This window comes from Phaseolus vulgaris, chromosome 4, assembly GCF_000499845.2.
Source record: "Phaseolus vulgaris cultivar G19833 chromosome 4, P. vulgaris v2.0, whole genome shotgun sequence".
Classification (NCBI taxonomy): Eukaryota; Viridiplantae; Streptophyta; class Magnoliopsida; order Fabales; family Fabaceae; genus Phaseolus; species Phaseolus vulgaris.
In genome coordinates, this window is record NC_023756.2 from 24859964 (window position 1) to 24929673 (window position 69710).

A 69710-nucleotide genomic window follows, 5' to 3' on the forward strand; every position below is an offset into this window, starting at 1 on the left:
TCCCGAGCACCTCGATTATTCTGAACGGTCCCGTCCACTTAGGCGATAACTTGTTCTCCATCTCGTACTGATGGGCCTTCCTTAACACCAGGTCGCCCCCTCTGAACTGCCTTGGCATTACCTTATGGTTATACCTTCGCTCAATCCTTCTTTTTACTGCCTCGGCCTTTACTCTTGCCTCTTCCCTGACCTCATCCAGTAAATCCAGATTCAATCTTCTTTCTTCGTTCGAGTCTTCCGCCACAAAGTTCTGGAATCTCAGCGAGCTTTCCTGGATTTCAACTGGGATCATCGCATCACATCCGTAAACCAAGCTAAACGGGGTCTCGTGGGTTCCTGACTGTTCAGTGGTATGGTACGCCCAAACTATGCGGGGTACCTCTTCAGCCCACGATCCCTTAGCTTTCTCTAGCCTTCTCTTTAAACCTCTCAGCAACACCCGATTGGCAGACTCCACTTGGCCATTTGTGTGTGGGTGCTCGATGGATGCAAACACCTGTTGTATTCCCACCTCTTCGCACAGCTTCTTCAATAGGTGACTTGCAAACTGAGTCCCATTGTCCGACACCAGGCGTTTAGGCACACCAAACCGGCACACGATGTTCTTCCATACAAAGCTTTCGATCTTATGTGCGGTGATCTGGGCTACTGGCTCCGCTTCGATCCACTTGGTGAAGTATTCAATCGCCACCACCAAGTATTTCATCTGCCTGACCGCCAATGGGAAAGGTCCCAGAATGTCAATTCCCCAAGTATGAAACGACCAAGGGCTGTAAATTGACTTCAGCTCTTCTGGAGGCGCCTTTGCCAATCGGCGTGCTGCTGACACTGCTTGCAACATTGAGCATACTTCTTGCAGTCCTCCCTCATCGTTGGCCAGTAATAACCTGCACGGAGAGCTCTTGCAGCTAGAGCTCGACCCCCGATGTGACTCCCACGTATACCTTCACGGAGCTCGGCCATAATTCTTGTACATTTTTCTCCGTGCACACATTCTAGGAGTGGGTGCGTAAACCCAAACCTGTACAGCTCGCCGTCGATCAAGGTGAACTTGCTAGAGTTCTTCTTTATCTTCCTAGCCTTCGTCGGATCCAGCGAGAGAACGCCATCTGCCAGGCAGCGCTGGTATTGCGTTATCCATGTGTCTGGCTTATGCGTAGCGCAAACCTGCGCAACGTTCACCCTCTCCCCTCGACATGCTCTTATTCTCGGCGATCTCAAGGTCTCCTGGGTCAAGGACCTGTGACTCCTCATCGCTTTCTCCGTCGACTTACTTATCTGAAGAACCTGGTGGTCTGCCACAAACGCTCTAGGCGTCTTCAGAGTTTCTTGAATAACTATCCTCTGCCTACCCCCTTTGCCCGAACTGGCGAGCTTAGCTAGCAAGTCAGCTCGGGCATTTTGCTCTCTGGGTACATGCACCACCTCAAACGAGACAAAGGAACCCTTCAACTCCTGCACATACTCCAAGTAGGCTGCCATTTGTGGATCCTTGGCCTGGAACTCGCCTTTTACTTGTCCCGTGACCAACAATGAGTCACTCTTGGCCATCAACACCCTAGCCCCCATCTCCTTAGTCAACAAGATGCCTGCGATCAACGCCTCAAATTCTGCTTGATTGTTGCTAGCTTTAAAGGCAAACCTCAGGGACTGTTCTATCAGCACGCCACTGGGCCCTTCCAGAATGACTCCAGCACCGCTACCCTGCTGGTTAGACGATCCGTCCACCGAAAGCACCCAACGAAAATCGTCCCCCTCAACTCGCGCTGCTTCCGACGAGAGCTCGACCACAAAATCAGCGAAAATCTGCCCCTTGATCGGTCCTCGGGGTTCATATTTGATGTCGAACTCCGACAGCTCCACTGCCCACTTCACCATTCTCCCATCTACATCAGGCTTCTTTAAGACTTTCTAGATAGGCAAGTCGGTCATCACCAGCACCGTAAAGCTGTGAAAATAGTGGCGCAACCTCCTCGCCGAAAATACGACTGCTAGTGCAGCTTTCTCCAAGGCTTGATACCTTACTTCTGGGCTTTGCAACACCTTGCTAACGAAGTAGATAGGTTTCTGAGCTTGATCTTGATCTTGGGCGAGCACCGCACTCACCGCCCTCTCAGTCACAGCAAAATACAACCTGAGAGGGATTCCTACCAAATGTTTGCACAAAACCGGCGGGCTCGCCAGGTACTCTTTAAGCTTCACGAAAGCTTCTTCGCATTCCTTCGACCAGACAAACTTATTGTTTCACCTTAAGCATTGGAAATACGGATGGCCTTTCTCTCCACTAGCTGACACGAAACGAGATAGGGCGGCCATCCGATCTGTAAGCTGCTGCACCTCCTTCACGGTAGCCGGGCTTCTCATCGCCAAGATGGCAGCACACTTATCAGGATTTGCTTCAATTCCCCTTTCAGTTAAGAGGAAACCCAAGAACTTCCATGCCTCTACGCCAAAAATGCACTTCTCGGGGTTTAGCTTTAATTTGTACTTGGCGATCGTGGTAAACAGCTCCTCCAGATCTGAGATGTGCTTGCTTTTTTCTAGCGAAGTCACGACCATATCATCCACGTACGCTTGCACATTCCTTCCTATCATCGGTGCAAGTACCTTGTCCATTAACCTTTGGTACGTGGCTCCCGCATTCTTCAGCCCGAAGGGCATCACCTTGTAGCAGTAGCACGATCTCTCAGTCATGAAGGCGGTCTTCTCTTCATCCATGGGATGCATCTTTATCTGGTTGTACCCTGAGAAGGCGTCCAGAAAACTCAGCAACTTGCACCCTGCTGCGCTGTCGACCAGGGCATCTATACTTGGCAAAGGGTATGAATCCTTTGGACAAGCCTTGTTTAGGTCCGTGAAGTCGATGCACATGCGCCACTTCCCGTTGCTCTTCTTTACCAGCACGACATTAGCTAACCACTCAGAGTACTGGACCTCCCTGATATGGCCTGCGGCGAGGAGCTTTTGCGTTTCATCCCTAATCGTCTGTCTCCTCTCCTCATTGAACTTTCTTCTCCTCTGTCGCACTGGTCTGACTTGTGTGTCCATTGCTATATGGTGACACAAGAAATCGGGGTCGATTCCCGGCATGTCTGAAGCAGACCATGCAAAAGCATCCAGATGCCTTTCTATCACCTTGGCGATCTGGTCTTGTAGCTCCCCTTCCAAAGATCTTCCCAACCTGAAGACCTTGCCCCCGATCTCCCTCTCGAGGCACTCCTCGATGGGTTTGGGCCTTGTTTCACTGGCGATCACTTCCAGCCTCCTCTGGGCGGTTTCTCGCTTCTTCCCCCCGATTGGTGTTCTCTCCCCCTGCTTCAGCGTCTATCATGACGACATCGCCTTCGGCGGTCACTTCCATCGTCGCATCGACAACTCGCCCCTCTGTTGGCCTGGGTTCCACACCAGGAGGCGGCGTCGTGGTGATGTAGCTCACTGACCTCTTATTCTTGAGGCTATTTTCGTAGCACTTCTTTGCCTCCTTTTTGGCCAGATCTTATGGTGATCACCACCCCCCTCCATTGATGGCAACTTAACCTTCATGTGCCTGGTTGAGGGCACAGCTCCTATTCTATTGAGGGTCGGCCTTCCCAACAGTATGTTATACGCCGAGGGGGCATTCACGACGAGGTACTTGATCTTCTCCGTCCTCGAGGCCGCCTCGTCTGTGAATGTAGTTCTCAACTCAATGTACCCCCTGACCTCCACCTGGTCGCCAGCGAACCCATATAAGCATCCTCCATAGGGCCTTAACTGGTCAAGGGGTATCTGCAGCTTGGTGAAAGTCGGCCAGAACATGACATCTGCCGAGCTTCCTTGGTCCATTAGTACTCGGTGGACCTTTCTTCCCGCCGTGATTAGCGAGACAACTATGGGATCGTTGTCATGAGGCACAACGTCCCTGAAATCCTCCTTTGTGAACGTAATGTCCACATCTGGCGAGTGATCTTCGAACACATCTACTGCCATCACAGACCTTGCGTATTTCTTCCGCTGTGATGCAGTGCATCCACTACCTGAGAAACCTCCATCGATGGTGTGGATCTCGCCGTGAGTGGGCACCTCATGCTGTTGCCCCTCACCGCTCGCCGGCTGGGAGCTCGACGCCTGCCCCGTTCTCTTGTCCAGCAGATAGTCATTCAAGAAGCCGCTCTTGACCAAGTCGTCAAGCTGGTAACCCAGGGCCAAACATGAATAAAGGGTGTGACCAAAACTCTGGTGGAATTCGCACTATGCGTTTGGTTTTGGCCCTAACACCTTGTCTGAGGCCTTCTCAGGCGCCTTAAGTGATGAGAATCAACTAAAGGTGGCTTTTTATAATGAAGAACAAGATCATTCACCTTCACATTTAAAGTTTTTCTTGTTAATCTTTGCAAAAGATAAAGCCCAAGCCCAAGAAGGCCAAAGCCCACAAAAGCCCAAAGACCATCCCATGAAGGGCAAGGCCAAGTTTTAAATAAATATTGTTTAGAAAGGTGCTTAGAGGGAAACATTAGAAACCTCTATTGTTAAAGCATCTTTTAGTCTTTAGTTAAGAGTCTTAGGGGGGGTGTGTTAGTAGATAGGTGTAGGAGTAAATAAGGAGGTGCCGAAGTGAGAGAAAGGATCACACCTTCCTCATGCTTTGTTTTAGGTGCAAATTCTAGAAGCTTTTTCGGAGGAAGTTTTTTGAATTTGTGTAGCTTACATTTCAGCACCTTAGGCTATAAATAGAGGTGCTCTCTTTGTAAAATTCAGATTGGAATTAATCTAAGAAAACTCTACTCAAATTTTGAGTGAACTTTGGAGAGCTTTTGGAGCCTTCTTCTCTAGTCTTATCTTGATGGATCAATGGAGTCCTCAAGTGGCGGCATCACTCTTATCTAGGAGCATTCCACACTTCTAGTGGCGAGATCATCCAACATCCTTCCATCTTCATGAGCACTCTTTTCTCCTTCCTTCCTCCTCTTTCTATTGTTTTTGTTAGCTTGTGTTCTTGAGTTTTGGTTTGGTGTTCGTGTTGTTTTTTTATAAGTTTTGGTTCGGCAGATTTATATTTCAGTTCATTCATCTTGTTCCTTTGCTTTTCTAGCTCATTTGTTCGGTTCATTTCATTCCATAAGTAATATGTTCGGTGCAATTGCTTTTTCTTCCATCTTATTCGGTTCAATTTGACTATAATTGGTTCATCCAAATGAGTTTGGGATTTGGTACTAGTTTTTGGTGAGTTCTTGTCTTAGAACAATGATCGAACTCTAAGAAAAGTGCCTCTATAATGTCCAACTCAAGGTGATTCCTAAGAAGGTCAAGAACCTTTCTCTATATGGCTAGTGGAATCACATCATTAAGCCTGGCAGCTATGTTAGGAATGGCGATCAGGTCCGCCAACCCCATGACGAACTTGTACCTGGGTGGGCGATTGAACTCCCTAGGGCGCCCTGGGCCCTTTCCCTTTGATCCTTCTTAGCTGCCGCTGTCTTCAGCACCCTCTGCGGCTGAATCCTAGTCTGGGCCCGTGGCCTAGCAGGAGCCACGCTCCCTCTCTTTTCGGCGACCTCACTCTCGTCGGAGATGTGGGCCACAGCAAGTCGCCGAACTTCAGCAAACGTGGCGGGGTGGCCCCTAATTAGCGCCTCGCAGAAAGGTCCAGGCAGTACGCCTTTTTTGAAGGCGTATACCAACATCTCCTCGTCTTTGGCAGGCGAGCGGACCATCTGTGCTCCAAAACGATTCAGATAGTCCCTGAGGGACTCTCCCTGATACTGCCTCACGTCGAACAAGTCGTAAGACACCCTAGGTGGCGCCTTGTTCACGATGTACTGGTCAATGAAAAGCTTTGAGAACTGCTGGAAGTTGGTTATGTGGCCCGTGGGCAGGCTAACGAACCATTCCAGCGCTGTTCCCTGGAGCGTGCTCATAAACATCTTGCAATAGACTGCATTTGAGCCTCCTGACAGCATCATCTGTGTGTGGAACGCAGTGAGATGTGCTTCAGGATCCTCCACGCCGGTGAAAGAAGCTTTCACAGGTACCACGCTCGCAGGGATCGGCGTGTCCGTGATCGCCTGAGCAAACGGCATCGGAAAAACGCGCGGTGGCGATGAAGCGCAACTTCTTCAACGATTGTGCGTCGTCTCTACTCCGTGAAGAGCTTGACGCAATTCCTCAGTGACCTTGCTGAGCTCCTCATTTCTGGCCTGAGAGGCGACCAGGTATTCGTGCATCTTCGCCTGCTCTACGCGCGATGCCTCCACATATTCTTGCAACGCGCGCATGATCTTCATCATTTGCGCCATGGTCATGGCGCCTTCTGTAGCAGTTGGCACAACAGGACTTGAACGCGTACTTCTCATCTTTCTCATGAAATACCAACTGATCGAACTTCAGCGAACAAAACCTTCACCAGTGGAACGATCGATCCAGCAATCAATCGGTCAAAACCTTCACAAAAACTCGCAATCTCAACACGAACCTTCCACTTCTCCACTAAATCTCCCGATTCACCGATCGAAGATTCAAACGAACGACAAAAAACCTCGAATTGTCGCTTGAAACTCGCACAAACGGTGAGAAACTTTGATTCACCGAACGAAAACTCAAAGAAACGGTGAAAAACTTCGATTCACCGAACGAAAACTCAAACAAACGGTGAAAAACGTCGAAAATGGTTGCACCAGCACACAACCACACAAGAACTGCAGAAACTTCAAGAAACTCACGCTGTGGATGGGAAACCCACAGTGGGCGCCTGATGATCCTGCCGGTTGACCTGAGTGCAAGAGTCTTGCCACGTCAAAGGTTTCTCCTTCTGGATCAGCTTCGCACCACGTTAGCCTCTATCCTTCACGCCTCGATTCCTCGCAAGAACCTGAAGAAAACAGAGTGGCGCCGCTGCGGCCGATCGCGCTCCGACGCTCAAGTCAGTGACGGAATCACCAAAAACTAAGAGAGGAAATCTCAACTCAAGGAACCGTGCGCAGTGAATCTCGGTGTACTAGAGGGTATTCTGAAAGCGTACTGAAGTGTTCTAAAACGTACCTCAAAAGTCTGTTAAGAGTTCCTTATATACCTGAGCACTTTCTCTCTACTGACGGTTACACCTCTGGACACGTGGCTCGCATCCAGTTGTACACGTGTCACCATCTGGAGCCCCCTCCACTTGAGCGTCACTTCTACTCTTCAAGCTATTCGACTAAGTTACCCATGCAAGGAGTAACTTGTTGCACAGCTTCCTTGGAGCGCGACCCCTTAAGTGGCGAGTACGGGGTGTCACCATGCACACCTTCTCTGTGGTCTCGCCTGCCGCTATCACGATCTGCTTCACTTGCACATCACGCATGTTCTGGGAAATTGTTCCCTTACCTCGACCTCTGGCTAGGGAATGATCATCTGACAACCTCGTCCTCCGTACTTGTATCTCTTGAAAGCCTTAAGCAAGCCTTCCTGATCTCTCGGTGATGTGCCCCTTTCGGCGGTTTCTAACCACCTGATCTCCTAGAACTCACATACGACGACTATGACGCAAGCCTGGTGACCGCCGGTTATACATACTAGAGATCGGAGAACGCCAAGCCAACAATTGGCGACTACACAGACTTCCCGATGTACTTCCCTTCTGTCAGCCAGGTGTCCCGTTCAACACGCCTATATTATCGCTTGCTGCCACGTCATCACTTCCGATTACCTGATCGGTACAGGAAAGTATTTGTGAAAATCTTTTGAAAACAATTCACCCTCCTCTTGTTCTAGCCATCAAACCTAACATATGGTATGACAAACTTTGTTGGTAACTTCTGCCAAGGAGTCTCTTCCTCACTCAACCCTCCTCTGCTTCCGACGTTTCTCATTGTAATTAGTTGATTCAAAATCAACAACTTCGTGTCGAGCTTAGCATTTGGGGTCAAAAGTATGCACACTTGGAGGACAAAATGAAGCAAATAAAGGAACACCTTGTCTCCGTGTTGCAACGTGACAATGCTTCCACTAGCATAAGTCAATTCCACCACCAGTATGCTCCAAAGCATGATGACCAGCCCCTTCCTTAAAGTACATCCTAGAATGTAAGTTTAATTATTTGTATTTTAGTTATTCACATTGTTTGTATTTTTTTTTACAAGTTTTTACGAATCATATCACTGTTATTTCTACTTCATGGGATGAATTTTATTTTCATTTGTACTCTTTTTATATAATTGTATTGTCGTACATTTTAGTTCTAATACTTTTAGTTAATTTCCAAATTACAATTTTCTTTTATGATTTATTTTAATTTTAAGTTGTATTTTATGTATTAATATTCAGTTTGAATGGTTTGGATGAATTAGATGGTTGAAATTATCTGAATGGCGGATAATTTCTATTTAGATGAGTTTTTTGTTGTGAATGTTTTTGTTCTGATTTGATTTGTTATTCTGAAAGTTATTATAAGTGAAAATGGCTAGAAAGATAAATAAAATGTATTTTTCAAGCATTTATACGTCAGCTAAGCCCACACAAAGATTTGCATGTTATGTGTTGATTAGTTAGTAGTATAGGGTTTGTAGAAACTTCATTTAGTGAATATTAGGATAAACTAACTTCAAATGGCCATAACAACACTTCAAAAGGTCATAACTTTTGATAGAGAAGTCGGATAAAAAATGAAAGACGCTTGGAACGAGGCATGACATATTTTCCTGTTATGTGCTGATTTGTCAGTAGTTTAGGGTTTGTGGCAACTTCTTTTAGTGAATATTAGGATAAACAATCTTCATATGGCCATAAAAAACTTGAAATGGTCATGACTTTTAACAGAGAAGTCGGATAAAAAATGAAAGTTGCTCGAAACGAGGCATGGCGTATTTGCATGTTATATGCTGATTTGTTAGTAGTTTAGGGTTTGGGTTCACTTCTTTTAGTGAATATTAGGATAAACAAACTTCAAATGGCCATAAACGGGTTTCCCCTTTACTGGCGGAGAAACCTAAACTAAAGAAGCCAAGATGCCTTGAGGACTTACCCCCCAGGAGCGAGAGGTGTGCGACCTCCTCTCTGGACTCCAAGCACCGTTTAACACGGTTAAGATGCTCAAACTCGAGTTCAGCCCCAAGGCCCTTAAGGGTTACATTGGCACTTGTTTGCCTCTTCTTGTGCAGGCATGGTTCTTAATGCTGAGAAGAGGAGGCAGCTAGCTGCTGTGGCCCTTCAACTCAAGGCCGCTCCTGACCCCTCTACTACTAACACCCCTGCCCCTGCGACCTCTGCTCCCGGCCCTTCTGCCCCAACCCTTGTAGACCAAAGACAAAATGGGGTGGCTGAGGCCGTTGCTTCTAAAGACGAGGACACCTACTCAGGCCTCATCTTCAAGAGGAAGAGGAAAGTCGATGTTGCGGTTCCTGCAAACTCAACTTCGAATTATCGCGCCCCATCTTATAGGGAGCACCCTCCCAGCTCCTCTTGCCCTCGTGACCTTGTGGTGCAAGAGGGTTGGGGGGAGAGTGCCTCTGGGGGAGATAGTAGCGCGCCTCTTGCTGACCTACCCGCCTTCCTCCAACGGGTCCTGCAGTCCTTCCAAGATCAGGAGAGGATGGAGAGCATGGATGAGGACCCCCTACAAGAGCACACAGCCAAATGTCTTGGGGACTTTTTCATTGCATCTAGCCTCACCATGACTAAGATGCAGAAGCTGAAGGAGGCAGCTAGCCAAGACGCCCACCAGATCAAGAGGCTTAAACACCGCGAGACTGCCCTTTATCTAAAGGCGGCGGATCTGCACAAAGCTGAGCTAGCGGCTAAGAAGCTCCTCTTTGAGAAGTCCCAGGAAGCTATAGTGGCTCATGCCAAAGTCTTGTATCTTCGGACCGAGGTGATTGGCTTGAAGGAGGAAGTGGCCCAGTCAAAGCAAAAATATGCCAAGCTTGAGGAAGAATAAAAGGAAAAATCATCGCGATTAGAGGAGCAACTTGCCAAACTGAAGGAAGAGTTAGGTCGTAAGGATGAGCTCTTCCAACAGACCAAGGTGGAGCTTACCAAGGACATCGTCGAGGCCTACGTCGTCGGGTTCGAAGACGCCATCGCCCAAGTTGCCTGTCTAGATCCTGGGGTGGATCTCTCCTAAACTGGGCTGGCGAAAAGGGTCGCGGATGGGCAGCTGGTGGATGTTGACTCTTGATGATTTCTCTTGTAATTATTTGGCAGTCTGATGAACAATTGACTACTTGTGTAAATATATTTCTATTTATAAAACCTATTTTTCCTTGAGCTGCTTCGTTGTGTTTGTCGTCAACTACTTGCTTGTGTCGAATTAGTCTAACAACGCTTTTAGGTCCTTTCTAACTTAACTAGCACGCTTTTGTACCACTCGCTTGACCTTAACCTTTCTTTAAGGTAGAAGCGGTGTCTGTTGGAACTCTTACTTTGCCCTATCCCTTGTCAAACAAAAATAAGAAAGATGTTGCTCTCGACCTTGGCGTTATAAGGGCAAGGGAGATTTTTAACTAGGAACCATTCAGTTCTCGACCTTGTCTTACAAGACAAGGGAGAGGTTCTCCTTTGCTGACCTCGTCCTTGCCGTATAGAGACAAGAGAGGATTTTATCTAGTAACCGTCTTATTCTCGACCTTGGTGTTCTCACACAAGAGGGAGTGATGTGATTCCACTAGCACACTTTGAATGATTCTTGACATTCTTAGGAATAATCTTGAGTTGGATATGAGATAGGCACTTTAAGATAGAAATGGATCAATGTTCTATAATCAAGAACTCACCAAAATTAGTACCAAAACCCAAACTCATATGGAAGTTCCACATATTGTCAAATTGAACCGATTGAATTGGAAGAAAATGAAAAGGCACCGATTAAACAACACAAAAACAGAAATGCACCGAACAAAAGACTAGAAATGAAGAAGAAAAGATGAAGAACAGGCAATAGACAAATGAACCGAAGCAAAGCTCATAAAAATTGAAAATGCCGAACAGAAATTCAAGAGAAGCAAGCTAAGACATGAACAATTAAAAGAGAAGGAAGGAAGGAGAAGAGAAAGCTCATGAAGATGGAGGAATGGTTGGATGATCACGCCACTTAGAGGATGGTGACTCCAAGATGAGTGTGCAAGCCGCCACTTGAGGTAACCTTGGAAACTCTCAGGATAAGACTAGTGAAGAAGGCACAAAGCTCTCCAATGCTCTCTCAAAAATTGAGTACAGTTTCTCTAATCAAAATTCAAATCTGAAATGTACAAGGGCAACACCTTAATTTATAGCCTAGAGGTGCTGAAATGCAAAGCCAAATGAATTCAAAATTTCCCCCAAATACAAATGAAAGTGGCACCAACTATGGTCATGAAGAAGGTGTGACCTTCTCTCTCACTTTGGCACCTCCCTATTTACTCCTACACCTATCTACTAACGCACCCCCCCTAAGACTCCTAACTAAGGACCTAAAGATGCTTTAACAAAAGAGGTTTCTAATGTTTCCCTCTAAGCACCTTCAAACAAAGAAATTACAAAAAGAGAAAATAAACGTCCATTAGCTCCTAAAGCTCTGAACATGCTTCTTGTAAGCCTTTGAGGTGGGCTTTGACCTTCATGGGCGTCCTCCATTTGAGCCTCAACCTCTTCTTGCTCTTGATGATTAGCCTCCATGTCCACTTGAGCTTGATCTCCATCATACTCCCCGAGTTGGAGAGAATTCGACCACGAATTCTGGAGACCTACAGAAAAAGGAGTTAGATCGCTGACATTAAAAGTATGACTACCTAAGAATGTATCAGGCATATCTAACTCATAAGCATGGTCATTAATCCTCTTGAGGACTTGGAAAGGTCCATCTCCACGAGGCATTAGTTTGGACTTCCTTTGAGTAGGAAAACGATCCTTCCTCAAGTGAAGCCAAACCCAATCTCCCTCATCAAACAACAATGCTTTTCTCCTTTTATTGGCAAGTTCAGCATAGTTTCCAACCTTCTTCTCAATTCTCTTCTTGATGTCTTTATGGAAAGTTTTCACAAAAGAAGCTTTTTCATCCCCATCTTTGCACAAGACATCTCCAAGAAGGGGAATAGGAAGAAGATCAAGAGGTGTTAAGGGGTTAAACCCATAGACAACCTCAAAAGGAGAATGTGAGGTGGTAGAATTTACTACACGGTTATATGCAAACTCAACATGGGGTAGTAAATTCTCCCACACTCTAGGATTCCTTGAAATAAAACATCTCAATAGTTGCCCCAAAGTTCTATTCACCACCTCGGTTTGACCATCAGTTTGTGGGTGGCAAGTGATAGAAAATAAAAGTTTAGTTCCAAGCTTTCCCCACAAGGTCTTCCAAAAGTGACTTAAGAACTTGGGATCTCTATCAAACATTATAGATCTAGAAATCCCATGCAAACGAACCACTTCTTGGAAGAAGAGGTTTGCAATATGGCATGCATCATCCACTTTGTGGCAAGGAATAAAGTGAGCCATCTTTGGAAAACGATCCACTACCACAAAAATGGAGTCCTTTCCCTTTGATGTCTTGGGTAATCCTAAGAAGAAATCCATAGATATATCAACCCAAGGCTTTGAAGGGATAGGAAGAGGAGTATATAAACCATGGGGATGCATCTTAAACTTAGCTTTGCGGCAAGCTATGCATTTATCACACAAACTATGAACATGTTTATGCATATGAGGCCAAAAGAAATGTTCATGCAACACATCCAAAGTTTTAGCAACCCCAAAGTGACACATTAAACCCCCCTCATGAGCTTCTCTAACAAGAGATAATCTAATAGAGCATTGAGGAACACAAAGACGTTTTCCTTTAAAAAGAAAGCCATTTTGTATAAAAAAAATCTTTGTGTCCTCCCTTAAGACACTCTTGATAGATGAGAGAAAAATCAAGACCATCATGATAAAGTTCCTTAATGTGATCAAAGCCAAGATATTGAGAACTTAAAAGATTTAGCAAAGTGTATCTTCTAGAAAGTGCATCCGCCACAATGTTTACTTTGCCTTGCTTGTGTTTGATCACATAAGGAAATTGCTCAATGAATTCCACCCACTTAGCATGCCTCTTGTTAAGCTTGTTTTGGCTTTTCAAATACTTAAGAGATTCATGATCACTATGTATCACAAAATCTTTGGGAAAAAGATAGTAGTGCATATAATTCTTTATCATAAGTGGAATAATTGAGATTACTTCCCTTCAATTTCTCACTAAAATAGGCTATGGGGTGGCCCTCTTGAAGGAGAACAACCCCAATACCTATGCTTGAAGCATCACACTCAATCTCAAATGTCTTAGTGAAATTAGGAAGGGCCAAGATGGGAGCATTAGTCAATTTTTCTTTCAAAGTTTCAAAAGCTTTTTGTTGTGCTTCTCCCCATTGAAAGACCACATCCTTTTCACTATGTCATTGAGAGGTGCGGCAATGGTACCAAAGTTTGGTACAAATCTTCTATAGAAAGAAGCAATTCCATGGAAACTTCGGACTTCCTTCAAGGTTTTCGGTGTAGGCCAATTTTGAATGGCCATCACCTTTGTTATGTCCACATGGACCCCTTTGCAACTCACAACAAACCCTAGGAATTCTATATGATCAAGAGCAAACATACATTTAGCAATATTAGCATACAAATGTTCCTTCCTAAGGGTTTCTAAAACTTGCCTAACATGTAACCTATGGTCATCCAAAGATAAGCTATAAATGAGAATATCATCAAAGTAAACAACAACAAACTTACCAATGACAGGTCTAAGAGCATGATGCATGAGGCGCATGAAGGTACTTGGTGCATTAGTTAAACCAAAGAGCATAACTAACCACTCATATAAACCAAAGTTGGTCTTAAAAGCCGTCTTCCATTCATCACCTGGTTTGATACGGATTTGATTGTAGCCGCTTTTAAGATCAATCTTTGAAAAGATTTTTGAACCATGTAATTCATCCAACAAATCATGTAGTTTAGGTATGGGATGCCTATACTTAATTGTAATGTTACTGATGGCCCTACAATCCAAACACATTCGCCATGTGCCATCCTTTTTAGGCACTAAGATGATAGGCATAGCACAAGGACTCATGCTATCTTGAACCCACCCTTTCTCAATCAAAGCCTCAACTTGTTGGCGAATTTCCTTGGTTTCACTTGGATTGGTCCTATATGCTGGACGGTTTGGTAAAGAAGAGCCCGATATCAAATCAATTTGGTGTTCAATCCCTCTCAAAGAAGGATATTGAAACACATCTTGAAACTCTTCTACCAAATTTTCCAAGCAATGAGGACTATCAACAAGTGATTCTACTTTAAGAGTTTTAGGGATGGCTAAGAAAAGAGGATGATGAGCCACTATTTCCCTTTGAATCTCATGCTTAGACACAAGGAGTGTACGCTTAGAACTCTTATCTTTTTTATCTTTTTTACTCTCCCTCTTTTTCTTCATTATGATTTGGTCCTCATGGACTTCTCTAGGAGAGAGAGATTTTAAAGTAACTGTTCCGGTCGGTTGACCTGGGACGTCTTCGCGCGCGACCTTGCCCGTCAGCTAGGGACACCTTCCCTCTGCCTACCTGTGGATTCCTGAAAAGAAGGACAAAGGGGCGCCCTAGCGGCCGTTTGCACTCCGACACTCAAGTCACCTAGCAAGAAACACCAAAAACTCTGCACCTCCGTATCGGAGCACCGTGAATGGTACCCTGAAGGTGGCAAACAAAACTATGTATATTGTGTATATCTTCTCGTTCTGGCAAACAATCTTTCCCTAGTCCCTTGTGCGTAACCTCAAGGCTCGATCAAGCAACTAGAGTGTCTCCGGAAAATTTGCCAAAAGTTCGAACCCCGTTTCCAACATTCCAGGTTCTATTTAAACTACTCCGGCATTTAAAGCGTCTTAAAGCGCATTCGAGGTTATGAAACGTTCAGCGCCTTTAAGACGTTTAAACCGCTTGGAGCATTTAAAGTACCTTAAACGCTCGAAACGTAAACTTTAACTTAAATAGCTTTAATTACCTTTTATCTGACAAATTGATGTTTCCGTTCTGACTTGGCTGCTATCACACGTGGAGGGCCTCACAGTGCTGGGACCCAACTTAGGGATACTTTCGTCGCGTGAGTCCTCCCTCCTTGGAGTGCATCCGGCGCAAGGGGTGACTTTTTGGGTGCCAGCTTATGCCCCCAAACCTCTAGTCACTCGCTTCGAGAGCGTATCTACCTTCCTCTCGTACCCTGCACCTGGCTGCCCCTGGGCGTGACCCTCTCATGAGTCGTATCTATCCCAAGGGCCTCTCTGGGGCGTCATTGGCACTTCACGAGTCAGATTGCTCTCTACTGGCGCTAGTACTATGGCCTTGAAGCCACCTTTCTCTTCCCTTTATTGCTACCCCGGGTTATCGGGGTTTGAGGCCTTCCCATAGTATCGCTCCCTCCATGGTCTTTCCTACCCATGGGTATCGGGGAGCAACACTGTGGATGCCTTGCTCTGGTGACATTTCACCTTGGCGACGCCCTACCTTGGCGACGCCCGCTCTAGGCGACGTCTTATCTTGGCGACGCTTCCTCTTGGCGACGCCTTACCTCTTGGCGACGCCTTGCCTTAGCGATGCCTGCCCTTGGCGTCACCTCACCTAGGCGGCGCCTTATGTTGACTTTGACCTCGACGTTGACTTTGACTTTGACTTTGTCAACGCCCGGGTACGTGACGGTACACAAGCCCCCCAGTCTTAAGCTGATGACTTGTTTTCAGCGAAAAGACTAAGCCCTCACCCACGCCATCCACATGGCATCCCGGTGACGTGTCATTCTTGCTGACGTGACACTCCCCAAACTATTGACGCGACATTCTCTGAACCATTGGGGTGCGCTTAATGGCTGATTGGACATCCTCTGAAGTGGGGAAGGTAACACCTTTTGGGGCCACGCTTAATCGCGTGCCACGTGGTTCATCACACGGTCAGCCTCAAAAGTCTCTTGCGCTCCCCTTGAGCGCCTAATCCTTTGACATGCGGCTCAATCGCATGGTCCCAAATTAGCGCCTCTTGGGTTGCAAATGTAACGTTTAAGTTACCCAAAACCCCGCGCTCAAAACCACTGTTTCATCCACTTTCTCTACATTCCCGCACTGTTCATCTCCTTCGACCTCTTTCTCTGCAATCCCTGCTCTCTCCTTCGCGCTTCCATCCCTTCCCAACTTCGACACTCAAAGGTATGATTTTTCTACCTCCATGACTCTTCTTCTTCATCGCGTTGGATCGCTGTGTATTGAACTGCCTGGGATTGTTTATGTTTCCGCATTTCTGTGTTCTTTTCGCTCCTTCGTTCTTCTACGCTCTCTTCTCCTCCTTTCTGGGTTTCTTCGCGTGGGTGGCATTTTCTAGGGTTTCTCTTCCTCTTTCTCCCTTGGCATCGCTTGTTAAAACCCTTTTCCTTTCTTCTTTCTTCAGCTATTTATCCGCATCATGGTGCGCCTGAAATCGAGGTCCAGTTCTCCCCCCAAGACCAACTACAAGGCCCTCTATAAATGGGCCTCTGACGATCTCTTAAACGAATGCACCACCTTGACAACCTTCGAGGCTGTGGAAAACCATCGGGGTGACCCTCACTTATACAACTTCAACGCCTTCTGCCGCACCCACGACGCCCACATCTTCGTCCGCCCCGGCAGACCAGAGGAACCTGTTTGTGTGGATGACAAACCCTAAACCCAAGCTGCTCAAGCCTAAGGCCCTGGATGAGCTGTCCTCTACTGATAGGGGGGTATGTGAGGCCTTGGCTGGCCAGGGGATCGTTTTTGATACGCTGAAGCTCATAGCGTGTGAATACAACGCACACACCCTATCCACCTATTTTGGTAGGGAGGCTCGTTTCTTGTTGCCCTTTCTTATCTTGTTTTATTACATCATTTGTACTCTTTATATTTCATTTACCTGCGTGCCTTGTGGATTTATATAACTGCATCGGCGGTGGGATTGGCATTCTGTGATTTCTGACGCCTTGTGTTTGGTCTGGTGTGGCTTTGACTTCTCTTCTTTGGTTTGTCTGGATGTAAGATCAGTGATGGATTCATCTAAGAGGATGATCTTGGCGAAAGCATTGAAGGCTGCTCGTGCCTCCAAGGCTGGCGCCTCCACCACCCCCGCTGCTAACCCGAACCTCCCATTATCCTCTCCCTCACCAACACCAACCACCACCGAAACTCCACTAGGCCCATCTTCACCACCCCCACGTAGCCCCCAAACACTTCAAACACCCAGCTCACCTCCTCCCATCACCACAGTCCCACTGGCCGTGGCCTCATCACCTGCTCCAGCCCCCCGTGACAAAGGGAAAAGGGTGTTGGAGGTCCTCTCCGATGATGAGGACTCTAATGGTGGGGTATTCTTCAAGAGGAGAAAAGCTGCGAGGGTTCCCATCCTGCTAGCCGCATCCCCACAGGGAGGGGAGTCCTTCAGGGACAATCCCCCTAACGCCACCTCTCCCCAACCCGTAATAGTCCAAGAGGAAAGAGGCGAAGGGGCCGAGTCTGCTCCACCGCCACCACCAGCGGAGGTCTCTGCTGTTCCTGGCTCCGTCTCTGCTGCCCCTGCTCCCGATCTTATTGCCATTCCTCCTCCAATCATGCATCTGATGAGGGGCTTCAACGGAGGATTGATGCCAGAAGGCTCCGACAGGAAAGAAGGAATGCCCTTCTGCTTGGGAGCCTTCTTGGTCGTGGCCCTTGATTGGCGCGCCCAAGCTAGAAATGCAACTTTAAACACACAAGCCCTCCAGGCCTTGAGAGAAAAGGTGGTCGCCCTGGATGAGGAGGGGGAAGCTTTGGGACGCAAAAATGAGGCCTATCAAGCCTCTCTGAAGTTGGCCCAAGAGGCCAAAGAGGAGGCTGAAAGGCAACTGGGCGAAGCGATGGAGTTTCAGGCTGACTTCTACGTTCGGGAAGTCTCTCTCCAGGTTAAACTAATGGACCTCCAAGACATGGTCGAGGCCTCCGAAGAGCTTCAGAAGGACTTGGAGGATCAGTGTTATGGGCAGGCTGAAAAACTGGAGTGGATGGAGGAGGAAATGGCTACCCAGGCCAAGGCATTGGGCCTTCTCTAGGTTGACCACGACAAGCTGCAAACTGAGGTCAACAGGCTCCGAGTGGAGAAGGAGGCTCTGGAGAAGCAGGTGGCCTCTGGGGACTCTACCATCGAGGAGTTGGAGAAGGCCAAGAAGACACTCATCGAGGACATGGCTGGCACCTTCGAGGAGGGATTCAAGGAGGCTTTGGTCCAGGCCGCCTGCGAGAATCCGGGGATCAACGTTTCTAACTGCGATCCCACCCACCATGTCGTCGACGGACGCGTCGTGCCCCTCGAGTTGGATGACTGAAACGCCAACTTTCCGCTGCCACCTTTACTTTTTGCGCTTTATATTTGCTCTTGCCATCCTCTGATAAACTTGTAAATGTTTTGAACTATTTGCACTTTGTTGGAACAATGGGTTTTGTATAACAATTTCACATTCGTTCTTCATTTTTGTATGCTTCAATTGCTTTGCCTGTACCTTTACCCGTTTCTCACGCTGTGTTAGGCGATCCTGTACATCCGGCGCCTTACTTCTAGCGTGTACCTCGAACCTACTCAGCCTTCGTATCTATGAGGCCTTTGCCCCGTGAAGGCGCTGACCACTCCGCCATTGCTGCAAACGAAAAAGTTGAGACCTGCTCTGGGTCTTAAACACTTGGGACAAGGTCGCGCTTCGATGCCCACGCCCATGGAGAGGCCTGTCTAACAGCGCCGTATCGTCCATGGAGTGTCTTAAACACCAAGGCGATCTGCCCTTTGATCCTTGGTGCCTGGCGCCCACGCCTAAGGAGAGGCCTGCTACAGCAGCGTCGTATCGTCCTCAGGGTGTCTAGAAACGCCAAGCACCGGGAAGGCTCGAAGCCCCCCAAGGGGTCGCTCCCTCCATAGTCTTTCCTTCCCATGGGTATCGGGGAGCGACCTTACCGGTGGTTCACTCGTCTTCTGGCGATCTCATCTCCCTCCACAGTCTTTCCTACCTGTGGGTATCGGGGAGGTGGCGCCGCTGGTGACTAGTTTTGACTTCTTCAATTTCGTCTCCCTCCACAGTCTTTCCTACCTGTGGGTATCGGGGAGACGACGCCGCTGATAACTCACACTGGCGATGCCCTCGACGTCTCATGCTGGCGACGCCTTCACCGTCTTCTACTGGCGATGCCTTCGGCGTCTCATGAAGGCGACGCCTTCCGCGTCTTCTACTGGCGACGCCTTCCGTGTCTCAGCGATACCTGGTGTGGTCAACCCGTTGACTTTACCTTGGCATCGACTTTACCTTGGCATTCACTTTGACTTCGACTCTGGTCGACGCCTGGGGGTAGCGGAGAGCTTACAGTCTCGCCCGCGCCATCCACGTGGCATTTCCCATATGGCTGATGGGACGTTCCCTCACTTGACTCGATCCTGACATTTTCTGAGCTTCTGACAAGATGCCCATTCCCGACGGCGCATCGTACCCTCGGGCATTCTATCGACGCGACATTTTCTAAATGTTAACCAGTGGCGCCAAGATCATCCTCCCATCCTCTGACACGTGGCTCGATCGCACGGTGCTCCCATATGCGTTGCTTGGCGCTTCAACCGCAATATTTAGATCTTCAAAATCTTGTACCTGCGTCCATCATCTCTGTGTTTTCGCACCCTCCTTGCACCACTACACAGAGAGTTCCTTCTGCATTCTTTCTAGTTGGCGTTTTACTTCCCGCACTCCTAACGCGCTATTCTCCTTTGAACTCCCAGCTCTTTACTCATACTTTGTGGCGACATGTGTTCCCATGTTCCTCCCCCTATGGTTAACCCCAAGGACCTGTATGCATGGGCCTCGCGCGAGCTTCTTGACGAGTGCTCATGCTTGCTTTCCACCAGGGCCATAAGGGAACACAAGGGGGATCCATGCTCCTACGATCATCGTGCCTTCGCAAAGAGGCATGATGACGATATCACCGTGCTCCCTTGCACCTTAGGGGAGCCGGTGTGCGGAGACGAATGGGCCAATGATCGGGTCCCCTTCTTCTACTTCTACTAGGTGGTTTTCAAGAGCGTCGGCGTGCGCATGCCCTTCTCCAGGTTTGACAGGGAACTACTGACTGAGATTAACGCTGCTCCAGCCCAGCTGTATCCTAATAGCTGGGCTTTCTTCAATGCCTTTAACATACTCTTTGGCTTTCTGGGGTGTGCACCCTCGGTTGACATCTTTCTTCACTTCTTTGAGGTGAATAAGCAAAGGAAGAACCTCTAGGTGACCCTTAGCAACGTTCCCGACAGGGTTCTCTTAACTCCCTTCCAGAACTCCTTCACGGGGTGGAAGGGTAGATTTTTCAAAGTCTGTTGCTCTGATCTCGTGCCTTCCGCCCTGGATGGTTTTCCACTGTACTGGGTGAGGGAGACGAGAGCCCTGAAGTCCAAACCCTTCAAAAGGCTATCCTTGAACGACCAGGTTGCATGCCGGATTCTAGCTGAGGCGGGAGGCTTTGACGCTGCCGCTTTGATTAGCTTGGAGTACAACGCCGAAGCCCTGGAGAAGTGTATATGTATGAGAGATTACCTTAGAACCTCCCGCTCTTCATCTTTACTAGATCTTTGCATGTCCTGTCTTGTGGTGTCCTTACCATGTTTGTTTTCTTCGGTGCAGGTTCGAAGATAAACCGGCAACGGAGGTCACAGCTTGCCCAGGCGCTGAGGGCTGAGAACGGAGCTTCGTCCTCCTCCCATCCAGACTCCGGAGGCCACTGAAAAGTGGTATGTTTGCACTTTTCGTATGAGCATAGGGCACGCATATGTTTGTCTCATTTGTCTCATTCACCTTTATCTCGAACTCTATTTGTAATCTTAACTCTCTGGTGCCATGTTTTGATTTCTGTAACGCCGCTTCATTTTTGCACACTTTCGTCTACATTCGCTTCTTTAATCATACTGGGGACACCCTTTTCCTGGCGACGTGTACTCTTGGCGACGCATATGCTGGGCGACACCCCCTTCTTAGCGATGCATACGTTCGGCGATGCCTGTCGCCACTTCAAGTCTTTGTCTTTTATCTCTTTACCGCTTGGTCTTGCACTTCGAGTGGAAAGAAGATAAAAGGTGAGGCAAGGTTTTTCTTGAACTTCTTTTTCTTTTATTTTGGGTGACCTCGTTAAAAAACCCCCGAGAGGGAAAAAGAGTGTCCCCTACAATAAGATTGTTACATGGCTGCTTACTTACATAATTCAACTAAAATAAAACTTCAAATTGGTCGCATTCCAGCTGCGGAGAATGGGACCCCCTTCCAAAGTCTCTAGGTTGTACGAGCCATTCCCCTTAGCCTCGGTAATTCTGAAGGGTCCGGTCCACTTGGGAGAAAATTTATTTTCTAGCTCATATGGGTGAGCCTTCCTCATAACTAAGTGGCCAACCTAAAACTGTCGTGGCTTGATCTTAGAGCTATATTGTCGCTCTACTCTTCTCTTTACTGCCTCGACCTTTATTCATGCTTCTTCCCTGGCTTCGTCCAGGAGGTCCAGATTCACCCGCCTTTCTTCGTTGGATTCTTCGGCCACAAAATTCTGGTAACGTGGCGAGCTTTCGTGAATCTCCACCGGGATCATCGCATCCGACTCGTATACTAAGCTGAAAGGCGTCTCACTGGTGGAAGATTGGGGCGTGGTGTGGTATGCCCATACAATCCTTGGCACTTCCTCCGCCCACGCTCCCTTAGGTTTTTCTAGCCTTCTCTTTAGTCCTCTCAGCAAAACTCTATTCGCTGACTCTACTTGCCCATTAGTTTGGGGGTGTTCGACTGATGCGAACACTTGCTTGATGCCCACCTCTGCGCACAGGTTCCTCGACTGTTGGCTGGCGAACTGGGTTCCATTGTCGGATACCAGCCGCCTAGGCAAGCCAAAGCAGCACACAATGTTCTTCCAAACAAAGTGTTGAACCTTGTGCGCAGTAATCTGGGCCACGGGCTCCGCCTCTATCCACTTGGTGAAGTATTCAATGGCAACGATCAAATACTTCATCTGCCTTATCGCCAATGGGAATGGACCCAGGATGTTAATCCCCCATGTATGGAAAGGCCACGGGCTGTATTTGGATCTCAGCTCCTCTGGCGGCGCCTTGTGCCAATCAGCGTGTTTCTGACACTGCTTGCAGCGCTGGGCATAGCGCACGCAATCCTCCTTTACTGTTGGCCAGTAGAAACCTGCGCGTACCACCTTAGAGGCTATGGACCTTCCCCCTACGTGACTCCCACAAATGCCTTCGTGTAGCTCCGCCATTATCCTGGTGCGCTCGTCGCCGCTTACGCATGTTAGGATAGGGTGGGTGAACCCGTGTCTGAACAATACTCCATCCACTAGGGTGTATCTTGCGGCATTCCTCTTAACCTTCTTGCCCTCTTCTGGTTCCGTTGGGAGAACCCCATCCGCTAGGTACCGTCTGTACGGTGTCATCCAGGTGTCTCCTTCGGCTAAACCATATATCTGCGCATGCCTTCCTCCTTCGGGCGTGTCCGTGTATGTGCTGATATGGGGCGTCTTCACCGTATCCTGAGTCAAGGAACGATGACTCCTTGGCCTTCCTCTCGCAGTGCTAATATGGAGGACATCCACCCTGTTGTCCTCTATGAATTTTCTCAGAGCTTTGAGCGTCTCTTGAATTACTGTCTTTTGCCTGCCCCCCTTGCCTGAGCTGGCCAGCTTGGCCAGCAGGTCAGCTCTGGCATTTTGTTCTCGTGGGACATGTATTAACTTAAGAGCACTAAATGCTCCCTTCAGCAGTTGGACGTACCTTAAATACGCCGCCATTTGTGGGTCTTTCGCTTGGAACTCACCTGATACTTGTCCTGTAATCAGCTGGGAATCACTTTTCACCAAGAGGGTTTGCACGCCCATCTCCTTAGCCAGGAGCATCCCTGCAATCAGTGCTTCGTACTCAGCCTGATTGTTACTTGCTTTAAAGGCGAAACGCAGGGCCTGCTCGATCAGCACACCATTGGAGTAGCCGTCGACCGAGAGCGACCACTGCGTGCCCGCCTCCACCTCTTGTTCACCTCCGGGCGAGAGCTCTGCCACAAAATCTGCATATACCTACCCTTTGATGGATCCTCTGGGCTCATACTGGATGTCAAACTCCGACAACTCCACCGCCCAGCGCACCATCCTTCCCGCTACATCAGGTTTCTGCAATACCTTTTGTATGGGGAGGTTCGTCATCACCACTACTGTAAAACTGTGGAAGTAGTGGCGGAGCCTCCTGGCCGAAAACACCACGGCCAACGCTGCCTTTTCCAGCGACTGGTACCTCGTCTCTGGGCCTTGTAAAGCCTTGCTCACGAAATAGATGGGCTTTTGTGTTTGGTCCTGCTCCTGGACCAGTATAGAACTGATAGCCCGTTCTGTTACCGCGAAGTATAGCCGGAGGGGCACACCTGCTACTGGTTTGCAAAGGACCGGCGGCGTCGCCAAGTACTCCTTCAACTTGACGAAAGCCGCTTCGCATTCATCGGTCCATGCAAAGCGACTATTTCTTTTAAGGCACTGAAAATAGGGGTGCCCCTTCTCTCCTCCCGCAGAAACAAACCTTGATAATGCTGCCATTCGCTCTGTCAGTTGTTGCACTTCCTTTACCGACGTCGGGCTCCGCATGGCAATGATTGCTGCGCATTTGTCAGGGTTCGCCTCTATCCCCCTCTCCGTGAGCATGAAACCTAGGAGCTTACCGGCCTCCACCCCGAAGACACACTTCTCGGGGTTCAGCTTGAGGCGGTATTTTGATATAGTGACGAACAACTCCTCTAGGTCCGTCACATGCTGCGTCCTTCCCTTTGACGCCACTACCATATCATCCACGTAGGCGTACACATTCCTTCCTAACATGGGTGCTAGGACCTTGTCCATCAGCCTTTGGTAGGTGGAGCCTGCGTTTTTTAGCCCAAAGGGCATTACCTTGTAACAGTAATTGCAAGTCTCTGTCATGAACGCGGTTTTGCTCTCGTCTCTTGGGTGCATTTTGATCTGGTTGTATCCCGAGAATGCATCCAAAAAGCTAAGAACCTTGCAGACGGAGGCACTGTCCACAAGTGCGTCAATGCTGGGTAGTGGGTACGAGTCTTTCGGGCACGCTTTGTTCAAGTCCGTGAAGTCCACGCACATCCTCCACTTCCCATTCGCCTTTTTCACCAGGACGACGTTGGCCAACCACTCAGGGTATTGGATCTCCCTGATGTGACCAGCACTCAGCAGCTTTTGTGTCTCTTCCCTTACCACAAGTTGCCTCTCTTCATTAAACTTTCTCCTTCTTTGTCGCACGGGACGGACCGTGGCATCCATGCTAAGGTGATGGCATAGGAAATCAGGGTCGATGCCTGGCATATCCGAGGCGGACCATGCGAAAGCATCTAAATGCGTGAAATCACCCCTGCCACCTCGTCTTGCTCTTCTTGGCTCAACAAACGCCCCAGCTTAAACGTTTTGCCGCCAATCTTCCTCTCCACCATGTTAGCCGTCGGCTGATCCCTGCTATTTTCCTTAATGGGCGTCGCCTGGTAGTGCTTTCCGGGCGTCGACTCTTCTGCGGGCGATGTGTCGTCTAGCCCCTCCTCCATGTGTGCGTCCGCTTCGGGCATCGCCCTCACGGGCGTGGCCTCGCTAGGCGTTGGCTTCGTGGGCGTCGCCCCATTCGAGGGTTCTATCTCCATCGTCGTGTCTGCACTCGGCGGATGTTCGAACACCATGAACACGCCTCTCTTCGTTTTCAGGCTGTTCTCATAACATTTCTGCACTTCCTCCTGATCCGACTTGATGACAATCACTTTGCCACTGAGATCCGGCAGCTTCATCTTCATATGGCGCGTGGAGGCTACTGCATTCAGCGCCGGTCTGCCTAACAAGATGTTGTAGGCGGAATTGGCGTTCACGACCAAGTACCGGATGCTTTCGGTACGCGAGGACGTTCCATCTGTGAACGTTGTCCTCAATTCCAAGTAGCCTCGTACTTCCACCTGGTTGTCAGCGAACCCATATAAGCACCCTGTGTAGGGTCTCAAAAGGTCGGGAGACAACCGCAACTTGTTGAATGTCTACCAGAACATAACATCTGCAGAGCTTCCTTGGTCGACTAGAACCCTGTGCACCTTTCTGCCAGCCGTGACGACCGAAATGACCACAGGGTCATTTTCGTGCGGAACAACATCCAGTAGATCTGCCCTCCTGAACACGAGGTCTGACTCCCACGGGTCACTTGAGATTCTTTCTTCAATGGAATTGACCCCCCTCGCATATTTTTTTCGTTGGGAGGCAGTGGGTCCTCCCCCCGAGAAGCCACCAGCGATGGTGTGGACTTCGCCGAGGACAGGCATCTCGTGCGCTTGTTCTTCCACCGGTGCTGGCAGGGTCGCGGTCGCGACTGGCTCTGCGACGTAATCCTTCAGAAACCCGCTTCATACCAACTCATCTACCTAGTAACCCAGCGACAGGCAGTTGTCGATGTGGTGACCGAAAGCTTCGTGGAACTCGCACCAAGAGTCCTTGCGAGGCCCTAACACTTTATCCGTTATCGTCGGTCGCCTCAACCTTTCAGCTATATTGGGCACGGCAATCAGGTCCTTCAATTCCACCACAAAGTTGTACCTCGCTAGCCTTGCCCTTTTCCTGGCCGGGCGATCCCCTCCCGCTGGACCCCTGGGCTGGGGTTTTCTGGTCTCATAGGGGCGTCTCCCCTCTGGCTTCTTTCTTCCCGTCGTGGTCTCGTTGACCCTGATGGGTTGAGCCCACGTCTGTATTCTCGGGCGTGAGGGTACGACGCTGGTGCGCTTCTCACACACCTCTCCCTCGGAGGCGATATGCTCCACCGCCCGACGCCGTATTTCAGCGAAGGTCCTAGGGAGATTGCGAATGATGGATTCGCAAAAAGGGCCGGGACATACGCCTTTTCTGAATGCGTACATGATCATAGGCTCCTCTGAAGTACCAACTTTTACTACTTGGGCCCCGAAACAGTTGATGTATTCCTTGAAAGTCTCCCCTTGATACTGTTTTACATCAAACAGGTCGTAGGAAATCGGCGGCGGAGCCCTGTTCGCCAAGTACTGCTCTCTGAATAGCTGCAACAGCTGCTGAAAGGAGGTGATATGGCCGTTTGGAGGCTGATAAACCAATCCATCGCCATCCCCGTCAAGGTACTCATAAAGAGCTTGCATCTCGCGGCATCGGAGCCGCCCACCAGCACCATCTACGTGTGGAATGCAATGAGATGCGCCTCAGGATCCTCCATCCCAGTGAAGATCGCCTTGGGTCCCGCGAACGTGTTGGGGATCACTGCATCCAGGATCTCCTGCGAGAAAGGAGTGGAAAACTCCCTTGGTGGGGTGAGACGCTCTGTCTCATCTTGTTCACATTGCCCCTGGTTATTCCTCAAACCCCGGCGCAACTCTTCATTCACACGATGGAGCTCTTCGTTTCTCACGCACGAGTCTGCGAGATCCGCCTGCATGCGTTCTTGTTCCACCCTCGACTCCGCCATCTCATCCTACAGCCCCCGCATCATTTCCATGACCTGTTGCATGGACAATTCCTCACTCGCCGCGCGCGCGGAACCTTGTCTAGTGGTGGCCCTCATTCTTCACTGTTTCCTCAAAAACTCTGTTAGCGTTATGGTAGCTCCGATAGATCTTCGTTGCTTGTGATGAGACTGATGTTTTAAATCGGCCCCACGGTGGGCGCCAAATGTTCCGGCCGGTTGACCTGGGACCTTTTCGCGCGCGACCTTGCCCGTCAGCTAGGGACACCTTCCCTCTGGCTACCTGTGGATTCCTACAAAGAAGGACAAAGGGGCGCCCTAGCGGCCGTTTGCACTCCGACACTCAAGTCAGCTAGCAAGAAACACCAAAAACTCTGCACCTCCGTATCGGAGCACCGTGAATGGTACCCTGAAGGTGGCAAACGAAACTGTGTATATTGTGTATATCTTCTCGTTCTGGCAAACAATCTTTCCCTAGTCCCTTGTGCGTAACCTCAAGGCTCGAGCAAGCAACTAAAGTGTCTCCGGAAAATTTGCCAAAAGTTCGAACCCCGTTTCCAACATTCCAGGTTCTATTTAAACTACTCCAGCATTTAAAGCGTCTTAAAGCGCATTTAAGGTTATGAAACGTTCAGCGCCTTTAAGACGTTTAAACCGCTTGGAGCATTTAAAGTACCTTAAACGCTCGAAACGTAAACTTTAACTTAAATAGCTTTAATTACCTTTTACCTGACAAATTGATGTTTCCGTTCTGACTTGGCTGCTATCACACGTGGAGGGCCTCACAGTGCTGGGACCCAACTTAGGGGTACTTTCGTCACGTGAGTCCTCCCTCCTTGGAGTGCATCCGGCACAAGTGGTGACTTTTTGGGTGCCAGCTTATGCCCCCAAACCTCTAGTCACTCGCTTCGAGAGCGTATCTACCTTCCTCTCGTACCCTGCATGATGGAGATCAAGATCAAGAGAACATAGAGGCCAATGAACAAGATCAAGAAGAGGTGGAGGCACAAATAGAAGACGCCCATGGAGGTCAATGTCCACCTCAAAGGCTTACAAGAAGCATGTTTAAAGCTTTAGGAGCTAGAGGACATTTATTTTCTCTTTTTGTAATTTCTTTAGTTGAAGGTGCTTAGAGGGAAACTTTAGAAACCTCTATTGTTATAGCATCTTTTAATCTTTAGTTAGGAGTCTTAGGGGGGGTGTGTTAGTAGATAGGTGTAGGAGTAGAATAGGAGGTGCCAAAGTGAAGGAAGAAGTCACACCTTCCTCATGCTTTGTTTTAGGCGCCAATTCTAGAAGCTTTTTGGGAGGGAGTTTTTGAATCTGTGTAGCTTACATTTCAGCACCTTAGGCTTTGTAAAATTCAGATTTGAATTTATCTAAAGAAACTATACTCAAAATTGGAGTGAGCATTGGAGAGCTTTTGAGCCTTCTTCTCTAGTCTTATCTTGAAGGATCCATGGTGTCCTCAAGTGGCGGCAACACTCTCATCTAGGAGCATCCACACTTCTAGTGGCGAGATCATCCATCATTCATCCATCTTCATGAGCAATTCTTCTCTCCTTCCTTTCTTCTTTGTTAATTCCTTGTTCTAAGCTTGTTGTCTTGTTGTTTTGGTTCGGCTGTTCTTGTTTTCCAGCACCTATTTTCTGTTCTTTGCCTTTTAATTTCACTTTGTTCGGTTCAGTTTGCTTATCATCCTTTTCTGTTCGGTTTTTTTTAATTTTACCTCTCTTTGTTGATTCAATTTGACAATATGTGGAACATCCAAATGAGTTTGGGATTTGGTACTAGTTTTTGGTGAGTTCTTGTCTTAGAACAATGATCCAACTCTAAGAAAAGTGCCTCTATAATGTCCAGCTCAAGGTGATTCCTAAGAATGTCAAGAATCATTCTCTATATGGCTAGTGGAATCACATCACTGCACCTGGCTGCCCCTGGGCGTGACCCTCTCATGAGTCGTATCTATCCCAAGGGCCTCTCTGGGGCGTCATGGGCACTTCACGAGTCAAATTGCTCTCTACTGGCGCTAGTACTATGGCCTTGAAGCCACCTTTCTCTTCCCTTTATTGCTACCCCGGGTTATCGGGGTTTGAGGCCTTCCCATAGTATCGCTCCCTCCATGGTCTTTCCTACCCATGGGTATCGAGGAGCAACACTGTGGATGCCTTGCTCTGGTGACATTTCACCTTGGCGACGCCCTACCTTGGCGACGCCCGCTCTAGGCGACGTCTTATCTTGGCGACGCTTCCTCTTGGCGACGCCTTACCTCTTGGCGACGCCTTGCCTTGGCGATGCCTGTCCTTGGCGTCACCTCACCTAGGCGGCGCCTTATGTTGACTTTGACCTCGACGCTGACTTTGACTTTGACTTTGACTTTGACTTTGTCAACGCCCGGGTACGGGACGGTACAGTAACCTTGTGACCATGGAAATCAAAAGAAAGTTTGTCGGTAAAGCCATCATGTAAAACTTTTTTATCAAATTGCCAAGGCCTTCCCAAAAGAACATGAGTAGCTTCCATGGGCACAACATCACATAATACCCCATCTTTGTATTTTCCAATAGAGAAATGGATGAGGAATTGTTTATTCACAACAATTTCTCCTACTTCACTAAGCCATTGCAATTTGTAGGGCTTTGTATGAGAGATAGTAGGCAATCCAAGCTTATCTACTACTCTTGTACTAGCCACATTAGCACAACTACCCCCATCCACTATCAAAGAGCAAATGTTGTTTTGAATAAGACATCTTGTATGGAAAATATTTTCCCTTTGACTTTCATCAAAAGGTTGTGAAACTTGGCCAAGATGTTTTCTCACAACTAACAAATCCCCTTCAAGTGGACACTCACTCTCATCCCCACTAGATGCACTAGAATGCAAAGAATGTTTAGGAGAATCCGAATCATGCTCACTCACTACAATGCCATCATGCATGTACATACTTCCTTTAGAAGGGCAATTAGCAGCTATGTGACCATAACCCATACATTTAAAACATTTGGTATTAGACATTCTAGTGGGTGATTTAGGCCTAGAAGTAGATGGCTTAGGTTCCTTGGGTTTGAAAGAAGAATCTTTGGAAGGAAATTTAGAAAAAGACTTTTTGTTCCTCCAAGACTTGTTGTAGTAACCATCATTGGGAGTATTTTTGAAAGAATTTTTCTTAGCAAGTTGGGCTTCCACCTTCATTGCAAGATGAACTAAAGAACCCAGTAGTGAATACTCTTGTAACTCAACAATATCTTGAATATCCTTCCTTAGACCACTCACAAACCTAGCAATCATAGCTTCCTCACTTTCCTTTAATTCAATTTTAAGCACAAGCGTTTCTAGCTCTTTATAATATTCATCCACATTTAGCGTGCCTTGTTGAAACCGTTGGAGTCTCAACATGAGGTCTTTCCTAAAATGTGGGGGCACAAACCTAGCGCGCATTTGATCCTTTAAAGAGTTCCAAGAGTCCACGGGAGGACCCTTGTGATAGATAATGTCCTTTACAACACCATGCCACCATTTCATGGCATAATCACTAAACTCTAAGGTGGCTAGCTTAAGCTTGTGTTCATCTTGGATCTCATGGATCTCAAATATTTGTTCACACTTAGCCTCCCAATCTAAATACACATTAGGATCACTAGAGCCATTAAAACAAGGAAGCTTGACCAAAGGTAGTCTAGCCTTTGCATCTTGGTAGAAGCCATTGCCATGGTGATGTCTCTCCCCTTGGTTGTGATGTTTATGTCCATGAAATTGGGGTGGAGTTCTCCTTCTCCTATGGTCCTCTTCACGGCCAAAATCATTTGAAGAACCTCTTGAAGAAGGTCTATGAGAATGATGCCCATCATGGATAGAAGGAAATGGTCTAGCTTGTTGCACCTCCATCTTTTGCAATTTCTCTTCCAAACGCCTAATGGTGCGTTGAGCTTCATGCAATTCACCAAGGACCGAAGCTTTGGAAGGAGAATGCTGCTTGTAGGATGCATCACTTGAAAATCCAGCCATTTGCAAATAAAAAAACAGAAAACACACAAAAACAGCATACAAGTTAAGAAACAAAATTTGGCAACCACAACAACAGTGAATTTGGCAACCAAATTGCCGAAGTGTATTTGGCCAGAAAAAGAGGTCACTCTCAAAGAAACAATGTCCTTGCACCAATTTGATCTTGAGGTCTTGGAATCCTCAAATGAAATATGTCAAAGCAAGGCACACCAATCTCAAAGCCAACCACAACAAAACCAATGAAGCAATAAAGACAAACAAGAAAAAGTATAAGCAATGAAGGGCTAGAACAAAAGGAATACTAGATGTTTGACAAACTCAAAGATTAATGAACAAAAGATAAGCAAGAAAATTAATGAACTCAATGAGAAAGTAGGCACACAAAAGAATACTTAAAGAAAAGCACTAGAGTAGATGAAGAAAACAAAAAAATTAGCTACTGGAAAATATTTTTATGGAAACTGTGCTTGATGTTCACTGATTTAACTGGAACGATATAAAGCGAACTGGATTATGAAATTTTAACCACACAAACTTCAAGATCTTAGCTCAAAAATGGCACTGGAATCACTTAAAAACAGTAAGCCAATTAATTGAGATAAATTTTTCAAAAGTGCTGCCAGATTACCGTATTTTTCGGCAGAATTGTATACTTTTTGTATTTTATTTATCATTTTTTGTGTACTTTGAATTTTTTAGTACTTCTTTTTTCTACTCTTTTCTAACACTTTGAAGATCACCAATCCAGAATTTCAGAATTTTCCAGTGAGTAAATCAATTGCAATAAGGAAAAACAGTAAGCACGTTTTCAGAAAACAGAGGAATCCTAATAGGAATGAAAAACAGTAAGCACGTTTTCAGAAAACAGAGGAATCCTAATAGGAATGAAAAACATAATTATGAACTAGCAAAGACATAATGGAAAATGATGTATGGGAACTTGTATAGGTCTAGAATACAAGCATGAACTCAAACTAAAACAGAAAATGCACAAAGGATCAAGTATCAAACTCAGAAAATTATATGACACCAAAGCAAGAAACAACAAAATCAATAAAAGTACTACAAGAAGTGATGACAATTATGGAAAAACAAGACTAAGACAAAACTTGTATGGATTCAAAAAGGAAAATACACAAACATATGATAGGCAAAAGAAATAAAACAGCAAGAAACTCAAATAAGCCTAAAAAACATAACCGTAAATTGCAAGAAATTAAAGAGCTCTTGAAATTAAAGTGCTACACAACTCAAAAATTAAACAAGAACACACCTAAACTCTTGATACCACATGATGTGATTCCACTAGCACACTTTGAATGATTCTTGACATTCTTAGGAATCATCTTGAGTTGGATATGAGATAGGCACTTTAAGATAGAAATGGATCAATATTCTATAATCAAGAACTCACCAAAACTAGTACCAAAACCCAAACTCATATGGAAGTTCCACATATTGTCAAATTGAACCGGTTGAATTGGAAGAAAATGCAAAGGCACCGATTAAACAACACAAAAACAGAAATGCACCGAACAAAAGACTAGAAATGAAGAAGAAAAGATGAAGAACAGGCAATAGACAAATGAACCGAAGCAAAGCTCATAAAAATTGAAAATGCCGAACAGAAATTCAAGAGAAGCAAGCTAAGACATGAACAATTAAAAGAGAAGGAAGGAAGGAAGGAGAAGAGAAAGCTCATGAAGATGGAGGAATGGTTGGATGATCACGCCACTTAGAGGATGGTGACTCCAAGATGAGTGTGCAAGCCGCCACTTGAGGTAACCATGGAAACTCTCAAGATAAGACTAGTGAAGAAGGCACAAAGCTCTCCAATGCTCTCTCAAAAATTGAGTATAGTTTCTCTAATCAAAATTCTGATCTGAAATGTGCAAGGGCGGCACCTTAATTTATAGCCTAGAGGTGCTGAAATGCAAAGCTAAATGAATTCAAAATTCCCCCCAAATACAAATGAAAGTGGCGCCAACTATGGTCATGAAGAAGGTGTGACCTTCTCTCTCACTTTGGCACCTCCCTATTTACTCCTACACCTATCTACTAACACACACACCCCCCCCCCTAAGACTCCTAACTAAGGACCTAAAGATGCTTTAACAAAAGAGGTTTCTAATGTTTCCCTCTAAGCACCTTCAAACAAAGAAATTACAAAAAAAGAAAATAAACGTCCATTAGCTCTTAAAGCTCTGAACATGCTTCTTGTAAGCCTTTGAGGTGGGCTTTGACCTCCATGGGTGTCCTCCATTTGAGCCTCAACCTCTTCTTGCTCTTGATGATTGGCCTCCATGTCCACTTGAGCTTGATCTCCATCAGGGAAGGTCATTAAGAACCATACCATTCCATGTCTTGGTGTTTCTAACCCAAGGGAGAGGCTAACTTTACTGACCTCATCCTTGCCGCATAGAGGCAAGGGAGGATTTTAATTGGGAACCTTACTATCTCGACCTTGGCGTTCCCACACAAGAGGGAGGCTCGCTAAGAACCATACTATTCCCAATCTTAGTGTTTCTAACCCAAGGGAGAGGTTCATTAACTGACCTCGTCCTCACCGTCTAGAGGCAAGGGAGGATTTTAACTGGGAACCTTACTATCTCGACATTGGCGTTCCCATGCAAGAGGGAGGCTCACTAAGAACCATACTATTCCAATCTTGGTGTTTCTAACCCAAGGGAGAGGTTCACTTACTTCACTGTACAACAAATTTACAAAAAAATTGCAAAGATATATCTTTTTAACTGAAACTTTATTAGGTGACCTCGTTAAAAAACCTTGAGAAGGGAAAAAGAGTGTCCCCTAAACTATGTACAATGAAATAATTAACTGAAATAAAACTTTAAATTTGCTTCGTTCCAAGTTCGAGGAATCGTCCTACCTTCTAGGGTCTCGATCTTGTACGCTCCGTTCCCAAGCGCCTCTATCACACGGAATGGACCAGTGCACTTGGGAGATAACTTGTTCTCTAGCTGGTAGGGGTGGGCTTTTCGCATCACCAAGTCGGCGACCTGAAACTACCGAGGTCTCAACTTGGAGTTGTACTTGTACTCCACCTTTCTCTTCAAGGCTTCAGCCTTGATGCGAGCCTCCTCCCTGACTTCATCCAGTAGGTCCAGGTTCACCTTTCTTTCTTCATTGGATTCTTCAGCCATGAAGTTCTGAAAACGTGGTAAGCTCTCCTGGATTTCTACAGGAATCATCGCATCCAAACCATACACCAAGCTAAAGGGTAACTCTTTGGTAGTGGACAGGGGAGTGTAGTAAGCCCACACAATTCTAGGAACCTGTTCTGTCCAAGTCCCATTGGCTTTCTCCAGCCTTCTCTTCAGACCTCTAAGTAGAACTCGATTAGCAGACTCGACCTGCCCGTTTGTCTGGGGGTGTTGGACTGACGCAAACACCTGCTTTATTCCAAGCTTTGTGCATAGCTTGCCCAACTGTTGGCTTGCAAACTGGGTGCCATTATCGGACACCAACCGTTTCGGGACTCCAAAGTTGCATACTATGTTCTTCCACACAAAGTGCTAGACCTTGTGGGCGGTGATCTACGCTATTAGCTCAGCCTCTATCCACTTTGTAAAGTACTCAATGGCAACCACGGGGTACTTCATCTGTCGCACCGCTAAAGGGAATGGCCCCAGAATGTCGATCCCCCAAGTATGAAATGGCCATGGGCTATGAATCGATCTCAATTCCTCTAGGGGCACCTTGTGCCAGTCAGCATGTTGCTGGAATTGTTTGCACCACTGTGCATACCTCGTGCAATCTTCCCTCATGGTTGGCCAGTAGTATCCAGTGCGAATGGCCTTCTATGAGAGAGCTCGACCACCGATGTGACTCTCGTATATCCCCTCGTGAAGTTCTGCAACAATACGCGTGCACTGCTCACCCCTTAGACATATCAGGGTCAGGGTAGGGTGAGTATACCCGTGTCTGAACAAATCCCCGTCGATCAGGGTGTATTTGCTCAAATTTTTCTTGACTACTCTGTCCTCTATGGGTTCCAACGTGAGTATCCCATCAGCCAAGTAGCGTGGGTAGGGTGTTATCCAGGTTTTGCCTCCTTCAACTAGGCAAACGTGCATTGATTCTTCCCTGGATAACGCGTATGTGCTTATTCTGGGCGTTTTTAGCGTTTCTTGAGTCAACAAACGATGACTTCTCTTAACGCCTTCTGAAGTGCTTATCTGTTGGACTTCTGTTGTGATACCTGTGGTGGTTCGAGGTGTCCTCAGGGTCTCTTGTATGACTGTCCTCTGTTTGCCCCCCTTGCCTGAACTGGCGAGCTTTGCTAGCAAGTCAGCTCGGGCATTCTGTTCCCTGGGGACATCTACTAATTTGAACACCGCAAAAGTCTCCTTGAGAATCTGGACATGCTGGAGGTATGTGGCCATCTGTGGGTCCTTGGCCTGGTATTCTCCTGTAACCTGCCCCGTTACTATCAGGGTCTCATACTCCGCCTGGTTGTTACTAGCCTTGAAAGCAAATCGTAGGGCCTGCTCAATCAACAACCCATTTGGCCCTTCCAAGATGACACCAGCCCCAGTACCTTGTTGGTTAGAGGACCCGTCTACGGAGAGGACCCACCTGAAACCTGCTTCCTCTTGGTGTGTGGCTGCCGAGGAGAGCTCTGCTACGAAATCAACATAAACCTGGCCTTTGATAGGTCCATTGGGTTCGTATTGCACGTCGAACTCTGATAGCTCAACCGCCCAACGTACCATCCGTCCTTCGACGTCGGGTTTTTGTAAGACCTTGCGAATGGGCAGGTCTGTCATCATGATTACAGTGAAGCTCTAGAAGTAGTGGCGAAGTCTTCACACCGAAAATACTACTGCCAAAGTTGCCTTCTCTATGGCCTGGTATCTCACCTCAGGCCCTTGCAAAACCTTACTCACGAAATATATCGGCTTCTGCACCTGATCTTGCTCCTCAATGAGGACCGAACTAATTGTTCGATCCGTAACTACGAAGTACAAGCGAAGTGGGGTGCCTAGTTGTGGATTGCACAGTACTGGTGGGTTGGCCAAGTATTCCTTCAACTTGAGGAATGACTCCTCACACTCTATTTCTCTTTAGACACTGGAAATAGGGATGCCCCTTATCTCCTCCTACTGACACGAATCTAGAAAAAACGACCATATGCCCTGTCAACTATTGCACCTCCTTCACCGAGATCGGGCTCCGCATGGCTATGATTGCAGCGCATTTCTCAGGGTTCGCCTCTATCCCACGCTCAGTGAGTAGGAACCCTAAGAACTTGTCTGCATCTACCCCAAACACACACTTTTCAAGGTTCGGCTTTAATCTGTACTTAGTTATTGCGGTAAATAGCCCCTGCAAATCAGCAACGTGTTGATCCTTCACTTGAGAGGTGACCACCATGTCGTCAACATACGCTTGGACATTTCACCTATCATGGGCGCGAGTACTCTATCCATCAACCTCTGGTAGGTTGCCCCTGCGTTCTTGAGCCCAAAAGGCATCACTTTGTAACAGTAACAGGAGAGCTCTGTCATGAGCGTTGTCTTGCATTCGTCCCTGAGATGCATCCAAGAAGTTAAGAAGTCTACATCCTGAGGCACTATCTACCAGGGTGTCAATGTTGGGCAGCGGGTAGGATTCCTTTCGGGCAGGCTTTGTTGAGATCCTTGAAGTCCATACACATCCTCCACTTCCCGCTGGCCTTCTTGACCAACACTACATTTGCCATCCACTCTGGGTATTGAATCTCCCTGATTTGACCAGCGCTGAGCAACTTCTAGGTCAGACGTGACGCCTATCATCATTGAACTTTCTCCTTCTTTGGCGGATAGGTCAGACCTGTGGATTCTTGGTGAGGTGATGACACAAGAAATCGGGGTCAATGCCAGGCATGTCTGAGGAAGACCATGCGAAGGCATCCAGGTGTCGTTCTATGACCTCGGCAATTTGGTCTTGTGCTTCTTGGCCTAAGGACTTGCCAAGATTGAACTTCTTGCCCTCGATCTCCCTCTCTAGCACGTCTTCTGCAAGCTTGGATCGTCTCTCCCGGGCAATCTTGACACAGGTTACCCCTTCTTCCCTTGGAGGTTGGGTGGTGACTGCGCACACTCCTGTCGTTGTCTTGAGGTTGTTCTCGTAGCACCTTTTGGCCTCCTTTTGATCATACTTCACGGTGATCACTGCTCCTTCAAGGGAAGGCAACTTCATCTTCATATGCCTCGAAGAGGCTACTGCTCCAATCCTGTTCAAAGCGGGCCTCCCCAAAAGTATGTTATAGCCTAAGGGAGCATTAGCAACAAGGTACCTGATGTTGGCAGTGCGATAAGTCATGCCGTCGGTGAAGGTTGTCCTCAACTCTATGTCTCCCCGCACTTCTACCTTGTCTCCCGCGAAATCATACAGACAGCCATCATAAGGCCTCAACTGGTCCGAAGACAGCTGCAGTTTGTTGAAGGTCGACCGGAACATCACGTCGGTCGAGCTTCCCTGGTCAATGAGGACGCGGTGTACCTTGCTGCCCACTATTACTGCTAAGATCACCACTGGATTATTGTCATGTGGGACCATATCCTGCAACAAGGTCTTGGTGAAGACGAGGTCGGGCTCAGATGTCTGGTCCGACTTCTCTGCTTCTACCGTCATCACTCCCCTAGCGTATTTCTTGCGCTGGGAGGCGGTGCACCCTCCTCCTGAGAATCCTTTAAAGATGATGTTGATCTCTCCGTGGATGGGCACCTCATGCCCCTGATCTCCCGCTGGGGCTGCTGACGTTGAGGCCCCCAGTGGTTCTTGTAGGTATTCCTTCAAGTGATCATTCCTTACCAATTCATCTAGCTAGAATCCTAATGCCAAACAATTTCGAAGGTTGTGGCCAAAGGCTTGGTGGAACTCGCACCAAGTGTCTTTGTTGGGCCCCAGCCTCTTGTCAGTCTTCGGTGGAGAATTCAACCTGTCTGCCATGTTAGGGATGGCAATAAGCTCTTTAAGGTTCATCCGAAAGTTGTGCCTGGTGGGGGCGTTTTCCCTCGTACGTGCCCTTGTTTGAGGCTTCCTTGCTTCATATGGCGGTTTCTTTCCCGGGGCTTTCTTCTTTGTCGTGGCCTCATGCACCCTCATGGGCTGAGGTCGACCAGTTCCTCGTGGTCTAATGGGCGCAACACTTCCCCGCTTCTCTATTACCGCCTCTTCCGCACCGATGTGGCCCATCGCTCGACGTCTAATCTTGCAAATCGTCCTGGGGCGGCACCTTATCAGTGAATTACTGAAGGGTCCTGCCAGTACTCCTTTCCTGAAGGCATGCACCATCATGTCTTCGTCCTTGGTGTGCAGCTTCACCACAAGTGCCCCAAATCTGTTTAAGAAATCTTTCAAGGGCTTTCCCTGGTACTGCCTTACGTCAAAAAGATCTTAAGAGACCGGAGGGAGAGCCTGGTTGACGATGTACTATTCTCTGAACAATGTTGAGAATTGGTCGAATGAGGTAATGTGTCCATCAGGAAGACTGACAAACCAATCCAACGTTGTGCCTGAAAACGTAATCATGAACAGTTTGCAGTGCATGGCATTGGTGCCTCCTGAAAGCATCATCTGGGTATGGAAAGCTGTCATATGGGCTTTTGGGTCCTCTACACCTGTGAAGGTGACCTTTGGGCCCATGAAGCTGGCTGGTATCACAGTGTCCATGATCGCCTGAGAAAATGGCATGGGGCGAGCCCTAACTAGTGTAGGCGGAGCTCGCTCAGCGGTCGCACGTTCCCCCACGTGCTGCAAATTCATGCGCAGTTCCTCATTGGTCTTGCGCAACTCTTCATTGTTTGCCTGCGACACGGCCAAATCGACCTGGAATCGGTCTTGATCGACTTTGGGTGCCACCACTGCCTATTGAAGGGAACGTATGGTCTCCATGAGCTGTTGTATGGTAACGTTGTCCCCTCTTTCTGGTGCAGCTGATCCTTGCCTCGTGTTCCTCATGCTGTTGGGTGGCTCTCAACACGACTGTGAATGGGACCTAGTTTTATCGGGCCCCACGGTGGGCGCCAAATGTTCTCGCCGGTTGACTCATCTGCCGTTGACTTCAGAGGCAGATGGTGGCTTCTCCTATCTCCTGGTGGTTTCAGCTCTCACCTTGGGTAGCTGAGAGTGGCTTCGTTGAAACAGAGGGGAGTCTACTTGTTGATTGCACTCCGACGATCAAATCAGTACTGGGCTAATAAATAGTAAGTATGTAAAAGCGGTTTCAGTCTTCAAAACGGCGTACCTATCTAGGGTTCTTACCTCCCTTTATATAAGTTGTATCTTGGTCAACTCCCTATCCCACGAGGATTTTTCCTTTAGTGGAGTTAGGGTTAGTGGTGAGGCATCCTGTGACCCTTTGCACAAGCTTAGCATAGCCGCGGCACAAGACTTGCCTCTTCTGGAGTGCAAAATCTTTAACAGTATGGCCATCAGGGTACCAACTCATGTATCAGCGCTGCAGGGCCATCTGTTCTATGGGTGCCCTAAGTATTCACGTGCCATGCATGCAATGTACCCTTGGAAACCTAACCTTAACGGGCATTAGCGCCTCCAAGGGTTATTTACTTGTGCTAGACCTAAAAGTACTATACACACCACATGCATGAATCCTCTCGTGACTTAGGTCCCTCTGTGGTATGAATAATAACTCTTTATTATTTCTGGGGCCCACCTACGTGGCCCATTAATGTGACTGGACTGCTAAGGTTCGATGTCACGTCTGATGCCGATCTCTTCAGTCGATCTCCGAGGTCTGGCCAGTACAAAAACCGTGGTGATGGTCAATTAAGGGATGAAGAGATCTAACTTCCAATTCTATAGAACATGTTAACTCTCTTAGCATTTGAACAATGTAGCACTTTACCTTTATCCACACCTTTTCCTTATGCATGATGATTGTGAATGTCTTTAACAATGTATGTCTCATTACTTAGTAAATTTCAACTAGCTTAAGCCAATGCATGTTACTTACTTATTAACCTCGACCAACTTAAGCATAACAACTACTGTAAATGCAGATAACTCGTCACTTTAGATAACTCGTCACTTTAGATAACTCATTTCTACATGTCGAGCGTAAAGTAACCAAGATAGCAAGAGTTCAATGCACAATCTGAGCATGTGAAATCATGGGGTTCTTAAAGAACTAATCTTTTGGTGAGCCACACACACATACCAAGCTAAGACAAACCCATACTCAATCTTGACTTGCAAAGGTATATCGCATGAACTTGATCCATGACCATATATCTTGATCTCACAAAGTGTTGTCTCGCAGAGCGCCTACTCGGCTTATCATCTGATCATTCACTCCCCGAGATAGTCCGACTTACCATGCACTGGAACAAGTTAGCCATAACATCTGCTTGCAAAGCGCCTATACTGGAGTGGTCATACTGACATCGAGTTAGGTCGTCTTACCTTGCCTCAAATCAAACCACTTAACCATAACAAATTAAACTGCAAAGTTCCCATACTCAGGTTGATGGAAGAGGCCCCGACACCAATCCATTGAAAGGCCACCAAAATGTCAAATTGAGGCAACCACTAGAGTTATGGTCAAAAAGGGGTCAAGAGGACGCATTCTACATGTCATAAACTCTAGTGCAGAGTAGACTTTAATTTCTTGTCAAAATTAGCATAGGAACTTTATTTGTAATTTTTCTTAGAATTAATTTTGGCACCTAAAACACCAACCTAGGTAAACTTAGAGTTTCTAAAAACCTCTAAATTTACCAAGGCCAGTCTAGAAAGCCCATGAAGGGGGTGAGCATACAAACTAGACGCACCCCTCCCCAGGTGCTCATTTAGGCTCCACTTTTGGGAGGGAATTCATTTGAATTTCCCTCCACTTTCATTTGAATTTCCAGCCCTCTAAACACTATAAATTGAGGTGCTTGGCTCTCATTTTGTAAGATTAATTAAATAGTGAAATGCTGCCAATTTTGAGCCATTATCACTTCTTGCCTAAACTCTCTTAGGAATAGGCTTTTAATCTTCAAACCTTCACCTACAATGGGAGTTGGTCGAACCACTCCTACTCTTCCTACTTAGCATGCACCTCCAAGGCTACCACAACTCTTAGGAGAGCCTTGTTCCACCATCAATCCATGGAGCTTTCGCATTCATCAACAAAAACTGCAAGAAAGGAGACACAAATCCATCATAAGTAATCGTACTGACACCGAGCTAGGTTGTCTTACCATGCCAAACTCCTTGTTTACAATATTTTTAACCACAAAGCACTTATACTCGAGTGATCATACTGACACTGAGGTAGGTCGTCTTACCTGCCACTAACTAATCATTTTTATACATAGTGAGCCATACTCAGGTGGTCATACTGACACCAATCTAGGTCGTCTTGCCTGCCCATGCTCAACAAGTAAATTAATTCCACAGGGCACCTATGTTCAAGCATACATACTTATATGTCAAGGTATACCAACTTATCCATGCTTAACTAAACAAATCAATCCCAGGGCGCCTATACTCGAGTATACGAACATATATCGAGGTAGGTCGACTTACACGGGCTTAAGTAAACCAAACAAATCAATCTTACAGGGTGCCTATGCTCGGGCACACATACTTATGCCCAACTAGGTCGATTTACCATGTGCCAATTCAAGTAAATCAACAGACTAATGCATCATCTTTCAAGAACAAATTTATCATTAAATGACCTCGTTAAAAAATCCTTTCAAGGAAAAAAGAGCATGACCTTAACTATCACATTGTTCAACAAGAGGGCATTAAATCAAAATATCTTAACTGAAATAAAACTTGAGGTTTGTCGCATTTCACGTTTGAGGAATGGCTCCCCCCTCCAGGGTTTCTAGCCTGTACACTCCATTCCCGAGAACCTCGACTACGCGAAACAGGCCAGTCCACTTCGAAGATAACTTGTTTTCTAACTGATAGGGAATGGTCTTTCGCATCACCAAGTCGGCAACCTCAAACTACCAAGGTCTCGTCTTGGTCTTTTTCCTCAGCTCCACCCTCCTTTTTAGAGCCTCCGAGTTAATGCAGGCAAGCTCACCTTCCTTCCTGTACCGGCCGAGTCATCGGGTATGATGACGTGGACAAGGGAAGGCTAGGTGGTCAAGAAGTCAACGTAGTCGCCGCATGTAGAAGCGGCGTTCTGCAGTATACGTAATCGGTTCTCACCGATACGTGTCACTATTCGAGAGAAGACATCGCCTAAACGGACATCGCCTAAGCGGATATCGCCTAAGTAAGACATCGCCCGAAGAGTCAACCCGCATGACATAAGCGTTTCACAGAAAGAGGGGCCCACACGATGGGATAACCCTAAGTTGGGTGGCGGCACTATGGGTCCCTCCGCACAGAATAAGCGATCAAGTCAAAAGGGCACGTGACAATGCCCACGTGCTCATTAAAGATCTCCAAGGAAGGTTGCATGCATGACACGTGATTAATTAGGGGACCTAAATAGTATGATGGCGCGAGAAATACAGTGCCTAAGTTAGAGCCCAAGTGGCCGCAAGGTTATTCATTGCACTCCAGATAAGGGAAGTCCATGGGCCAGATACGCTAAGATCCTAAGGATAGCGGCGCAAGGACCTTCTCCAAGGAACCCTAGATAATAGCAGTAACACAAAGGTAAACCCTAGTTTTCACCTATATAAAGGGCATGAAGAACCCTAGTAAGGTACGCTTTCACAGTTACATGAGTTTTAGCCTAGTTCTAATAAAGTTACTCAGAACAGTAGTCCCTAGTTGTTCTTGACGGCGCATCCGCTGAGAACACAAGGCAATTAGGGCAACACAGTTTTAGCCACACAGTTTCAGTCATTGAGATTATTGCACAGTTTCTAGTTACTTTGGTGTTTCTCGCTAGCTGACTTGATCGTCGGAGTGCAAACGACCGCGAGGGCGCCCCTTTGTTCTTCTTTTTCAGGTACTCACAGACGAAGCAGAACGAAGGTGCCCTAGCTCGTTAGAACAAGCCACGCATAAAGACGACCCAGGTCAACCGGCGAGAACATTTGGCGCCCACCGTGGGGCTCTATATAAAACATCAGTCCCACCACACAAGTTTTTCAGTTCCAGTTGCAGTTTCCAACCTAGTTCCAGCCCTCAAATCGCAGATAGTCAAGGGGGCTTCCAGAAACCACGAACATGAGACCCGCACGCACTAGGAGCGAAGAGATGACCATACAACAAATCGCCGAGAAGCCCTCCAATCAGTGAATGAAGAAGCCAAGGCTGACCAGTTAAGGCCATTCCTTGAGCGTGGAATGTGGCAAACCTTAAGTTGTATTTCAGCTAAGATATTCGTGCTTAATGCTTTCTCTTTGAACAATGTGTGATAAATATGTTCTTGGAAGATGATGCATTTAACTTTGTTGATTTATCTGAATTGGCACATGATAAGTTGACCTAGCTCGGTATAAATACGAGCATAGGCGCTCTGTGGAATTGATCTGTTTGTTGATTTGTTTAAGCACAACACAGGTAAAGTCAACCTAGCTTGGTGTCAGTGCAACCACTCGAGTATAGCCGCCGCGTGAGTAAATGGTTACCTAGTGCCAGGTAAGACAAGGGCATGAGTACCATGCAGGAGAGCCCGTCAGCTCGACCCAAGGGTTCAGGAGAGGTCGTCGGTGATTGGGCACAAGAGGTGAGTCGTGAGCTCAACTCAGATGTTGGTCAGCCCAGAAAAGGTAACAAAGACAAAAAAAGATATTTTATCTATTGTGATATTATTCTAGAGATAAAAGATAAAGAAATATTTTATTTGTTGTGATATTATATTTGTTGTAATATTATTATAGATAAAAGATAAAGAAATATTTTATTTGTTGTGATATTATATTTGTTGTGATATTATTATAGATAAAAGATAAAGAAATATTTTATTTGTTGTGATATTATATTTGTTACGATATTATTATGGAGATAAAAGATAAAGAAATATTTTATTTGTTGTGATATTATATTTGTTGTGATTATAGATAAAAGATAAAGAAATATTTTATTTGTTGTGATATTATATTTGTTACCATATTATTATGGAGATAAAAGATAAATAAATATTTTATTTGTTGTGATATTATTCTACAGATAAAAGATAAAGAAATATATTGTTCTAAAGATAAAAGATAAAGAAATATTTTATCTGTTGTGATATTAATCTAGAGATAAAAGATAAAGAAATATATTATTCTGGAGATAAAAGATAAAGAAATATTTTATCTGTTGAGATATTATTCTAGAGATAAAAGATAAAGAAATATATTATTCTAGAGATAAAAGATAAAGAAATATATTGTTCTAGAGATAAAAGATAAAGAAATATTTTATCTGTTGTGATATTATTCTAGAGATAAAAGATAAAGAAATATATTATTCTAGAGATAAAAGATAAAGAAATATATTATTCTAGAGATAAAAGATAAGGAAATATTTTATCTGTTGAGATATTATTTTGGAGATAAAAGATAAATAAATATTTTATTTGTTGAATATTATTTTGGAGATAAGAGATAAAAGGATATTTTATCTATTGTGATATTATGCTGGAGATAAGAGATAAAAAGATATTTTATCTATTGTGATATTATGCTGGAGATAAAAGATAAAAAGATATTTTATCTGTTGTGATATTATTATGAAGATATTGTGATATTATTCTGGAGATAAAAGATAAATAAATATTTTATTTGTTGTAATGTTATTCCCAAAGATAAATGATTATTATTTTTATCATGTTATTCTGAAGATGACGTGAACGATTAATTATCATTTAAATTTGTTGTGATATTGTTATCATGATCATGATCTCTCACAGTAGAGAAGTTATTCTTGTTGCTGGTCATAGAGCATAGTAGTGAAAAAGTACACGTCTAGGAAAGTTCTGGCGAGGAAAGACTTGGTATTTAAGCATGTCCGTTGGTGACCCACCTCTCTTTCCTGGGAACTTACCTGGTGTACTAGTTCACGATCTACAACATGCAAAAAAGATCAACTTTGACAAATTTTGCAGAACTCGTGTGTCGAGAATGACAAATTATTATGTCCTACCGTAGCTCGACGGTAAAGGGCAGTACAACATCAAACTTTTACACCATGCAGGGTCATAGAAGTGTTGGACGACGAAGCCTGTCGGTGAAAAGTCAAGCCATCAAGACAACTCCTCTAACAGGTACATTGTGACTCATGTGCACTGACCCTTGGCTCAGAGACAATCTGGACATGGGCACCCTTGATCGCAGCTTGCCATCGTTGTGGTTCGAGCCTTTGAACAGGTCCGTAGCGACTCTCAAGTCGCCGCTCGCCACCGTTTTGGTTTGCCCCTTTGTCTTTGCGGGTGAGAGGTTTCTTGATCAAGGAAATACGATTCTCAGACGGAGATAGAAGGGCTAAAGTCTACCATTGGAGTTAACCAACGAGAAGAAGCATCAGCCAGTCGAGGAGTGGCTTGAGAAGAAGATCAACGGCAAGACGTTTAAGCTGGGGAAAACTTTAGATGGCGAGACACAAGACCAGATCGCCAAGGTAATAATTAGAAGTAGTTTCAGTTAAAGCAGTTTTTCAAGGGGCACTCTTTAAGAAGTAGTTTCAGTTAAAACAGTTTTATCAAAGTTTCCAAGTTATTTAAGTTCGCATGCTTATCGTTTTAAGTTTTCAGAAAAAAGACCTTATCGCTTTTATGAAATTTAAGGCAACAGTTTAAAGATTATGGCATGCATTCAGTACAAGGTTTTAAAGCATAATGTTTTAAGTCTTCATCGCCATATGGCGATCGGAGGCACAAGTGTGAAGTTTTTTAGTCCTCCTCGCCATGAGTGAGCGCAGGCGAGAAGAGTTTGGAAAGACCTTCCTCGCCGTAAGCGAGTGTAGGCGAGAAGAGTTTAAAGAAGACCTTCCTCGCCGTAAGCGAGTGTAGGCGAGAAGAGTTTAAAGAAGACCTTCCTCGCCATAAGCGAGTGTAGGCGAGAAGAGTTTAAAAAGACCTTCCTCGCCGTGAGCGGGTGTAGGCGAGAAGAGATTAAGATACATTTGCCTTAGTTTTTCCCTTTCCTGTAAAATCAAAGATCAAAGAAGAGGACCAAGATGGCGTCGCCAGAACAAGGCACTGCCAAGACAAGGCGTCGCCGAGATAGCGATGCCAAGATAAGGTATCACTAGAACAAAGCATCGCCAAAAGTAGGTGTTGCAGCCAGATAATCAATCAGAAGTCAAGTTTAGAGCAAGATAACAAGTATGTTCATCATAAGTTAAAATCCAATTTATCGAAGTTTCCCAGTTATTGAGTTTGCATGTTTGTCATTTTAAGTTTTCGAAGAAAAGACTTTGTCGTCCTTGTGTAATTTGGGGCAGATTCTGATCGCATGCATTCAGTCCAAAGTTTTAAAGTATAAAGTTTTTAAGTCCTCGTCGCCACCTGGCGATCGGAAGCACAAGTATAAAGTTTTTAAATCCTTGTCACCACCCGGCAATCGGAGGTGAAATTTAAGTTTTAAGCCCTACTCGTCAAGAACGAGTTTAGGCGAGAACAGATCAGAAGTCCTACTTGTCAAGAACGGGTTTAGGCGAGAACAGATCAGAAGTCCTACTCGCCAAGAACGAGTATAGGCGAGAGTTCAGAGCAAGATGATGAGTTAAAATCCGGGCGCCTAGTCCTTGAGCAGGGGTTAAGGGATTCCTTCGGGACGCCCCCTCCACAAGTATGAATAGCTAGCCCCGGTACCAGATAATAGTTAAAATTCGGGTGCCTAGTCCTTGCGCAGGGGTTAAGGGATTCCTTCGGGACGCCCCCTCCTCAAGTATGAATAGCTAGCCCCGGTACCAGAGAAAGTCCTCCTCACCCTCGAGTGAGTTCAGGCAATATGAGATTAAAAGTCCTCAGTGCATCCAGGGAAAAGGTAGCCCCTGGGCAAGTTGAGGCACCAGAGAAAGTCCTCCTCACCCTCGAGTGAGTTCAGGCAAGATGAGATTAAAAGTCCTCAGTGCATCCAGGGAAAAGGTAGCCCCTGGGCAAGTTGAGGCACCAGATAAAGTCATTCTCGCCGTCGAGCGAGTTCAGGCAAGATAAAGTCCTTCTCGCCGTCGAGCGAGTTCAGGCAAGATAAAGTCCTTCTCGCCGTCGAGCGAGTTCAGGCCAGATAAAGTCCTTCTCGCCGTCGAGTGAGTTCAGGCAATATAAAGTCCTTCTTGCCGTCGAGCGAGTTCAGGCAAGATAAAGTCCTTCTCGCTGTCGAGCGAGTTCAAGCAAGATAAAGTCCTTCTCGCCGTAGAGCGAGTTCAGGCCAGATAAAGTCCTTCTCACCTCAGAGTGAGTTCAGGCAAGAACAGAATACAAGACCTCTTTGCTTAAGCAAATTGAGGCAAGTTCGAAAGTCCTCAGTGCAGAATCAGGCCAGCCTAGTTTTAGGCGATGACCTAGAAATACACATGTCACTTGGCAGATCAGGCAAGCGAGATTTCAGATACTAAAAATGACTCCCGCCTACTACTCAGTAAGTAATTTCGTGTCAAATGTTATTGCTATAAACTAACCGTTTGTTTAAGTTGATTGCCAGAAAATTAAGCATCAGTTTGTGCTAAGTTAATTGGATTAAGTGAAAGCCCACCAAGTTATCCAGTGATCTCACACCAGATAAAAGAGAAACCATGTGCATATGTTAAAGCGGTTTGAATAAAAAGGGAGTCATTACAAACAGTTTCGTTGCACATAAACAGGGGTTGAATATATACGTCTTTCAGAAGGCTTCAAAACAAAGCGGCAAATGGAAAACTTAATCTGAAGGTACAATTTTTCCATCTACCACTTCATGGCAAATCGAGAACTGAGAAAGGTCCAAGTCGGGGTAAGCATAAGCAAACTGCTCCAAGGCCGCGCCAAACCCGGAAGTCAGAACATTTGCAGCACTGAGGTCGAGTTCTTCAATTTGTTTCTTCAGCTTTCCGTTCTCCTCAAGCGCCTGGGTAAGCTTTGCTGCAGTCTCGCTCAGTTCCTTGGCGGTTTCGCTTTTGCCCAGCAGGTCCTCCCTCTCAATTGATTTGACCTCGAGCTCAGCCACGTAGGCCTTTTTAGCCTTAAGGATCTCTTCCAGGTCCGCTATCTTCTCCTGCTGATGCACGAGTCTGCCCTCGAGTTCGGTGACCTCTAAGAGCTTGACGTTGAACTTTTTGTCTAGCTCAGCGCTGTTTTTACGTTCGTCCCGCAACTCGTCCTTCAGAGCATTCTCTAACCTTGAAAACTCCAATCCCCGCATCGTAAGATCACGCTTAAGTTGTTGGACTTGGTCCTTCGCAGCACCGGCTTCGGATTCATACTGGTTCAAGGAGTCCCTTAGAGCCTCGCCCATCATCTGGTAAAGGCGTTTCTCTACGCACTCAGTAGTCATAGCGTTAAGATGAACGACGTGGGCTTTCAAGACCTCCTCGACAGGGGCTGGAAGAGCAGGGATTAGGAGAGGGATTGAGGGTTGGTTCTCACCACCACCCTCACAAGTGGGAACGACCAGGGAAGCGTCAGGGTACGGCGGCGATACGTTTGGCTCCACTACAGGCTGGGGAGACCACTGACTATCCACAACCTACTCCAGAACGCCTCCAGCAGCTGAAGTATTCGATGGCAGAGCGTCCCCAGCACTCTCAAAGGGTGTGGAGACACTTGGGGGATTCTCTGCGTAATCTGGGCCTGTACTCTCGATTGCGGGCAGCTCGGCGACGGTTGCCCTGTTCCTTTTACAGATGAGTCCATCTTCAGTATTCTCGTCATCCTCCTCATCCAACACCATTGTGGGATTCTTCCTCTTGGCCCTCTTTGGTGGTAGTTTCTTTCTCGCAGGGGCAGGGGGGCTACGAGGGAAGATGAGCCCACGGGAGGAAGCTCGCCTCGAGCAACGGCGGCTTCCGCTACAGAATTCGGGACGGTTTGAGAACCCACGGCGAGTTTGTGGCGTTTGGCTATAGAACGCAGTCTGGCCATATGATCTTTCCCCAACATTGTATCTGCACAAGGAGATCAATGTTTGCACATCAATTCAGTTTCAGGTAAAAGGGTAATACAGGAATCAAGCGGCCAAGAATAAACACAGGGCAGTATAACACAAATAAGTTCGATAAAGTGTAAAGCAGACTTGGCACGGGAAGAGAAACCCAGATAAAAAGGAGGGCAGACCTATGTAAAAATCCAGTTGACTCTCATAGAATTCGAACTTGATGATTGAAGGGGTGGCCAAGGTGGTATTGGTAGAGGCAACTTCTTTCCAGAAGTTGCACAAATCTCTGTCAAGTTCCCCCATCTTCTCCGGACTCCTAGCTTTCCGAAAGTTATCCTTGGGGTCCTTCTTTCCCTTGTTAACCCAGTACAAGGGGAACCCATCAAGAAGCGTAGGATCCTGATCATTATAGCAAACATGAACAAACTTACCCTTCCAATCCTTATAAGATTGCTGGAAGATGGAAAGGATGGATCTCCCAGCAATCCCATTGAGGCTTACCCATAGGCGATCCCTTGGGTTCTTAGCCTCGAACAGAAATAAGAACACATCTACAGAGGCTGGATGGCCCAGGTGCGCGCAAACAATTTGGTATGCCCTGACAAACGCCCAGCCGTTGGGATGCAGCTGAGCGGGGGCAATATCGAATTTAGTCAGGAGCTCCCTCTCAAAGCGAGTGAGAGGGAACCTGAGCCTAACCTTCTTGAACACAGTTGCATAGATAAAGAGGAAGGGTGGTCGTCATTGCCATCATTATCGGTGCAGACAGGTTCCTCAGGGAGGCAAGAACGAATAACAACCTTGTCGTCATGCTCCTTATGAAAGGTGAGGTGGGTCTTATCTCTCAGGCGAAGAATATCGACCTCAGAGTTAATCAAGGAAGTCTCATTCAGCAAAGCTGGAGGAGCCCATGGGTACAACAGTTCGTAATCAGGAATGGGACGTGCGGTGGCACTGGTTTGTGGGGGAGTTGATTGCGATTGGTTAGGACAAGAGGGCGCAGGCCTTTGAGCCCGGTTTGAAAGGATGGCGGGATCCCTAGGTGGGTTATGAGATGCGGGGGGACGAAAAAAGAATGAGAAAAGGAAAGCGGAGGGTCGATAAAAAGAATGATTTGATTCGAAAACGAAAAGGGAAATCAGCATGAACAAAGGGGGTCGCAGAAAGGAAAAGAAAAACCTAAAACGCAGGAAGAAGCAAAACAGAGAACAAACAGCCCACAACGTATGCTCCTGGCAGTCAATGGATGATGAAAACCGATTAAAATGCGGTAAACGCTAGCGTGAATGACAAAAGAGTTACCTTTTTTATGATCGAAGGAGCGCGCAGAGGAACAGTGATTGGGGGGTCAAAGCGTTCGCCAGAGCGTATCGAAAGTTCGAAGAAGAAAGATGATGCAACAGTGGAGTAGCGCGAGAATTTTTAGAGTTTTGAATGTTACAAGAAGCGCAAATGACACGAAGTAATGACCGTCGATGAGTCCACGTGTCAGTTAATGGGCGGGGGGTTGGTGAAGTGTCAAATCAGTAACCAGCATGGGCATTAGCGCGCGAAGCCACGTAGATCGCCGAAGTTTAATTTATCCTCCTCGAGTCATCAAGGGCGATGACGTGATCAGGTGGTGTGAAGGGGCGGTCTGCAATGTACGCAACCGCCGACGGGGTCGTCGCCGAACGAAAGACCAGACGGTCTGACATCGCTGCAAGCAACACATCGCCAACCATCCCAACAAGCTCGGGGCGATAATGCTGACGATTCAAATCACAAAGGTGATGGTCGGACAGAACCATAAACGAGACAATCAGAAGCAGGACGTTTAAGGGATGGGAAACAAGCAAAGGCTATCTAAGGAATTCGCGCCAAGCATAAAGGCAATATCAAGAGTAAAGCGCAGGGCAAAGAACGCAAGCATGCAGGATAAATTGAACAGCATTCAACATAAAGAAAAACGTAGAACCAATGTTAGGGTTACAGACGAAATTTGTAACATTTGCCAAATGGAATCATGGCCCTATACACATCCTAATATCAGCACAAAAACGAGAGCTCATCACTCATCAGTGGCCCCCGGGCCTCGAGCAGTACGACGAAAAGACCCCGTCTCCGAACCGCAAAGCCCGAGTCAGAAGCGTCCTCTGATGATTGTTTATCTTCGAACCTACATGAAAGAAAGGAGTAAAGTATAGTAAGAGACATACGTGAAACAAAGCATTCCTAAGCAAAATCATACAAGAAATCCAACAAGAAGTGGGAAGGTCATGAGAAAAGCCTCACGTACATATATATCTTTCCAGAAGCTCGGCATTATACTCCAAGCTTATTAAAGCAGCCGCATCAAATCCTCCAACACTCGCCAGGATCTTGCAAGCTTCCTGATCCCTTGAAGACAGTTTCTTAAGGGGTTTAGAGTTCAAGGCTCTGGCGTCCTTTGTCCAGTACAAAGGAAAGCCGTCCAGGGCAGAAAGCACCAAGCTGGAACAGCATACCTTAAAGAACCTGCCTTTCCACCTTGTGAAGGCTTGCTGAAAAGGAGTCAAAAGAATCCTACCAGGGACATTGCTAAGAGTTACCCAAAGATTGTTTCTCTGCCTCTTCACCTCAAAGAAGTGAAGAAAAATGTCCACGGAAGGCGCACATCCAAGGACGCCAAACAAAATGTCAAAGGCCTTCACGAAGGCCCAACTGTTAGGGTACAGTTGGGCTGGAGCGGTGTTCATCTCCGTTAACAGCTCCCTCTCGAACCTGGAAAAGGGAAGGCGTACGCCGACACACTTAAAGACTACTTGCTAAAAATAGAAAAAAGGGACCCCGTTATTGGATCGTTCATCCCCGCACACCGGCTCCCCCATGGAACAAGGGAGCACGACGATGTCATCATCGTGTCTCTTTGCGAAGGCACGATGGTCATAGGAACACGCTTCCCCCACGTGTTCCCTGAGGGCCCTAGTAGAAAGTAAGCAAGAATACTCATCAAGGAGTTCACTCGAAGCCCAGGGATAAAGATCCTTGTAACTCACTCAGGAGGAAGAAGGGTTGGTGGACATTTTAGTACGAGCTGGCAGTGAGGAAACTGGAGGTCAAGGGTTCAGCAACGCAATAGAAGGAAAGGTCGCAAAGAAAGAACGTGGAACAAGGAGTTCTTGGGAAGAAGATGAACAGTGCAAGAAAGATGCGAAAGAAGTAGAGTCAGTAAGTTGGGATGCGGGGTTTTCAAGATTCTAGCGTCACAGCTGAAGCGGTAAAGGACGTTAAAACAAGCGCCTTATGATTGGGGCACGTGTCGCGAGGTAAAAGTACGAATTAAAGTGCCATCTGTCTCACTCAGAGAATATCACATCGTCAGAGTCCTTGAGGGTACGTTGCACCGGTGATGCAGAAATGTCACGTCAATCGGTCGGAGGATGACACGTCATCAAAACGCCGCAAGGGCAGCACGGGGCAAGCTTTAGTCTTTTCGCTGAAAGCAAGTTATCAGCTCAAGACTAGGGGGCTTGTGTACCGGTCGGGTCATCAGGTATGATGACGTGGACAAGGGAAGGGTACGTGGTCAAGAAGTCAACGTAGTCGCCGCATGTAGAAGCGGCGTTCTGCAGTATACGTAATCGGTTCTCGCCGATACGTGTCACTATTCGAGAGAAGACATCGCCTAAACGGACATCGCCTAAGCGGACATCGCCTAAGTAAGACATCGCTCGAAGAGTCAACCCGCATGACATAAGCGTTGCACGGGGGCCCACACGATGGGATAACCCTAAGTTGGGTGGCGGCACTGTGGGTCCCTCCGCACAAAATAAGCGATCAAGTCAAAAGGGCACGTGACAATGCCCACGTGCTCATTAAAGATCTCCAAGGAAGGTTGCATGCATGACACGTGATTAATTAGGGGACCTAAATAGTATGATGGCGCGAGAAATACAGTGCCTAAGTTAGAGCCCAAGTGGCCGCAAGGTTATTCATTGCACTCCAGATAAGGGAAGTCCATGGGCCAGATACGCTAAGATCCTAAGGATAGCGGCGCAAGGACCTTCTCCAAGGAACCCTAGATAATAGCAGCAACACAAAGGTAAACCCTAGTTTTCACCTATATAAAGGGCATGAAGAACCCTAGTAAGGTACACTTTCATAGTTACATGAGTTTTAGCCTAGTTCTCATAAAGTTACTCAGAACAGTAGTCCCTAGTTGTTCTTGACGGCGCATCCGCTGAGAACACAAGGCAATTAGGGCAACACAGTTTTAGCCACACAGTTTCATTCATTGAGATTATTGCACAGTTTCTAGTTACTTTGGTGTTTCTCGCTAGCTGACTTGATCGTCGGAGTGCAAACGGCCGCAAGGGCGCCCCTTTGTTCTTCTTTTTCAGGTACTCACAGACGAAGCAGAACGAAGGTGCCCTAGCTCGTTAGAACAAGCCACGCATAAAGACGACCCAGGTCAACCGGCGAGAACACTTCCTTTGTTGGATTCCTCCACAACGAAACCTTGGAACCGAGGGGAGTTCTCCTCCCATATACCAAGCTAAAGGGCATCTCCTTGGTCGTTGACTGAGGAGTGGTGTGATAAGCCCACAAAATTTTGGGAACTTCTTCTGACCAAGTTCCCTTTGCCTTCTCTAACCTCCTCTTCAACCCTCTCAACAAGACCCCATTCTCTGATTCAACCTGACCATTCGTCTGAGGGCGTTCACTGAGGCGAAGATCTGCTTTATCCCTAGCTCCGAGCATAGTTTACACAATTCTTGACTAGCAAACTAGGTTTCATTCTCGGACACTAAGTGCCTAAGAATCCCAAAACGACACACGATGTTTTTCCACACGAAATGTTGCACCTTGTGAGCAGTTGTTTGTGCAACTAGCTCAGCTTTAATCCACTTAGTGAAGTATTTGATGGCCACAATGAGATACTTCATCTGACATATCGCCAAAGGGAAAGGGCCCAAGATGTCAATTCCCCATGTGTGGAAGGGCCACGGGCAATAAATTGACCACAAATCCTCGAATGGTGCGTGATGCCAATTAGCATGTTTCTGACATTGCTCACAACATTGCACAAACTTCACGCAATCCTCCTTCATTGCTAGCCAATAATACCCAGCACGGACAACCTTCAAAGAGAGAGCTTGTCCCCCTATGTGACTACCACAAATGCCTTCATGGAACTCGGATATTATGCGGGTACACTGATCTCCACAAATGCAAGTGAGGATCGGGTGGTATAATCATGACGAAAAAGCTCTCCATCTATCAAGGTATACTTTCCCGCATTCCTTTTAACCATTTTCGCCTCCGTAGGCTCAGCAGGAAGCAATCCACCAGCTAGGTAACGCTGATAATGGTCATCCACATCTTTGAGGAGTCAACCTGCAAAACCCCAAAAACCTCATCTCCTAGTGACCCATAGGTAGCTATCCTGGGGACCTTTAGAGTCTCTTGAGTCATCGACTGGTGCCTTCTTCCCCTTTCTGAGCTGAACCCCAAGCCTGGATGACCTTGGCTAATCCTTCTTCAGCTGTCCTGGGCGACTTCAAGGTCTCCTGAATCACTAACCTCTGTCGATCTCCCTTCCCTGAACTCGCTAACTTGGCCAACATATTTGCTCAGGAGGTTTGCTCTCTAGGAACGTGAACAAGTTCAAATGTAGTGAAAGATGCTTTCAAAAGCATTACATACCAAAGATATGAGGGTAGCTGCGGATCCTTGGCCTAATACTCACCCGTGACTTGCCCAATGATAAGCAACGAGTCACTCTTCACCAACAAACTCCGAGCTCCCAACTCCTTGGCTAGCAACATTCCTGCTATCATGGCCTCATATTCTGCTTGGTTGTTACTCGTTTTGAATGCAAACCTTAAGGATTGCTTGATCAATAGTCCGCTTGGCCCCTCCAAAATTTCCCCGACTCCACTCCCTTGTTGGTTGGAGGATCCATCTACTGAAAAAACACACTGGAAGTCATTGGGATCGAGTTGAGGGCCCTATAATGCAAGCTCTACCATGAAATTAGCATACACCTAACCCTTAATCGGCCCCCAAGGTTCGTACTGTATATCAAATTCAAATAACTCAATCGCCCAGCTGACCATCCGCCCTGCTATGTCGAGCTTTTGAAGGACTTAGCAGATGGAAAGATCAGTCATCACAATCACGATGAAACTCTGAAAATAGTGGTGAAGTCATCGAGCTGTGAACACCACGGCCAAGGCAACCTTCTCAATGGCCTAATACTATGTTTCTGGTCCTTGCAATACCTTGCTCACAAAGTATACTAGCCTCTGGACCTTGTCATGGTCCTACACAATGATCGAGCTAATTGTTTGATCCGTAATTACAAAATAAAGACAAATGGAGGTACCTGGAACTGGCTTGCCCAAAACTGGGGGACTGGCCAAGTACTCTTTTAGCCTAGTGAAGGCTTCTTCACATTCGCTAATCCATGCGAATCAGTTTTTCTTCTTGAGGCATTGAAAATACAGATACCCCTTATCTTCACTAGCTGACAAAAAATGGGACAAGATGCCCATGCGTCCTATCAGCTGCTGGACCTCTTTCATGTTTACAAGGCTCCTCATTCCTATGATTGCAACGCATTTTTCGGGGCTCGCCTCTATGCCCCTTTCAGTTAGCAAGAAACCAAGGAACTTCCCTACTTCTACCCCAAACACACATTTTTCTAGGTTCAGCTTTAAGTTGTACTTAGCAATTGTCGAAAATAGCTCTTTCAAGTCGTCAACATGTTGATCTTTCTCTGCCAACGTGACGACCATGTCATCCACATATGCCTGAACGTTTCGCTCAAGCATGGGGGCGAGGATCTTATCCATCAACCTCTGATAGGTGACACTAACATTCTTAAGGCCATGTAATAGTAGTTGGCAAACTCGGCCACAAAGGCAGATTTACTTTCATCTCGCGGGTGCATACAAATCTGGTTATACCCCGAGAAAGCGTCCAAAAAAACTCAACATCCGACAACCCGAGGCACTTTCAACCAAGAATTCTATGCTTGGAAGCGGGTAAGAATCCTTGGGACAGGCCTTGTTCAGGTCGGTGAAGTCGACACACATTTTCCACTTCCCATTGGCCTTTTCTACCAACATAACATTCGCTAACCACTCAGGGTATTGGATTTCCCTTATGTGGCCAGCATTTAAGAGCTACTGAGTCTCCTCTCGAATGATGAGGTGCTTATCTTCATTGAACTTTCTCCTCCTCTGGACCACAGGCCTAACCTTTTCATCCATGGTAAGCTGATAGCATAGGAAATCTGGGTCTATCCTAGGCATGTTTGCGAATGACCATGCAAAAGCATTCATGTGCACTGATATCACCTTGGCTATCTTGTCTTCCAGTTCCTTGCCCAGCGAGGTGCCAAGTTTGAACTTCTTCCCATTTATCTCCCTCTCCTGAACCTCTCCAGTAGGTCCAGGTCGCCTTTCACAAACCACATCAGCCACTACAATCCACTCTGGCTCTCCTGCTTGGATAGCGATTAGGCTCTCCTCCAATTCTTCAGGCTACTTTCGTAGCACTTCCTAGACGCCTTCTAATCGTTCTTTATGGTGATTACTCCTCCCTGCTCTGAAGGCATCCTCATCCTCATGTGAGAAATCGAGGCTACTGCTCTCAACTTGTTCAGGGAGGGCTGACCTAGAAGCAAGTTATAAGCAGAAGGCACATTAACAACAATATACCTAATGGTGATGGTCTTGGCCGTGTTTTCATCTGTGAAGGTTGTCCTCAACTCAACATACCCTCGTACCTCTACCTAATCTCCCGCGAAGCCGACCAAAAACTCATCGTATGGCCTCAAACTGACAAAGATCTCCCAAAACATCGTGTCAGTTGAGCGCCCCTAGTCTATCAAAACTTTGTGCACCTTTCGCCCCACAATGACAACTTATATTACCACCGGATCATTTTCATGAGAAACCACGTCCTCTAGATTAGCCCATGTGAAGCATAGGGCGGATTCCTGAGCACGATCAGGTCTCCTTATCTCCAAAGACATCACTGCCCGGACATACCTCTTACATTTGGTAGCCAAGCTTCCTCCTCCAGAAAATCCTCCATAGATGGTATTTGACTCCCCGTGGATCGGTGTCTCATGTACCGACTCCCTGAGGATAGCTTCACCTTGTGGTCGTTCTTGATTGTCCTCGAGATACTTCTTTAAGAACCCATCCTTGACTAGGTCAGCCAGTTGGTGACCCAAGGCTATGCATCGCTCCACGTTATGCATGAAGGCACTATGGAACTTGCACCAGGCATCTTTTCGTGACCTTAGGTTCTGCTTCATCTTCTCAAGAAACTTCAACTTGTCTACCACTCTTGCCATACCCAAGAGCTCTTTGTAGGATACACGGAACTTGGGCCGAGTTTGCGGCTCTTCGCTCGCCTTCCCCCTCGACTCGTCTTTCATGGCCACATAAGGCACATATCTCGAGTTTGTTCTCTTCTCAGCAGAGGTTTCATAGACCTGCAGAGGTCGGTCCCGGATGCTCTCCTTAGGCTTAGGCTGCCTAAAGTGCGAGTTATCATTCTTTCGGAGCACAGCATCTTCCGTCTCAATATGTGCGACAGCCCGCTCATGCACCTCAGAAAACGTCTCCGTTGGGTTCCTAATTAACGAATCATTTAATGGCCCTACTACCATCCCCTGCTCGAAAGAGACGATCATCATCTCTTCATCGTGCGTCTGAAGTCTTATTGTTAGCGCATTTGATGGAGATCAAGAAGAAGAAGAGAAGGAGGTAGAAGTTGAAGATGCTCAGAGACATATTAGCTCATCATCCTTTTTACCTCAAAGGATTACAAGGAGCAAATCTGATGAGAATCAAATAAAGGAGGCTTTTATTAATGGAGGAAGAGGACATCCACCCTCACATTTGAAGTTCTTCCTTCTAGTCTTCTCAAAATTAAAAGAAGACATAAAATAAAGATGAGGCCCAAGCCCAAGCCCAAGAAGGCCAAAGCCCAAAGAGCCCAAGTCCATCCCATGAGGGGCAAGGCCAAGCTTTGAAATACTCTTGTATAGTTTTAGGAGGTGTGGTTATTAAATAAAGGTGTGTGAAAATGTAAAATAAAGTCACATTGTCCATGTGACTTAGGAGAGTGGTGTAGGTATAGTTTTTGGGAGGTGTCATAGTAGAAAAAGGTCACACCTCCCATGTGACTTGTTTTTGGTGGGAATTTCAAATGAGTTTATTTGAAATTTCCCACCTATTTTTCAGCACCTTAGGCTATAAATAGAGGTGCTTCCTTTGTAAAATTCAGATTTGAATTTATCTAAAGAAACTATACTCAAAATTGGAGTGAGCATTTGGAGAGCTTTGAGCTTCTTCTCTAGTCTTATCTTGAAGGACCATGGTTTCCTCAAGTGGCGGCTTCCACACTCATCTAGGAGCATCCATACTTCTAGTGGCGTGATCATCCAACCTATCTTCCATCTTCATGAGCATTCTCTTCTCCTTCCTTTCTTCTTCTTCAATTGTTCATGTTACCTTGTGTTTTGAGTTGTCTAGCTTTCGGTTTTTCTATTTTCAGCACCTATATTCTGTTTTGTTTTTAAATTCTGTTCGGTTCTTTTGTTTAGTAGCTTAATTCTGTTCGGTTAATCTAGTTTCTATTCCTTTGTTGATTCAATTTGACAATATTTGGTTCATCCAAATGAGTTTGGGATTTGGTACTTGTTATTGGTGAGTTCTTGATCTTAGAACCATGATCCAACTTCTAAGAAAGTGCCTCTACATTTTCCAGCTCAAGGTGATTCCTCAAAGTGTCAAGAATCTTGTTCTATTGAGTTTCCTTGTGTTTTATTCAGTTCATTTGTGTTCTTTTGTGTTTTAATCGGTTCATATGCCATATTATGGGTTTCTATGTGAGTTTGGCTTGGCAACTTGTGTTTTGGTGAGTTCTTGAATGATAAGAACATTGATCCAATTTTTGAAAAGTGCCTAATCATATTCCAACTCTTGTTGACTCCATAACATGTCCATATAATATCTCTATCATGTTATTGGAATCATATCAGCGTTGAACCTGTTCAGATACTCCTTCAACCTTTTTCCCTCCCTTTGCCTCATGCCAAAGAGGTCATACAGCCTTGGAGGTTTGACCTTGTTGGCGGAGAACTGTTCTCTGAACAACTTGGTGAACTGGGAGAAAGAGGTAATGTGGTCGTCGGGGATCCCACTGAGCCATTGGAGGGTTGTACCTGTAAAAGTACCTGTTCCAGCCGGTTGACCTGGGACGTCTTCGCGCGCAACCTTGCCCGTCAGCTAGGGACACCTTCCCTCTGGCTACCTGTGGATCCCTGCAAAGAAGGACAAAAGGGCGCCCTAGCGGCCGATTGCACTCCGACGCTCAAGTCAGCTAGCAAGAAACACCAAAAACTCTACACCTCCGTATCGGAGCACCGTGAATGGCACTCTGAAGGTGGTCAAAAGGAACTCTCTCTAGTGTCTATTTCTCGTTCTGGCAGATAATCTCTCTCTAGTCCCTTGTGCGTAGCCTCAAAACTCGAGCAAGCAACTAGAGTGTACTCTCAGAAAATCTGCCAAAAGTCCGACTCCCGTTCCCAACATTCAAGGCGCTATTTAAACTACTCCAGCATTTAAAGCGTCTTAAAGCGCATTTAATTATAAAACGTTCAGCGCCTTTAAGACGTTTAAAACCGCTTGAAGCATTTATAGTACCTTAAACGCTCGAAACGTAAACTTTATTAAATAGCTTTAATTACCTTGTACCTGACAAATTGATGTTTCTATTCTGACTTGGCTGCTATTTCACGTGGAGGGCCTCACAGCACCGTGACCCCACTTGGGGGTGTTCCTCACGCGAGTCCTCCTACCTGGGACTGCATCTGCGCAAGGGGTGACTTTTTGGGTGCCGACTCATGCCCCCAAACCTCTAGTCACTCACTTTGAGAGCGTATCTATCTTCCTCTCGTACCCTGCACCTGGCTGCCCCTGGGCGTGACCCTCTCATGAGTCGTATCTATCCCAAGGGCCTCTCTGGAACGTCATGGGCACTTCACGAGTCAGATTGCTCTCTACTGGCGCTAGTACTATGGCCTTGAAGCCACCTTTCTCTTCCCTTTATTGCTACCCCGGGTTATCGGGGTTTGGGGCCTTCCCATAGTATCGCTCCCTCCATGGTCTTTCCTACCCATGGGTATCGGGGAGCAACACTGTGGATGCCTTGCTCTGGTGACATTTCACCTTGGCGACACCTTATCTTGGCGACGCCCTACCTTGGCGACGCCTTATCTTGGCGACGCGTATGCTTGGCGACGCCCCGCCTGAGCGATGCTGGCGCTTGGCGTTGCCCCACCTGGGCGACGCCTTATGTTGACTTTGACCTCGACGCTGACTTTGACCTTGACTTTGTCAACGCCCAGATACGGGACAGTACACAAGCCCCCCATTCTTCAGCGCAAAGACTACGGTCTCACCCACGCCATCCACGCGTCACCCTGGTGACGTGTCATTCTTTGCTGACGTGACACTTCTCGAACTATTGACGTGACATTCTCTGAATCATTGGGGTGCCCTTAATGGCTGATCGGACGTCCTCTGAAACGGGGAAAGCAACCCCTTTTAGGGCCACGCTTAATCGCTTGCCACGTGGTTTATCACGCGGTCAACCCCAAAAGTCTCTTGTGCTCCCAGTGAGCGCCTAATCCTTTGACACGTGGCATCATCGCACGGTCACCATCTGTTGCCCCTCGCGCTCCTCGTAACGTTTAAGTTACCCAAACTCCGCGCTCGAAACCACTCTTTCATCCACTTTCTCTGTCTTCTCGCACTGTTCATCTTCTCCGAATTTCTTCCCTCGCAATCTCTGCTTTTTCGTGCTTCCGCTCACCACACCCCTCGACCCTTAAAGGTACGGTTTTTCCTACCCGTGTGGACTCCCTTTACTGCATGACTATAATGTATGGATGAACTGCCTGGGACTGTTTATGTTTCTACCTTTCTGTATTCTTTCGCTCCTCCGTTCTCTTCTCCCCTTTTCTGGGTTTCTTCGTGTGGGTGGCATTTTCTAGGGTTTTGTTCCCCTTTCTTCCTTGGCATCGCTCGTTAAAACCCTTTTCCTTTCTTCTTTCTCCAGCTATTTATCCGCATCATGGTGCGCCTGAAACCAAGGTCCAGTTCTCCCCCCAAGACCGACTATAAGGCCCTCTATACATGGGCCCCTGACGATCTTTTAAATGAATGCACCACCCTGACGACCTTTCAGGACTTGGAGAACCATCGTGGCGACCCCCATTTGAACAATTTCAATGCCTTCTGCCGCACCCACGATGCCCACATTTCCGTTCGTCCTGGCAGGCCAGGGGAACCTGTCTGTGTGGATGACAGACCCAGGAGAGGGAACCCCTTCTTCTTCATGTATCAAACTGTATTTAAACGCGTTGGTGTACGCCTTCCGTTCACACCCTTCGAGAGGGAACTCCTCACGGAGATCAATACGGCCCCTGCCCAGTTACATCCCAATAGTTGGGCCTTTGTTCGGGCCTTTCAGATTCTTTGTGGATATCTAGGCGTCCTCCCTTCTGTGGACATCTTTCTACATTTCTTCGAGGTGAAGAAGCAAGGGAAAAGCTTCTGGGTGAGCTTTTCCGGGATCGCTGGCAGGATCCTCCTTTCCCTCTTCCAGAACTCGTATAAAGGCTAGAAGGGAAAATTCTTCAGGGTGTGCTGCGCCAAACATGACCCCACAGCCTTGGACGGCTTCCCACTATACTGGACAGAGCATCCCAAGCTGCTCAAGGCCAAGGCCCTGAATGAGCTGTCCTCTGCTGATAGGGGGGTGTGCAAGGCCTTGGCTGGCCTGGGGATCGTTTTCGACACGCTGAAGCTCATAGCGTGCGAGTACAACGCACACACCCTGTCCACTTACTTTGGTAGGGAGGCTCCTCTCTTGTTGCCCTTTGTTATCTGTGTTTTACTGCATCATGCTTGCTCTGTTGGCCTCCTCCACCTGTTTTCCTCAGTGCTAAGTGCCTTATGTTTCGTTCATCTGCGCGCTTTGTGGATTTGTCTGAATGTAGGATCGGTGATGGATGCTTCCAAGAGGATGGTCTTGGCGAAAGCACTGAAGGCTGCTCGTGCCACCAGGGCTGGCGCCTCCTCCGCCCCCGCTGCTGACCCAAACCTCTCACTAACCTTGCCCTCACCAACACCGACCACTACCGAAACTCCACTAGGCTCATCTTCACCACCCCCACGTAGCCCCCAACCACTTCAAACACCCAGCTCACCTCCGCCCATCGCCGCAGTCCCACTGGCTGTGGCTTCATCACCTGCTCTAACCCCCCTTGACAAAGGAAAAAGGGTGTTGGAGATTCTCTCCGATGACGAAGACTCTGACGGTGGGCTAGTCTTCAAGAGGAGAAAGGCTGCTAGGGTTCCCATTCCACCAGCGGCATCACCCAGGGAGGGGATTCCTTCAGGGACAACCCCCCTAGTGTTACCTCTCTCCCTCCCACAGTAGTCCAAGAGGAAAGAGGCGAAGGGGCCGAATCTGCTCCACCTCCACCACCGGCAGAGGTCTCTGCTGCTCCTGCCTCCGTCTCTGCCGCCCCCGATCTTATTGCCATCCCTCCTCCAATCATGCATCTGATGAGGGGCTTCAACGGAGGATCAATGCCAGAAGGCTCCGACAGGAGGGAAGGAATGCCCTTCTACTTGGGAGCCTTCTTGGCCGTGGCCCTTGACTGGCGTGCCCAAGCTAGGAATGCTGCTTTGCACACACAAGCCCTCCAGGCCCTGGAAGCAAAGGTCACCGCCCTGGAGGAGGAGAAGAAAGCTCTGGGACGCCAAAACGAGGCCTACCAAGCCTCTCTGAAGTTGGCGCAAGAGGCCAAGGAGGAGGCTGAAAGGCAGCTGGGTGAGGCGATGGAGTTTCAGGCTGACTTCTACGCTCGGGAAGTCACTCTCCAAGTTCAAATAACAGGCCTCCAGGACATGGCCGAAGCCTCCGAAGAGCTTCAGAAGGACTTGAAGGACTTGAAGGATCAATGCTGTGGGCAGGCTGAAAAACTGGAGCGGATGGAGGGGGAGATGGCTGCTCAGGCCAAGACATTGGGCCTTCTCCAGGTTGACCATGACAAATTGCAGATCAAGGTCAGCCGGCTCCGAGTGGAGAAGGAGGCTCTGGAGAAGCAGGTGGCTTCCGGTGACTCCACCATCAAGGAGTTGGAGAAGGCCAAGAAGGCGCTCATCGACGACATGGCTGGCACCTTCGAGGAGGGATTTAAGGAAGCTCTGGCCCAGGCTGTCTGCGAGAATCCGGGGATCAACGTTTCCAACTGCGATTCCACCCACCACGTCATTGATGGGCATGTCGTGCCCCTTGAGTTGGATGATTGAAACGCTGACTCTCAACCGCCACCTTTACTTTTTTTGCTTCATATTTGTTCATGCCAATCTCCGATAAACTTGTAAATCCTTTGAACTATTTGCACTCTTGCTAGGGTAGTAGGTTTTATAACGATTTCATACTCGTTCTTCGTTTTCATATTTTTCACGTGCTTTGCCTGTACTTTTACCCGTTTCTCACGTTGTGTTGGGCGATCCTGTACATCCGACGCCTTACTTCTAATGTGTACCTCAAAACCTGTTCCGCCTTCACATCTATGAGGCCTCTGCTTTGTGGAGGCGCCTGTAGCTCCGCCCTGGCCGCAACGCGAAAGTTGAGACCTACTCTGGGTCTTAAACCCTTGGGACAAGGTCGCGCTTTGATGCCCACGCCCATGGAGAGGTCTGTCTAACAGCGCCGTATCGTCCATGGGGTGTCTTAAGCACCAAGGCGAACTATCCCTTGATTCTTGGTGCTTGGCGCCCACGCCTAAGGAGAGGCCTGCTACAGCAGCGCCGTATCGTCCTCAGGGTGTCTAAAAACGCTAAACACTGGGAAGGCTCGAAGCCCCCAGGGGGTCATTCCCTCCATGGTCTTTCCTTCCCATGGGTATCGGGGAACAACCCTGCCAGTGGTTCACTCAGCATTCGGCGATCTCGTCTCCCTCCACAGTCTTTCCTACCTGTGGGTATCGGGGGGGCGACGCCGCTGGTGACCAGTTTTGACTTTTTCGACTTCGTCTCCCTCCACAGTCTTTCCTACCTGTGGGTATCGGGGGGGCGACGCCGCTGATGATTTATACTGGCGACCCCCTCGGCGTCTCATGCTGGCGGTGCCATCAGCGTCTCATGCTGGCGACGCCATCGGTTTCTTACACTGGCGACGCCCGGTGCGATCGACCTGTTAACTTTGACCTTGGCGTCGGCTTTGACTTCGATTTTGGTCAACGCCTGGGGGTAGCGGAGAGCTCAGGGTTTCGCCCGCGCCATCCACGTGGCCTCTCCCGTATGGCTGATGGGACGTTCCCTCACTTGACTTGATCCTGACATTTTCTGAGCTTCTGACAAGATGCTCCCATTCTCGACGGCGCATCGTACCCTTGGGCATTCTGTCGATGTGACGTTCTCTGAATATCAACCAGAGGCGCCGGGATCATCCTCCCATCGTCGCTTGGCGCGCTAACCGCAATATTTAGATCTTCAGAAACTCATACCTGCGTTTATCATCCCTGTGTTTCTGATCCTGCCGGCAACTCGAACGTGGAGGAATCGCTCTGTAGCACACTCTGCTCCGTCTACGCGACTGCGTTTTCTACAGAATCACCCTCAGAACCTTCTCTTGGATCTCCAAACGTGACCTGCAAAACACACAGACAGCGCCTCTAGCGGCCGTTTGCACTCTGACGATCAAGTTAGTCCACAGAACCACCAAATGAGAAAACTAGTAGTGTGTGTGAAAAACTCTTGCCCTCTGTTTTTCGTCCCCCCAATCTCTCCCTGATTCTCTCTTTTATGTCTCTCTCTCTGTTTCTGGGCATAACAGAATTCTGTTATGCTTTTCTGGCATGTGTCAGAACCCTGTTATGCTTTTCAGAGACAGTGTACCTACATAATCAGATGTGAGAGCGTGAGAGCTGTGCATGTCTGCACGTCTCTGCGCTGGGCTGCGCCTGTCTGTACCCTTAATGGTACGGAGTGCACTTTTGTCTGGACCGCACCCCTCTCAGATGGTGACACGTGGAGGCCTGCAACTCACATCTAACCACACACGTGTCATTTACTGGAAGGGCTCTAGCGCTTCTCTTTGTGTGCCTAAGTTACGCCCTTGCGGAGTAACTTAGGATATTTCTCTTATCTGGGTAAATCGCATACTCTTAGGAGAACGTCGGGTGTGGCTGGTCTAGGCACACTCACCAAACGTTGCTCTCTGCGTAGGCGACTTACCCTTCACGATGCCACGCACGTAATGGGTTGAGGGAATCACCAATCACTGACTGGTTTACTAGTTCCCTCAGGCCACTCTCGTGCATGATTCCCTGAGGTGTGCTCATGCGAGATCCATGCGTAACGCTCTCGCTGGGAACCTCAGTCCCAGTTTAACTGCGTGTAACACGAGACCCCGATGACAATACACCCGATGACTGATCAGTGTTTATTTGCTTCTCGCGTTCTGCCCTCAGGCGTTAGTCTGAGAACTGGTCTGTTGGTGGCCACTTGGCTACTGACCACCGATCACCATTCTGGATGATCTGTCCCCCGACCTCTCTGCCGCCTGATCTGTCGGTGGTCACTTGGTTACTGACCACCGATCACCGCTCTTGGCGATCGTCTCCCTGACCTCTCTGCCACCTGGTCCACGTGTCACCCTGCGAGTGGTCCACGTGGTTCTCTGCTGCTGACGTCATCGACTACCGATGACCAATCGGATCACAAGCCCCCCAGTCTCGAGTCGTAAACTCGTTCTCGGCGAAGAGACTAAGTGGTCGTGCCCTCAGTCCACGTGGCAAGTGGGGCCGCCTCACGTGCCACCTCACGTGCTGCTTCTTTAACGTTTGGACTTCCTCTCTTAATCTCGCGACACGTGGCCCCATCGACGGCCAGCGTTGTGCGTCGCTAGCGCTTCTCTTATTCAAATTGGCGCGCTCCTTTACTGTTCCTTCATCTTCTTCATTCGACTCCCAGACTCTCTGCGAACTTTTCCTCTGCGCACCTTTCTTTCCTCAAATTCTCTGCTGCCAAATCTCTTGCGATCATCCAAAGGTATGGTTTTTCTTCTCCCTGGCCCCTTTTTGGTCATCTTTACCGATTGCATTTATCATTCTGGTTATCATGCATTCATCTTCTCTATTTCCCTCTCTCGAACCCACGCTAGGGTTTTTTCACGCTCTCACTCTGGCTTCTGCTTCTTCTTCTTCCTCTTTTCACCTGGGCATCTCCTTCTCCTTTCCCCTTTCTATTTTCACCGAAACATTCATCATTCCCTCTTCTTCCATTCATTCTGACTTTTTCGTTTTTCCTCCATTTGCAGCTATCTCGCGATGGCTCGCTTGAAACAAACTGCGCGCATCATTGCCCCATCCTTTGGTGCACAGCCTTCCGCGAGTGCGCCAACTCCACCTCCGCCTGTGGCTACCTCCTACCACGACAATGCCAGGGTCTACGACTGGGCTCCCCTGGCATTGCTCGCTGAAACCTCCACCCTGCTGCGCAAGGGTCATCTCACGTCCCTGCTAAGCCACAATCCCGATGAGCCTTCCTGCTCCATCGACAGGGAGAATGATTTCAACATCCAAATCCGCATTCCTCCTCGAGGAATGCCTATCTGCGCGGATAGCAGGGCCACCAATGGGGTGCCCTTCGTCTTCGTCTACTCCGCTATCTTCAAGCGGTTGAAGCTGCGCCTCCCTTTCACCTTCTTCGAAAAGGAGTTGATGATGGAGTTAAACGTCGCGCCTTGCCAACTCCATCCAAATGCCTGGGCCTTCATCCGGGCATTTCAGATCCTCTGCAGTTATTTCGGGCATAACGCCTCCGTGGACGTGTTCCTCTACTTCTTCGAAGCGAAGAACCCTGGGGACAGGTCCTGGGTTAGCCTGAATGGGGTTGCTGGACGGGTGCTCCTGGGCCTATACCAACAATCCTTCAAAGACTGGAAGGGCAGATTCTACATGATATCTGCTACCCCTCAAAGTCCAAATCTGCTCGAGGGGTACCCCCTCTACTGGGTTCCTGGAGTTGAATTCAAGAAATCCAGGGACCTCGAAGCTATGGCCCCCTACGAGCGCGAGCTATGTGGGCTGTTCCTGGGGGCCAAGTACAGTTCTGCTCGGCTCATCAAAGATGAGTTCGATGTGGTGGCCCTGAAAAAGTATATAGGTAGCTCTTCTTCCCCTTCTTAGGATACCTGCACCCTTTCATGCATGCTTTTATGTGTTTTTTAACTTACTTGCATAACTTGGCCAACTGACCCTTCCTTTTCTCGTCTATGCAGACTCAATGTCAGGAAAAGACAAGAGGCTGGCCTTGCTAGAGCTTGCCAAGCGTCGGGGAACCAAGGGCACTGGCTCCTCCTCTTCTACAACTGAGCCCATTGCAGCCCCTCCGCTCTCGGTCGCGCCAACTGAAGGCCCCGAGCAAGGAAAGAAAAGGAAGAGGCTGGTGAAGGCTTCCACTTCACTTGCTGCTGCTGCCTCAACTGAAGAGGAGAGCTCTGGCTCTCCTCTTATACACCGTCAGAGGAAGAAGCCAGCAGTTGAGGGGGCTTCGTCTCTCCAGCCTGGAGAGATCGAGGTGGTGGAAGTAGAGGAAGGGTCTCCCCCACCTCCCTGTGCTCAACCTGCCTCAGAGCCCACCAGTCTTCCTTCTCCAGGCCAGCAGTTGCCTCCAACTTCTCAACTGCCATCTTCCCCCCCAGCAGGCCAATCACCTGGTCCACCTGCTCATCCTGCTGGGGGTCCACCACCACCACTGCCAATCCCCACCGCCACTGCTGAAGGTGGGGGGTCCAGCTCGCGCCCAAGCACTTCTAGGGCCAACCACGAAAACTTCAGCAGGGTCATCACCCTGGTTCGACAGCTCATAAGCAACCGGGAGCTTGTCGAATGGAATGGTGATGAGGTGGATATGCACCTGGCCAAGCAGGTAGTGCTCTCTCTGGAATTTTCCACCCAGCATCGCAAGCAACTAGCCCTGGAGAAGAGGGTGAAGGATCTTGAGCACGACAAGGAGTCACTGCGAAGTGACTTCGAAGCTGCCCAAGAATCTGTAGAGTTGATGCGAGGCATGGTGGAGAAAGCTAGGAGGGAGTACCTAGCGCAGGTCCAAGAGACCATCAAGACGGAGATCTTGATGGGGCAAGTTGTTAGCTCTTTGGACTGCACGGTGGTGGAGCTGCGGGCCGAGGCCTCCTCCCTACGCCAACTGAATTCTCAATTAGTGGGGGAGCTCGAGTCCACCAAAGAAGCAACTGCTGCTGGGGAGAAGAGACTTGAGAAGGTGGTGGGCAAACTGTCTGAAGCTGCCTCCTCCCTTGCTGCCGTTACCACTGAGAGAGATGCTGCGGAGGCCTCAAAGCAAAAACTGGAGGCGGAGAAGGCTGACTTGATGAACGTGGGTGCTGATGCCCTCACTGACGGATTCGAGCTAGCACTCGAGCAAATCAGATGCGTTCTCCCAAACCTGGACCTCTCGCAGTTCAGCATCTATCATGAAGTGGTAGATGGAAAGCTCATCCCTCCTGCCCCTTAATCTTTTCTTTTCTCTGTAAATTTAACTTCTGCACAATTTTTCTTATTACTCCAAAATTTGTATAAGACTTAACTGTGAATACAAACTCTCAATGCTTCTTCTCTTGCATAAGTTTCTTCCCTTGTATTTTCTTTGAGCTTCACTTATCTTTATGCGCGCGACTAACTGTTAGCTAGCATAGGTTCAGCGCGATCTTGGGCTTTATCTTTCCTTTTGCACACGACTATGTGTTAACCAGCTTAGGCTTAGCGCGATCTTGGGCTTTATCTTTCCTTTCGCGCACGACTAAGTGTTAACCAGCTTAGGCTTAGCGCGATCTTGAGCTTTGTCTTTCACTTTGCGCACGACTAAGTGTTAACCAGCTTAGGCTTAGCGCGATCTGCTTCTCTTATTCTTTCGCTTCTACTTGATCACGACTGGCTATTCCCTTAGCTTGGTGTTTGACAGTCCTCGTGCGCTGCTTTACACCACTAACCAATCACTGACAACTCATCAGTGATCGTTCCTCGATCTTCACCTAGCTTCTCTGTCGCTCTAGCGCTAAGTGCATAGAGAACCTTGGCATTGATCGCTCGAGGTGATGCCTTGCTTTGGGGAAATAAAAGTGTTTCTCGCTAACCCCTCTTACTTTCCCCAAGGTCCTCACCCTTCGGGGCGTTGAGTCGTTCATTCCCCGCCTCACTCCTGGGGTGAGAAGGGTTTCGGACTAAGAGCTTTACTGGGCCAATATTGGTGCATGCCAAGCGGGTAAGAACATTTTGTCAAAACCTTTCCTTTCCCTCCCTTGGTCTTACTAGCACCCCTGGCTTTTCAAACCTTTAACTGCTTGCGCTCACACCTGGGGTGAGGAAGACTTGGATCGGTGCCAGTACTTGCGCCTAGGGCAAGTAGGGCCTAACCAATCACCTGCACTTGCACCTGGGGCAAGGAGGACTTTAACTTTAATACTTGAGCACACTTGACATGCTGGAAATTTTTCTTTAATACTTGTTCAACTGTTTCCACCACATACAAAGCATGTATCTTTTAGCGCGAGAACGCCATTACTGTACAATTTTAACTTAAATAAAATTTTAAATGGGTGGCGTTCCACGTTCTGGGGATTGCTCCTCCCTCCAAAGTCTCTAGGCGATAGGCTCCGTTCTCCAATGTCTACAGAATCACCCTCAGAACCTTCTCTTGGATCTCCAAACGTGACCTGCAAAACACACAGACGGCGCCTCTAGCGGCCGTTTGCACTCTGACGATCAAGTTAGTCCACAAAACCACCAAATGAGAAAACTAGTAGTGTGTGTGTAACTCTTGCCCTCTGTTTTTCGTCCCCCCAATCTCTCCCTGATTCTCTCTTTTATGTCTCTCTCTCTGTTTCTGGGCATAACAGAATTCTGTTATGCTTTTCTGGCATGTGTCAGAACCCTGTTATGCTTTTCAGAGACAGTGTACCTACAGAATCAGTAGTGAGAGCGTGAGAGTCTGTGCATGTCTGCGCGTCTCTGCGTTGGGCTGCGCCTGTCTGTACCCTTAATGGTACGGAGTGCACTTTTGTCTGGACCGCACCCCTCTCAGATGGTGACACGTGGAGGCCTGCAACTCACATCTAACCACACACGTGT

At 47.4% G+C, this 69710-nt stretch overlaps 8 protein-coding genes across 8 annotated transcripts; 2 read left to right on the forward strand and 6 right to left on the reverse strand.

Annotated features, from left to right (window-relative positions):
• Window positions 1–3432: 3432 nt before the first annotated feature.
• LOC137838522 (uncharacterized) lies at window positions 3433–6275 on the reverse strand. The gene is made up of 2 exons (XM_068647768.1): window positions 6120–6275; window positions 3433–4170 (listed from the first exon to the last, which is right to left on the reverse strand). The coding sequence occupies exons 1-2, from the start codon at window positions 6273–6275 to the stop codon at window positions 3433–3435; spliced, it is 894 nt and encodes a 297-aa protein (XP_068503869.1).
• Window positions 6276–21752: 15477 nt separating this feature from the next.
• On the reverse strand, window positions 21753–24346 carry LOC137838523 (uncharacterized). The gene is made up of 4 exons (XM_068647769.1): window positions 23556–24346; window positions 23165–23370; window positions 22322–23052; window positions 21753–21863 (listed from the first exon to the last, which is right to left on the reverse strand). The coding sequence occupies exons 1-4, from the start codon at window positions 24344–24346 to the stop codon at window positions 21753–21755; spliced, it is 1839 nt and encodes a 612-aa protein (XP_068503870.1).
• A 1085-nt stretch (window positions 24347–25431) lies between these two features.
• Window positions 25432–26172, reverse strand: LOC137838524 (uncharacterized). The gene has a single exon (XM_068647770.1). The coding sequence runs from the start codon at window positions 26170–26172 to the stop codon at window positions 25432–25434; it is 741 nt and encodes a 246-aa protein (XP_068503871.1).
• Window positions 26173–33526: 7354 nt separating this feature from the next.
• LOC137838525 (uncharacterized) lies at window positions 33527–34184 on the reverse strand. Its single transcript, XM_068647771.1, has 2 exons — window positions 34119–34184; window positions 33527–33913 (listed from the first exon to the last, which is right to left on the reverse strand). Exons 1-2 carry the CDS (start codon window positions 34182–34184, stop codon window positions 33527–33529), a joined length of 453 nt encoding a protein of 150 aa, XP_068503872.1.
• A 3147-nt stretch (window positions 34185–37331) lies between these two features.
• On the reverse strand, window positions 37332–38180 carry LOC137838526 (uncharacterized). The gene is made up of 2 exons (XM_068647772.1): window positions 38008–38180; window positions 37332–37887 (listed from the first exon to the last, which is right to left on the reverse strand). Exons 1-2 carry the CDS (start codon window positions 38178–38180, stop codon window positions 37332–37334), a joined length of 729 nt encoding a protein of 242 aa, XP_068503873.1.
• Window positions 38181–47278: 9098 nt separating this feature from the next.
• On the reverse strand, window positions 47279–47890 carry LOC137838527 (uncharacterized). The gene has a single exon (XM_068647773.1). It carries the CDS (start codon window positions 47888–47890, stop codon window positions 47279–47281), a length of 612 nt encoding a protein of 203 aa, XP_068503874.1.
• Window positions 47891–61549: 13659 nt separating this feature from the next.
• Window positions 61550–61984, forward strand: LOC137838528 (arabinogalactan protein 1-like). Its single transcript, XM_068647774.1, has one exon. It carries the CDS (start codon window positions 61550–61552, stop codon window positions 61982–61984), a length of 435 nt encoding a protein of 144 aa, XP_068503875.1.
• A 119-nt stretch (window positions 61985–62103) lies between these two features.
• Window positions 62104–62862, forward strand: LOC137838529 (uncharacterized). Its single transcript, XM_068647775.1, has one exon. It carries the CDS (start codon window positions 62104–62106, stop codon window positions 62860–62862), a length of 759 nt encoding a protein of 252 aa, XP_068503876.1.
• The last annotated feature ends 6848 nt before the right edge of the window (window positions 62863–69710 follow it).

Bases quoted from the DNA above. Each gene is read 5' to 3' on its own strand.
- LOC137838522 (XM_068647768.1), bottom strand. From the start codon at position 6,275: ATGGCGCAAATGATGAAGATCATGCGCGCGTTGCAAGAATATGTGGAG. The intron at 4,171-6,119 runs GTAGAGACGACG...CTGGGTTACCAG, and splicing joins TGCGTCAAGCTCTTCACGGA to CTTGACGACTTGGTCAAGAG.
- LOC137838523 (XM_068647769.1), bottom strand. From the start codon at position 24,346: ATGCCAGGCATCGACCCTGATTTCCTATGCCATCACCTTAGCATGGAT. The intron at 23,053-23,164 runs GTATTGCAGAAA...AGGTATATGCAG, and splicing joins CGAACCTCCCCATACAAAAG to ATTTTGTGGCAGAGCTCTCG. The intron at 21,864-22,321 runs GTATTGTTCAGA...TGGCTTGCCTAG, and splicing joins GATACACCCTAGTGGATGGA to GCGGCTGGTATCCGACAATG.
- LOC137838524 (XM_068647770.1), bottom strand. From the start codon at position 26,172: ATGCAAGCTCTTTATGAGTACCTTGACGGGGATGGCGATGGATTGGTT.
- LOC137838525 (XM_068647771.1), bottom strand. From the start codon at position 34,184: ATGGCCATTTCATACTTGGGGGATCGACATTCTGGGGCCATTCCCTTT. The intron at 33,914-34,118 runs GTACCCCGTGGT...GGAATAAAGCAG, and splicing joins TTAGCGGTGCGACAGATGAA to GTGTTTGCGTCAGTCCAACA.
- LOC137838526 (XM_068647772.1), bottom strand. From the start codon at position 38,180: ATGGACACTGTGATACCAGCCAGCTTCATGGGCCCAAAGGTCACCTTC. The intron at 37,888-38,007 runs GTTTGTCAGTCT...TTTTGACGTAAG, and splicing joins TCAGGCACAACGTTGGATTG to GCAGTACCAGGGAAAGCCCT.
- LOC137838527 (XM_068647773.1), bottom strand. From the start codon at position 47,890: ATGACTACTGAGTGCGTAGAGAAACGCCTTTACCAGATGATGGGCGAG.
- LOC137838528 (XM_068647774.1), top strand. From the start codon at position 61,550: ATGGATGCTTCCAAGAGGATGGTCTTGGCGAAAGCACTGAAGGCTGCT.
- LOC137838529 (XM_068647775.1), top strand. From the start codon at position 62,104: ATGCATCTGATGAGGGGCTTCAACGGAGGATCAATGCCAGAAGGCTCC.